Raw genomic sequence first — 72,089 nt, forward strand, 5'->3', positions numbered from 1 at the left:
GAAAAATTGATGCATTTGTTGTATGTATACACACACATCTATATACACACACATTTATACATGAATACATACATACCTAGGTTCCAAGTGACAAGCAAAGGTATAAAATAGCAGCTATAAATGACCACACTCACAAAACAGCTTCTTTGGAGTAGAATTTGGCACAGGTTGAAATAAAATGGCTCTGAACACACAACCTGAAACTTTGAAACACAGCTGCAGCTCTCTTTACTCCGTTCCATATAAATTGAAAGGAAACCTTTCATGTGGGAATGTTAACGGACCCTGTATTCCAGAAATACAAAATACTGGAGGAGGAAGATGGCTTTAATCCACCAGTGTTGTATCTTGTTCACAGAGCCCAATATCCTTTAGCCTCAGATTTACCCCTGTATCAGGACAGGTACTTGGGGTGGAATAATATTTTCTTTCAATGGACTGTTCTCTTAATCTATTTTTTCTTTTAGCATCTTCACATATTCTTAATAGGCATCAGTGGGGATCATTCCCTCCATCTTCTCTAGACAACAAAAGCCCAGACAATTACATTTGCCACCATGAAGTAGAGGACTAATAAAAGCAAGGTTTTGTTCTCAAAAAGACAAGCACAGGTTCCTACAACAGAGAGACAGAAACAGAATACCTCAGAAGTTTCAAGGAGACCTCATCTCATAGCACAGAACCACTTAAAGACACATAGCAAACATTTTATTTGTACTTATGTATAGACAACAACCATATTATATAATACATAGTGAGTTCCAAGCGTGAGTAAGAATAACAAAAACAGCTTACAAAAACATGATGGGAACAAGGTCTGCATGCGATCCAGATATGAGGGTGAAAAACATCATAAAAAATATTTCTGGGAAATGTGGCCCACGCTGACAATGGTACTACTAGGGAGGAGTCAGCAGGTGCCGCATGAGCTCAAGAAAGTCCAGAACCGGTGCCATATTCTAAGTTTTATTCTTTTAGGAGAACAAAAATGGAACTTTTAATCAAGCACTCAGGAGGCAGACGCATGGGGATATCTGTGAATTCAAGGCCAACCTGGACTACAAAGCAACTTCCACACTGCGAGGACTGTTACACAGAGAAACACTATTCCAATAAATAAATAAATATGGAAAAAATTTCCACACTAAACAGAATGGTAGGCTGATGAAATCATAGCACTGAAGAGCCACCAGACAGAGTATAAAGACCCTAAATCCTACAAAGCACAATAAGAAAATGTCACATGTTTTAGATACAAAGCATTTTGAAGCCTGACCTAGGTAATTTGAAAAGACGCAGACTCAAAAGTAAAACGTAAAAAACAAAAGACAGACCTTAACTATGAGAAGTATGCAAGAAATTGATAGTGTATACAAGCAAACAAAAACATCAAGGGTAGAAAAATTGTAAATGTATACAAGAAAAAAAAATCAAGAGGACATCTATAAAAAGATGCACCTTACAAAAACTGGCAAAGAGGTTCAATCAGAAACTTATGAATTCAAAGAACCAGCTTCAGGAAGCTGTCCTTGGGAATCTACATGCCTCCAGTAAATAGAGAGCCTTGCATTCCAAGAGATTCAGACATATAAAGGAAACACTGAACCTATTCTCTCACACATGTACACAAAGTACACTCAGACAGAAACAGAGAGAGAGAGACAGAGAGAGAGAGAGAGAGAGAGAGAGAGAGAGAGAGAGAGAGAGTAGGAGGAGAAGGGAGGGAAGGAAGGAGGATGCGATGCGTTAAGGGATGGAGGGGAGAGACTGATTCAACCCAAACTGAAACAAGCAATTCAACATTAATGAGTAGGGTGTCTCAAGATAATACTACAGACAAAGGCTAGGTGACATCTTTCCACTGAAATACATTAATAATAGCACTGTCCAGAACATAGATGAAAATAATCCTTTACATATTATTAAAAGTGGAAACAGATAGACTATTAACACCTAATCTTTTCAGGATCATCAATTGCAACAGATATATTCTCTCTGCTACACTACATCTACTCCAAAAGTATACCCTTAAAAATACATAGATCTACATCCCATCAATGGTGCCTTCAAAGCTACAAGTCCCACTCTGCTCCCAAAGTCTCCTATTCACTGCAACCTCAGAAAAACACAGGCTGCCAATACACAGAGATGCCCAAGAGGTGAATGCCAACCCACCCTGCAGGGCACCCCATTCTCTTGGTCCTCCATACAAGGGCAAAACCCCGGGAACCTCCACCACCTGCCTCAGCTTTTCTGGCCACCCAGCAGGCACACTTTCTGCAGCTAGGCTATTCCAACACCCCAAAACCATCAACTGGACCCTATAAGTTATTAGTCCCACACTGCCCCCAAACCCTCCTATGTCCCACAACCTCAGAGGAACTCTGAAACACAGGTTGCAAATACACAGAGAGGATCATGAGGTGAGTTACCAACCCCACTTCTAGGCTCTCCATAACAGGCCAAAACCCCCAGCCCATTCTCCCACCTTCCTCAGCTTCCACAGCCAGTCAATAGGGATTCTTCCTGCAGGTATGCTTCTCTAACACAACTTTCCAACCAACTGCACTCCTTAAGCTACAATTTCCACTCTGCCTCCAAGCCCTCCTATCCCCCAGTACATCAGAGAATCTGTAAATCCAGGCTGTAACTACACAGAGAGAACGCAAAGAGGTGAGTAATCGAAACCCAGTGGGGAATCCAACCTCGTGGCCCGGCATACCAGGGTAAAACCCTGGGTCCCATTCCAACTGTGCGAGAATCAGATATCCAAAAAATTCACTGACAAAAACTCCCCTAAAAACAAACCTTAATGTCCTGACAGCATTGAGAGTTGACGAGAATACAGACCAACAGAATCTTTTACATGTTCTATCCTGGGAGAAATTGAACCTCAGTGTTTTAACCCTATGCTATACAAGAGACAGACACTCGTAAACACTGCTCCCAGAAGCAGTCACATACAATATGCATGGTAAAGTGCATATTCTCAAAGCAGCAGCAGACAAAATAACAAAACTCTATGAATTATCACAAATACTCACAAAAGGGTTTTCATAATCTGAATAGACATGTCTTTTCACAATGGTATCTTTTCAAGTCAGCTTTTCAACGAGAATAAATTACAGACAGGAGACCAAATGAGGATATTTCTGTACAGACAGGCTAACATCAACTAAACGTGTAAGAATGCAAATATCAGAGACACCATTCTTTCATTTCTTCTAAATACCATTACTGAAAGGAGGAATGGCTATGACCTGGTGCAGGTGACTCAGGCCTGTCCTCCAGACAGCTGTCTGAGAGTCTGAGGAGAACACATGACAACTGATTACTTCCAAACCCACCTAGTGACAGAACAGTCACAGAGCTGACTTAGGCCACTGCTGAGAATATATTTCAAACTTAAAAGTCAAAAGATGGGTAAGAATTGGGATTGTGCTCATAGAAACATCCTGAATACCCTGGACTAGGTAGAAGGCTGTAAAGAGCTAGGCCATCCTGGGGCTTTCCCTGATGCCAAAATGTGTGGAGAAATAACTTAGTTTCTTGTCAAAACCAAGGCACATACAATATAGGTAAAAGGTATTTTAGGTGATTTCATAACTGTAATATATACACATGTTTTTAAATAAATATACAGATATATATTTTTAATTTTAATGATTCAATATCCTCGTCTTCTGAGTCATCATGAAGAAACACTAATTCAACATCTTAAGTTGTTTCCTTTTCTTCAGTCTCTTCTCTTCTTTTTGTTTAGAAATTTTACTTTTCAACACTTTAGCTCTGACTGACCACATTTATAAGTGTATCACATTACAGTCAAATCATATGCATACTATAGGTCTAAGCAATTCTGTGTCTATATAGACAGCTCAAACCCATCAATATGAAACACATTTGACACTGTTAGAAAGAAATTTGTCTTGAAACCCTCAACCATATGTTCTCATGTCTTTAAATTTATGGAAATATTTTCAGGTAACCAAAGGCAGACTTAGTGATTGAAACTAAAGACTCTTTCTAAGTGCTTTAGCAATACACCCCAAGAACTAGAATACAAAAGCAACAGAAGCACCTGAGGGAAAGAAAGAGCTCTTTAGAATGCTGCTGTCCTATGTAATTGTACTCCCAACCCTTCTAGCTCTTCCTTCAGGCAGTCCCTCAGCCTGGCTTCTCTTATGAGTTTTCTCTATGCTATGGCCATACTTACTCCTCCTGTACTTGCATATATTCCTCCTCCTGTAGTCTGGGGTCCATATTGAGGAATCGGTTGTCCTACGATGGCAGGTTGTATTCGACTGACAGGTTCCTGAGAGAGACAGGACCAGGGGACGAGAAGTTAGAGGGGATAGTAAAGGGCAAAGGAGAACAGGCAGATGATATAGGGAAGGAATGAGGGAACAGGAAGGACTTAGAAGAAGAGGCAGAAGGGGAAGAAACGCAGGTGAAAAGACAGTTGCCAGGGAAGCAATGGGCAACAAGAAAGGATGGGAAGGGTACAGAAGAAGAAAGGAAGGGAAAAGAATGTGGACAAGCAAAGGTTAAGGAAGAAAAGGAGAAACACAGGATATAAATAATCAGGAGAAAACTTCCACCACTGCTGTTGAATGCAATCCAGCTCATGGGAGGCAGGCATCAGTACGGAAAAGTGAAATTCGTATCTTCTGGACAGAAAGAACCAATGAACACATAAACCACAGAACAAAGAAACGAGTGAAGAACATACAAGGGGTGTCAGGGGAAAAGGGGAGCAGAAGCATATAAAGCAGTGATAATGACTTAAACTGATGATACACACATTAGGCCACTGTCTAAGAATTAGATATACAAAAAAAAAAATCACTGACAAAAAGGTCTCCTAAAGGCAAATCTTAATATACTGACAGCATTAAACGATGAGGACAATACAAACCAAAAGAATCTTTTACATGTCCTATTCTTGGAAAAATTGAATCTCATATTAGAATAATTAACCCTATGCTATACAAGAGACAGTCAATCACAAGAGAGGTTGTAATCACAGCTCTCAGAAACAGTCAAATACAATTTTGGCGGCCAGGTGCCTATTCCCAAAGCAGGAATAGGTAAATTACAAAATGCTATGAGTTATCACAAATACTTACAAAAGGGTTTTCATAATCTCAGTAGACATGCATTCTTGGAATGGTATCTTTTTAAGCCTGTTTTTCAACGTGAATAAATTACAGACAGAAGTCCGAATAAGGATAATTCTGTACAGACAGGTTAACATCTTCTAAACATGTAAGAATGCAAATATCAGAGACACCATTCTTTTTTTTTTTTTTTTTTTTTTTTTGGTTTTTTCGAGACAGGGTTTCTCTGTGGTTTTGGAGCCTGTCCTGGAACTAGCTCTTGTAGACCAGGCTGGTCTCGAACTCACAGAGATCCGCCTGCCTCTGCCTCCCAAGTACTGGGATTAAAGGCGTGCGCCACCACCGCCCGGCTGACACCATTCTTTCATTTCTTCCAAGACACCACGACTGAAAGGAGGAATGGCTATGACCTGGTGCCGGTGACTCAGGCCTGTGCTCCAGCCAGCTGTCTGAGAGTCTGAGGAGAGCACATGACAACTGACTACTTCCAAACCCACCTAGTAACAGAACGGTCACAGAGCTGACCTAGGCTACTGCTGAGAAGATATTTCAAACAGAAAACTCAAGAGATGGGTAAGAACTGGGATTTCGCTCATAGAAACATCCTGAATACCCTGGACTAGGTTAGAGGCTATTAAAAGCTAGGCCTGACTGGAGCTTTCCCTGAGGCCCTGAAGTATGAAGAAATAACTTAGTTTCTTGTCCAAATTCAGGTACATACTATACAGGTAAGAGTCCTTTTAGGTGATTACATAATGGATATATATATATAAATATATATATATTTATATATGTTTATAAGTTATACATATGTATTTTTAATTTTAAAATACTTCTGGCCTATGTGATTGTACTCCCAACCTTTCTGCCTCTTCCTTCAGGCACTCCCTCAGCCTGGCTTCTCTTAGTTTTCTCTATGCTATGGCCATACTTACTCCTCCTGTACTTGCATATACTCCTCCTCTGCCTCCTGTAGTCTGGGGTCCATATTGAGGAATCAGTTGTCCTACAATGGAAGGTTGAATTCTGCTGACAGGTTCCTGAGAGAGAGATGACCAGGGGATGAGAAGTTAGAGAAGATAGTAAAGTATGGGATAGAGCGTGCTTACACAAGCTGACTGCTGGTACAAGCAGGTTTATTAGGAAATTCTACATCATATATACAGTTTTCCTGAAAGGAAAAATGGGACAGTGTCAGCAAAAATTCTCCTACAAGGGCACGAAGTCAGCAGGAAATCAATCAAGTAATGATGGTCAAACATAAGAAAGAGTATTGCAAGTGAGACTCAAACTGAGTGCACAGAGGCCATAGGAATGAAAAGCATGGCCTCTCAAGATGGGAACACCTGGGATATGAGGAGCAAAGACACTGCCCCCATTAGGTCCCGCCTCCAGGACACAGCAACCTTGTCAGGCCTTGTCAAGCCTATGCCTAGTTTTAGTCCATGAATTAAATTCCTTGTCTGCACATCTGTGTATCAGAGAAAGCTGCAGACAAGTCAAGTGCAACAACAGGGTCTGAAGAAGGAAAGAAGAAAGAAATACAAAAGTGATGTGGGAGTGATTTCTTTCTAATCTGTTGCTTTCATTGGTTAATTAATAAAGAAACTGCCTTGGCCCATTTGATAGGCCAACCCTTAGGTGGGCGGAGTAGACAGAACAGAATGCTGAGAGAAAGAAGCTGAGTCAGTCAGTTGCCATGATTCTCTCACTCCAGACAGACACAGGTTAAGATCTTTCCTGGTAAGCCAGCTCGTGGTGCTACACAGAATATTAGAAATGGGTTAATCAAAGATGTGAGAATTAGCCAATAAGAGGCTAGAACTAATGGGCCAGGCAGTGTTTAAAAGAATACAATTTCCGTGTAATTATTTTGGGTATAAAGCTAGCCGTGTGGGAGCCAGGTGCCAGGAACTTAGCCCGCCGCTCCTATTACAACACAAAAGAAAAACATTATAAAGGTACAGCCTGGAACTCAAGAGGCAAAGGAAGAAGAAGCCAGGGTCAGAAGGAAAAGAGGGTTGGCTACCTCAAGCACCAAAAAAATGGTGCATGTATTGTATGTATATATACACACAGTTATATGTACATACATATATAGGTTTGAAGTGACAAGAAAAGGCATAAAATGGCAACTCTGGCAAAACAGCCCCTTTGGTGTAGAATTTGACATAGTTCTGAAAAAAAATGTTGCTGAACACGCAACCTGAGACTTTAAAACACAACTGCAGCTCTCTTTACTCCATTCCATACAAACTGAAGGGAAATTTTACATGCTGGAATGTCAAAGGACCCTTTATCCCAGAAATATGGAATGCTGGAGGAGGAAGATGACTTCCCAGCAATGGAAGGCCTAACATAGCAAAACTAAAGAGGCCTACAGCAAGGCGACAAAAACAGAACACCTCAGAAGTGTCAAGGAGACCTCATTTCATAGCCCAGAACTACTCACAGACACATAGCAAACATCTTATTTGTAATGATGTATACAAAACAACAATATATAATACATGGTGAGTTCCAATCGTGGTTAAGAACAGCACAAAACAGCTGTTCAAAAAATGACAGTAACAAGACCTGCATGAGTACCAGAGATCAAGGTGAAAAATAGCATGAAAAAATACTTCTGGACCATGCTGCCCACACCTACAATGGAACTACTATGGAGGAGGAGCAGGTGGACCATGAGGTCAGGACAGTCCAGCACAGGTGCCAGTTTCAAAGTTACATTCTCTTAGGAAAACAAAAATGGTCCTTTTAATTCAGCACTAGGAAGACAGAGGCTGGAAATATCTGAGGGTTTGAGTCCAGCCTGGACTACAAAGCAGCTTCCAATCAGACAAAGTTATTACACAGAGAATCCCTGTTCCAAAATACATAAATAAAAATTAAAAATAGAAAATAAAGTTCCACAGTGTACAGAGTGGTAGGCTCCTGACATCACAACACTATAGAGGCACCATCAGAGTATAAAGGCTCTCAGTCCTGTCAGGGATACAATAAGAGAATGTCACACGTTTTAGCTACAGAGATTTTGAAGTCTGACCTAGGTAGTTTTGAAAAGACACAGATTCAAAATTAAAATGTAAAAAAAACTAAAACAAAACAAAATAGGCCATTAACTAATAGAATCATTCAAGAAATCATAAATGTATACAAGGAAAATTCCTCAAAGATAGAAAAATTGTCAAGCTATACAAGAAAAAAAAAACTCAAGGGGCCATCTGCAAAATGATGCATGGTACAAAAACTGGCAAAGAAGTTCAATCAGAAACTTATATTTTGGATTCAAAAAATCAGCTCCAGGAAGATGTCCATGGAAATCCATATGCCTCCAATGAGTAAAAAAGGCTTGCATTTCAAGAGCTGCAGACAAATAAAGACAAATAAATTCTCTCACACATGCACACACAAAAACACACACATTCTCTCTCTCTCTCTCTCACACACACACACACAGACACACACACACAGACACGGGGGGGGAGAGAGAGAGAGAGAGAGAGAGAGAGAGAGAGAGAGAGAAGAGAGAAGGGAGGAGGGAGGAGGGAAGGGAGGGTTGGAAGATGTAACAGGTGGAGGAGACATACAGATTCAACCCAAAACTGAAACAAGAATTTCAAACGTTAATGAGGATGGTCTCTTAAGATAATACCACAGTCAAAGGATATGTGACATCTATACACTGAAATACATTAGAAGTATGCAGTGCTGGACATAAGAAGAGAGATGAAAATAATCCTTTACATATTATTTGTCTTGAAACCCTCAACCATATGTTTTCATGTCTTTAAATTCATTCAGACACTTTCAGGTAACCAAAGGCAGACTTGTTGGTTGAAAGTAAAGACTCTTTCTAACTGCTTTAGCAATACATCCCAAGATCTAGAATACAAAAGCAACAAAATCAACTGAGGGAAGAGACAGAGCTCTTTAGAAACCTACTGTCCTATGTAATTGTACTCCCAACCCTTCTGCCTCTCCCTTCAGGAAGTCCCTCAGCCTGGCTTCTCTTAGTTTTCTCTATGTTATAGCCATACTTACTCCTCCTGTAGTCTGGGGTCCATATTGAGGAATCGGTTGTCCTACAATGGCAGGTTGTATTCTGCTGAGAGGTTCCTGGGAGAGAGAGATGACCAGGGGATGAGAAGTTAGAGAAGATAGTAAAGTTTGGCATCGGGAATGCTTATACAAGTTAACTCCTGGGACATGCAAGAATACTAGGAATTTCTAGATACTATACACAGTTTTCCTGAAAGGAAAAATGAGACAGTGTCAGCAAAAATTCTCATATAAGGGACAAACTCAGAAGAAAAAAGATTAAGTAATGATGCACAAAGGTAACAGAGAGTATTGCAAGTGAGACCCAAGCTGAGTGCACACAGGCCATAGGAATGATGATCATGGGCTTTCAGGATGGGAAGACCTGGGTTCTAAGGACCCAAAGATATCAGCCCTGTTAGGACCTAACTCTAGTCCTCTGCTTGTCTTGTCAAGAGTGTGCCTGCTTTTAGACCAGGAATTAAGTATATTCCCTGCACACATTTGTCTCAGAGAAAGCTGCAGACAAGCCATGTGCAACAACAGGGTCTGAAGAATGATAAAAATACATTGGGCCTGAAATCCTGGAGCTCAAGGGTCAAAGGAAGAAAGGCATGGTCAAAAGGAGAAGAGTTTGTCTATTTCTCAAGCACTGAAAAATCATCATACATACATACATACATACATCATACATACATAGACACATACATGCATACAAGAGCAGACTGCTGGTACAAGCAGGTTTATTAGAAAATTCTACATCATATATACAATTCTATGAAAGGAAAAATGAGACAGTGTCAGCAAAATTTCTCATATAAGGGACAAACTCAGAAGAAAAATACATACACACAAATAGGTTTGAAGTGACAAGAGAAGGCATAAAATGGCAGCCATAAGTAACCACACTCATAAAACAGCTTCTTTGGAGTTGAATTTGACACAGGTCTGAAACAAAATGGCACTGAATACACGACCTGAGACTTTGAAACACAATTGAAGCTCTCTTTACTCCATTCCATATAAACTGAAGGGAAACCTTACATGTGGGAATGTCAAAACACCCTGTATCCCAGAAATATGGAACTGGATGCAGAAGACAGCTTTAGTCCAGAAATGTGAGGCCTAACTAAAGAGACCTGTTCTCAAGGACGAATGAAGGGAAGTAGTTTTCAAGTCACACAGGTAGCTAGGAAGGGACCAATACTCTAGACGTTCAATCAGCTTAACTATTTATTCCCCTGATCTCCTAACCATTCCCACAGAGTCTGCAAAATCCTCTGTATTTGCATGGTCCCCTCTAACCCTTAGCTCTGGCTTTCTTGGAAATATGAGTTCTTTCACTATAATAACGAGGATATGGGACTGTATTTTCAAGAGGGAAACTCCTGAATCTATGGTGTATTATTTACAAACATTGCCAACCACAAGACATGAGGAACACCGTCACAAATTCCAAGAGCAAAGCAAAAACCCTGACAAACACCATTTACCTGTCAAGAACTCACAGGCTGATTCACAGAAGACAGAAAATCAGAAGCAGCAATGCAGGTGGTTATTGAGGAAAAAGTAAATATATTTGCAGAACAAGGCATCAGAATAAAGAGGTGGTTGAGCAGTATCCCAACCATAATTCTTTACAGCATCACTTGCATGGCAAAAGAGGGTTAGTAAATGAGAAAGGCCTAATACCAATGAGCCAACTCCCATGTCAAATTCACAAAACACAGGAGAGATGCCAAGAGAGTAGAACTCCTAAGACAGAGTGTGACTGTCAAAGCAATGAAAACACGGGGTAGACATGATTATTGTGGACAACTGATGGCAGGAAAATAAGGGTAAATGAGCCTGAGCAGATGAGCTCTCCACATACTAGATGTGTATGGACCACATGATGGATCTGCTAACCTGTACAATTCAGAACTTTCAATAACCAACAAGACTGATTCACACATCTGTCCAGGTTATCACAGAGGAAGTGCAAAGGCCATGGAATAACTATTACAGTCCCTCACTCTGTGTATCTTCTACACAGAGTCCGATATCCTGGTTGTACATCTTCACGCAGTGTTTCCCCTCTACAACAGGACTGGTACTTTTCATGGAGTAATATTTTCTTTCAAAGGACTGTCTTCTTAATCTAATTTATCTTTTAGCATCTACACATATTCTTAATATGCATCAGTGGGGATCATTCCCTCCACCTTGTACAGACAGCAGAAGCCCGGAAAATGACACCATGATGTGGAGGACTAATAAAAGCAAGCTTTTGTTCCCAAAAAGACAAGCACAGGTCTAGGTTCCTACAACAGAGAAATAAACACAAAATACCTCAGAAGTGTCAAGGAGACTTCATTTCATAGCTAGAAATACTCACACACACATACCAAACATAATATTTCTAATGAAATATAGAAAAAACCCAACAATACACAATACTGAGTGAGTTCAACCACAAACAGCTTAACAGAACATGATGGGAACTAAGCTTGCACGCGTACCAGACATGGTACCAGACAACAAGGCATGCATGAGTATGGGAGATGATGGTAAAAAACAGCATGGAAAAAATATTTTGTGTGATGTGTCCCACACCTACAATGGAACTACTATGGAAGAGGCAGCAGGTGAAACATGAGCTCAGGACAGTCCAGCACAGGAGCCAGTTTCTAAGTTACATTCTCTTAGGAAAACAAAAATGGCCTTTTCAATCCAATACTCAGGAAGCAGAGGCATGGGGATATATGTGAGTTCGAGGCCAACCTGAACTATGAACTTCCACATTGCAAGGACTCTAACACAGAGAAAATCTAATAAAAATCTAATAAAAAATAAAAATAGAAAAATCTTTTTCACCATGGCCAGAGTGGTAGACTCCTGAAATCAAAGTACTGCAGAAGCACTGTACAGAGTGTAAAGGCTCCCAGTCCTGCCAAAGGCACAATAAAAAAAAAGTTACATGTTTTAGATACAGAGCATTTTGAAGCCTGACCTAGGTAATATTAAAAGAGGCAGACTCAAAATTAAAATGTAAAAGAACCAGGACCTTAACTACGATAAGCATGCAAGAAAATCTAGACACCATAGAAAAATTGTTAATGAATATATTTAAAAAAAATTAAAGGAGCCTGCTGCAAAATGGTGCTTGGTAGAAAAACTGTACTTGGCAACCTATATGCCTGCAATAAGTAGAAAGGCTTGCATTCAAAGAGACACAAACATATAAAGTAACACTAAGCTTATCCTCTCACACATGCATACAAAACACACACCCACACAAATATACAGAAAGACAGAGACAGAGAGGGGAGAAGGAGGGAGGAAGGGAGAGAGATAAAAAAGGAGAGAAGTAGGCAGGAAGGGAGAGATGGAGGAAATAAGGAATAGAGGGAAGAGACAGATTCAACACAAAACTGAAACAAGAGATTCAACATTAATGACGACGGAGAAAAGATATATGACATCTATACACCGAAATATGTTAATAGCAGCACTATGCAGTGCTGGACATAATAACAGAGATGAAAATAATCCTTTACATATTTAATTAAAAATGGAAACAGATACACGATTAACACCTGATCCTACCAGAATCATCAACTGCATATGCTCTGCTACACTACTTCTACCCGAAAAGTATACCCTTAAATACAGAGATCTAGATCTCAACAATAGGATTGTATAAGCTACAAATTCCCCTCTGCCCCAAACACTCCTGTTCCCCGCCATCTCAGAGAAACTATGAATTAAAAAAAAAAGACTGCAACTATACAGAGATGTACAAGAGGTGAGTGCCAACCCACCCAGCAGGACACCCAACTCTCTAGGCCCTCCACACCAGGGCAAAACCCCGTGCATGTCCACCACCTGCCTCAGCTTTTCTACCCAGCCAGCATGCAAGCTTCTTGCAGGTAGGCTGCCCCAACACCCTGTAAGCTACATTTACCACTCTGCCCTCAAATACTCCAATCCTCCATAACCTCAGTGGAACTCTGAAACACAGGCTGCAACTACACAAAGATGTACAAGAGGTAGGCTCCTCCAAAATCCCCACCCCATCAACCGGACCCAGTAAGCTGCAAGTCCCACTCTGCCCCCAAGCACTCCAATCTACCCTGACCTTGGATGAACCTTGAAGCGCAGAATGCAACTACACAGAGGACAACAAGAGAGAAACTCGGAAGCACAGGCTGTGACTTCACAGAGGGGACCAAGAGAGCACACCAAGAGAGTAGACCAAGGCAGTAGACACGAGCAGTGTGGACAGCTGATGGCACTAAAATAAGCACAACTGAGCCTGATCTCATGATCTGACTAGATGTGGATGGACCACATGATGGATCTGCTAACCTGCACAATTCTTATCTTTGAAAAACCAACAAAACTGAGTCACACATGTGTCCAATTTATCACAGAGGAAGTGTAAGGGCCACGGAATACCTATTACATCCACAGTGCTGTATCTTGTTCACAGTGACCAAAACCCTGTCTATACACCTTTACCCAGTATTTCCCCCTGCAGTAGGACTGGTACTTGGGATGGAATAATATTATCTTTCATTTGACTATCTTTATCTTTTTTAACCTAATATTTCTTTCAGCATTTGCACATATTCTTAATATGCATCCATGAGGATCATTCCCTCCATCTTCTACAGACAACAGAAGCCCAGACGATGGCATTCGCCACCATGATGTGGAGGAATAATAAAAGCAAGTTTTTGTTCCTAAAATGACAAGCACAGGTCTACATTCCTACAGCAGAAAGACAAAAACAGAACACCTCAGAAATGTCAAGGACACCTTATCTCATAGTCCAGAACTACTCACAGACACATAGCAAACATCTTATTTGTAATGACATACAGAAAATAGCAACAATATATAAAACATATAAGCTCCAAATGTGAGTAAGAAAAATACAAACAGGTTAACAAAACACGATGGGAACAAGGCCTGCATGTGTACCAGACAGGAAGGTGAAAAACAGCACCAAAAAATATTTCTGGGCCATGCAGCCCACACCTACAATGGAACTACTATGGAGGAGGAGCAGGTGGACCATGAGCTCAGGACAGTCCAGCACAGATGCCAGTTTCTAAGTTACATCCGCTTAGGAAAACAAAAATAGCCCTTTAATCCAGCACTAGGGAGACAGAAGCATGGGGAAATATGTGAGTTCTAGGGGACAGAGCTATATAAAGGAAACTTTTAAACTCATTCTCTCACACATGCATACAACACACACACATATGCATACAAAACACATACACTTACACAGAAAGACAGAGAGGGGGGAGAAAGGGAGGAAGTGAGATATAAGGGAGGAGGGAAGAAGGGAGGAAAGGAAGGATGGAGAAGTAAAAGATAAAGAAGACAGATTCAACACAAAACTGGAATAAAGAGTTTCAATGTTAATGAGGAGAGTCTCTCAAGATAATACCACAGTCAAAGGCTATGTGACATCTATACACTGAAATACATTAATAGTAGCACAATCCAGTGCTAGACATAAGAACAGAGATGAAAATAATCCTTTACATATTATTAAAAGTAGAAACACATAGACTATTAAAATATGAACCTCCCAGGATGATCAATTGTAACAGGTATATATGCTCTGCCACATTACTTCTACCCAAAAGTATACCCTTAAATACAGAGATCTAGATCTCTTCAATGGGATCTTATATGCTACAAGTCCCATTCTGCCCCCAAAACTCCTAGCCCTCGACCTCAGAGGGAATCTGAAAAACAGGCTGCAAGGACACACAGATGTCCAAGAAGTGAGTGCCAACCCACCCGGCAAGGTACCCCATGCTCTAGGCCCTCAAAACCAGGGACAAAACCTGGGCACCTACCCCACGTGCATCAGCTTTTCGAGCCAGGCAGCAGGCAAGGTTCCTGCAGGTAGGCTGCTCCAGTACCCCCATCCCATCGATTACACCCTGTAAGCTACAAGTCCCACTCTGCCCCCAACCCTCCTGCCCCCCCCCCCCGCAACCTCAGAAGAACTCTGAAACACAGGCTGCAAATATACTGAGAGGACCATGAAGTGAGTTACCACCTACCCAGCAGGGTACCCCACTCTCTAGGCCCTCTATACCAAGGGAAAACCCTGGGCCTCTTCTCTCTCATGCCTCAGCTGCTCTAGCAAGCCAGCAGGATCTTCCTGCAGATAGGCTGATCAAACACAACCATCCCATCAACTGGACCATGTAAGCTAAAGGCCCATTCTGATCCTAGCCCTCCTAGTCCCTGAGACCTCAGAGAACTCTGAAACACAGGCTGTAACTACACAGAGAGAGGACCAAGAGGTGAGTGATGACCCACCCAGAGTGGCACCCCACTCTCTAGACCCTCTATACCAGGGTAAAACCCCAGAAGTCATCCCATGAATTGGACTTGTTAAGCTACAAATTCCACTCTGCCCCCAAACTCCTATCCCTCGCAACTTCAGAGGAACTCTGAAACACAGGCTGCAAATACCTCCACAGACATGCCCAAGAGGTAGGCTCCTCTGAAATCCCCCACCCCATCAATCAGACCCAGTAAGCTGCAAGTTCCACTCTGCTTCCTGCGACCTCAGAGGAACCCTTTAAACACAGGCTGTAACTGCACAGACGGGACCAAGAGAGAAACTCTGAAGTACAGGCTGTGACTTCACAGAGAGGACCAAAGGAGCAAACCAAGAGAGTGGACCAAGAGACCAGGCCAAGGGAGTCCTCAGTGACTCCCTGAGACACACACACTGATAATACAGAGTAGACCAAGAACAGTTCTGTAAGACACAGACAGCTACTGCAAGGATGGGACCAAGAAACAATGCCAAGAAAGGCACCAAATGGAATAAATCAATAAATCTATTAAAGAAATCTGCCGTAGGAAGCATTACAGCTTGTATTTACCCGCTTAATGGGGCGTGGTCTCTTATACTATTTACGGGGAAGCTCAACATACATGTGCCCCTTCTCTCTTGTTCCCCTTTGGATCGCGTGATGTGATTCAACCTGTCAAGCGAAAGACTCTGATTTGTGAGTTTACCCCTTAATAAATGACTATCTATTTCTAGATTCTGAGCTAGTGTGGGATTTCTTTTAAGCGTCCAACTGCCATAACAGACACCCAAGGGGAAAACGTCAAACATGTGAAGCAAACACTTCAAACAGTTCAAGACTTGAAAACTGAAAGAGGGGCAATAAAGTAAACACAAAACAAGGGAATTCTGGAGATGGAAACTCTGGGTAAACAAGGGGGAACTACAAAGGCAAGCACAACAAACAGTATATGAGATGGAAGAGGGGATCTCAGGTGTTTTTGATACTATGGAGGAAATAGATTCATCAGTCAAAGAAAAACATTAAATACAACAAATTCTTAGTGCAAAACATACAGGAAATCTGGCACACCATGAAAAGGACTGAACCTAAGAATAATAGGGATGAAAGAAACAGAAGAACTCCAGCTCAAAGGCACAGAAAATATATCCAACAAATGATAAAAAAAAAAAAAAACTTTCCCAACCTAAAGAAGGAAATCCAAAGGTATAAGAAGCTTACAGAACACCAAATAGACTGGACCAAAATAAAAATTTCTGCTCAACATATACTAATCAAAATAGAAACATACAGAAGAAAGAGTATTAAAAGCTGCAAATGAAAAAGTTCAAGTAACATATAAAACAGATAAATCAGAATTCCACCTGACTTTTCAATGGAAACCATGAAAGTCAGATGGTCCTGTACAGATTACTGCAGACACAAAAAGACCACGAATGCAAGTCCAGAAAACTATACCCAGACAAAAGCTTCAATCACCATCGATGGAGAAAACGAGAAATTCCATGAGAAAACCAGATTTTAAAAAACACCTATCTACAAATCCAGCCCCACACAAAGTACCTGAATGAAAACTACAACCCAAGGAAGCTAACTGTACCCACAAAAACACAGACAACAGATAACCCCATACCAACAAACCCCAAAGAAGGGAAACACAAAAACACTGCCACCAAAAAAGTAACAGGAATTTACAGTCATTGGTCATTAATATCTCTTAATATCCATTGACTCAATTCACCTATAAAATGACACAGGCTAAGAGAATGGATATGAAAGGAGGATCCACCCTTCTGCTGTAGAAACACTCCTCAACCTCAAAGACAGACATCACTTCAGAGTAAAAGGTTGGGAATAGATTTTCCAATCAGATTAACCTAAGAAACAAGCGTATGTTGCTATCCTAACATTCAAGAAAATGTACTTCAAACTAAAATCAATTAGAAATGATGGAGAAGGACACTTTATATCAAAATACATATCACACTACAGAAACAATCAATCTAGATGAAATCTCAATTCTGAATATCTAAGTCCCAAATACAAGAGCACCAACACAAGTAAAAGAAATATTGTTAATGTTTAAAATACAAATCAGACCCCACACACGAAGAGTAGGAAATTTCATCACCCCACTCTCCACAATGGACAGGTCACCCAGACAGAACATTAACAGCGAAAGAAGGGAACAAAGAGCAGGGATACAAGGAACATACCCAAACATAATAAAGGCAATATACAGCAAGCCAACAGCCAACATCAAACTAAATGGAGAGAAACACTTAGCTATCCCACTGAAATCAGGAACAAGACAAGGTTGTCCACTCTCTCCATATCTATTAATATAGTTCTTGTAATTCTAGCTAGAGCAATAGGACAACAAAAGGAGATCAAGAGGATTCAAATCAGAAAGAAGTCAAACTCAGCTATTTGCTGATGATATGATAATTTACCTAAGCTACCCCAAAAATTCTACCAAGGAACTTCTACAAATAATAAACACTTTCAGTAATGTAGCAGGATAAAACATCAACTCAGAATAAAAATTAGTAGCCCTCCTGTACACAGATGATAAATAGGCTGAGAAAGAAATCAGAGAAACATTACCCTTTACAATAGCTACAAATAGCATAAAATAATATCTTGGATTAACTCTAACCAAACAAGTGGAAGACTTGTATTCAAGAACTTTAAATCTTTGAAGAAAGAAATTAAAGAAGACACCAGAAAGTGCAAAGATCTCCAATGCTCTTGGGTAGGTAGAATTAACATAGTAAAATGGCAATCTCATCAAAAGAAACCTACAGATTCAATGTGATGTCCAGCAAAATTCCTCACAGACCTCAAAATAAAGATATTCAACTTTATATGGAAAAGCAAAAAACCCAGGATAGCCAAAACAATACTGTAGACAATATAAGAACTTCTGAATGCATCACAATCCCTGATTTCAAACTCTACTCTAGAACTACAGTACTAAAAACAGCCTGATGTTGGTGTAAAAACATACAGGAAGAACAACTGAACTGAATCAAAGACCTGGATATTGATCCAAGCACCAACAAACACCTGATTTTTGAAAAAGAAGCAATAAGTATAAAATGGAAAGAAGAAAGTATATTTAATAAATGGTGTCAGCATAATTATATATGAACATGTAGAAGAATGAAAATAGATTCATACCTATCATCATACACAAAACTCAAGTCAAAATGGATCAAAGACCTCAACATAAAGCCAGCTACACTGAACCTTATAGAAGAGAAAGTGTGAAGGACACTTGAACACATTGGCACAGGAGACCACTTCCTAAATACAACCCCAGTAGCAAAGACACTGAGAGAAACAATTAATAAATGAGAACTCTTGAAACTGAAAAGCTTCTGTAAAGCGAAGAACACGGTCAACAAGACAAAATGGCAGCCTACAGAATGGGAAAAGATCTTCACCAGCCCCACATCAGACAGAGGTCAGACCTCCAAAATAAACAAAGAACTCAAGAAATTGGTCATGTCATCATAACAACAAATAATCCAATAAAAAATGGAGTACAGATCTAAACAGAGAACTCTCAACTAAAGAATCTAAAATGGCAGAAAGACACTTGGAAATGCTCAATACCCTTAGTCATCAGAGAAATGAGAAAAAAAAAACAACTCTGAGACTCCATCTGACACCTGTAAGAATGGCCAAGATCAAAACCACTGACGACAATGTGGGGTAAGGGGAACACTCCTGCATTGCTGGTGGGAATGCATGATTTAAAAAAAAAAAAAAAAAAAAAAAAAACAACCTTCCTCAAGACCCAGCAATACCACTTTTGGGTATATATCCAAAGAATGCTCAATATCAAGTCACAAGGACATGTGCTCAACTATGTTCACAGCAGCATTGTTTGCCATAACCAGAACCTGGAAACAACCTAAATGCCCTCAACTGAAAAATGGATAAGGAAAATGTGGTACATTTACATGATGGAGTGATACATAGCAGGAAAAACAAAACAAAACAAAACAAAACAAAAACGGTATCTTGAAATTTGCAGGCAAATGGATGGAGCTATAAAACATTATACTGAGTGAGGTAACCCAGGCCCAGAAAGAATTATCATATATACTCACTCATAAGTTGTTTTTAAACATAAATCAAATAAAACAAGCCTACAAATCACAGTCCCAGAGAACTTGGACAACAATGAGGACCCTAAGACACATATACTTGGATCTAATCTACATGGGAAGTAGAAAAAGACAAACTCTGCTGAGGAAATTGGGAGCATGGGGACCATGGCAGAGGGTTGAAGGGGAGGGAGGTCAGAGGCAGAGAATGGAGCAAAGCAAAATGTAGAGCTCAATAAAAGCAATTTAAAAAGAGAAAGAATGAAGTGAAGGAATGTGGAAAGTATGGTGGAGGTGTAAGAGGTGAAGGGAAAGGGGTCAGACAGAGAAGAGGCACAAAAGGAAGAAAGACAGTAGGGAAGGAGAAAGAGGCGGAAGAGAGAGAAAAAGGGTGGGAAATACAGAAAGAATAGTGAAAGGAGAAATGGGAGTGACGTTAAAATGGAAATCTATCATCACCCGGCTGTGCCGAGGTTTTTTTTTTTTTGATTTTCGAGACAGGGTTTCTCCGTAGCTGTTGGTTCCTGTCCTGGAACTAGCTCTTGTACACCAGGCTGGCCTCGAACTCACAGAGATCCAGACTGGAGAGATGGCTCAGCAGTTAAGGGCATTGCCTGCTCTTCCAAAGGTCCTGAGTTCCATTCCTAGCAACCACATGGTGGCTCACAACCATCTGTAATAAGGTCTGGTGCCCTCTTCTGGCCTGCAGACATACACACAGACAGAACATTGTATACATAATAAATAAATAAATATTTAAAAAAAATGGAAATCTAGCCAGGCTGCCACAGAAGACTTGAATCTGAGGCTTCCTGAATCAGAAATAGATGGAACTTGTTAGTTTGAGAGCACCCTAGTCCACACAAGGACATCTACATGGACAGGCCTAATGGTAAAAGCAAATGAAAATGATAAAAAGATGATGCTAATGATGCTGACTATATTAATAATAATAACAAAAACAAAATATAATACAAAACTAACTTTGGGTGGAAAGGCAAGAAAAAAAGAATGAAAAGAAGGAAGAAAGAAAGAGAGAGAGAGAGAGAGAAAGAAAGAAAGAAAGAAAGAAAGAAAGAAAGAAAGAAAGAAAGAAAGAAAGAAAGAAAGAAAGAGAGAGAGGGGGGGAGGAAAAACATAGAAGTGGGAAAAATGGAAGAAAGGCTCTCCTGCCTTGAAACGGGGAAAACGGTTTATAAATTTTTAATGGAAGGAGGAAGATACACTGGAAAATGAAGGAGGAAAAGGAGAAAGGCACAAAGGGAATGTTGGTGAAAATAGAGAGAGGTAGTAGTAAATGGGGAAAGCGGCGCTTCCTTGCAACAGGATGGAATGATTAAAAGGCAGTGGAAGAACAGGCAGATGATATGGGGAAGGAGTGACAGAAAGGAGGACTTAGAAGAAGAAGCAAACAAAAGGGGAGGAGACACAGGTCAAAAAAGATGCAGGAGAAGGAAATATGCAAGAAGAAAGATGAGAAGGCGTGCAGAAGAAGAAAGGAAGAGAATGTGGACAAGAAAAGGTTAAGGAAGAAAAGGAGAAAGACACAGAAGATAAAATATCAGGAAAAAAATTCAACCACTGCTGGGCAGTGCCATCCGGCTCATGGGAGGCAGGCATCAGTAGAGAAAAGGGAAATTCCTGAGTACTGGACAGACAGGAGCAATGAACAAATGAACCACTGGGACAAGGGGGATCAGAAAGCGTATAAAGCAATGAAAATGACTTAAACTGATGATACACACATTAGGACACTGTCCAAGAATCAGATATGGAAAAGTCACTGACAAAAAGCTCTCCTAAAGGCAACTCTTAATATCCTGACAGCATTAAGAGTTGACGAGAATACAGACCAACAGAATCTTTTACATGTTCTATCCTGGGAGAAATTGAACCTTACTTTAGAATAAGTTTTAACCCTGTGCTATGTAAGATACAGTCACTCGTAAACATAGATCTCAGAAACAGCCACATATGATTTCTACAGCCAGGTACCTATGCCAAAGAAGCAGAAGAAAAAATGTCAAAATTCTGCAAGTTATCACAAATAGTCACAAAAAGGTTTTCATAATCTCAGGAGACATGCATTGTCGGGATGATATCTTTTTATTTCTGTTTTTAAATGTGAATAAATTAGAGACAGTAGACCTAACAATTATAATTCTGTACAGACAGGCTAACATCAACTAAACACGTAAGAATGCTAACATCTGAAACAACATTCTTTCATATCTTCAAAGACACCACGACTGAAAGGAGGAATGGCTATGACCTGGTGCCGGTGATTTAGGCCTGTGTTTCAGCCAGCTGTCTGAGAGTCTGAGGAGAGCACACGACAACTGACTACTTCTAAACCCACCTAGTGACAGAACAGTCACAGAGCTGACCTAGGCCACTGCTGAGAATATATTTCAAATTTATTAGTCAAAAAGATTGGGGAATGATTGGGATTTTGCTCGTGGAAACATCCTAATACCTTGAACTAGGTTGGAGGTTTTTAAGAGCTAGGCTGGTCTGGAGCTTTCCCAGAAGCTCTGGTGATTGGAGAAATAACTTACTTTTTTTGTCCAGTTTCAGACAAATACAATACAGTTAAGAGACATTTTACATGATTTCATAACTGTAATATATGTACATATATGTATAAGTATATATAGACAAATATATTTTTTAAATTTAATGATTACTGTTCTTGTCCTGTGAGGCATCATGAAGAAAAGATAATTTGAGATCTTAAGCTGCTTCCTATTCTTTAATCCCATATTTCCCTCTTGTTTAGAATTTTAATTTTTGCCTGTGTATTCTTGTTTTTTTTGGATTAGACAGACCACATTTATGAGGGTATCAGATTACAGGTAAATTATATGAATACTATAGGTCTATGCAATCTTGTGTCTACATAGACAGCTCAAAACAATCAAGATGAAACACAATAGACCCTGTTTGGTAATATTCTGTCTTGACACTCTCAACCATATATTCTCTGTCTTTAAATTTATTGGAACATTTTCAAGTAACCAAAAGCAGACTTGTTGATTGAAAGTAGGGATCTTTTGCTTTACACCAAAAGAACTAGTATACAAAAGCAACAGAAGCACCTTCCTTCAGGCAGTCCCTCAGCCTGGCTTATCTTAGTTTTCTCTATGCTATGGTCATACTTACTCCTCCTGTACTTGCATATGCTCCTCCTTCTCTTCCTGTAGTCTGGGGTCCATATTGAGGAATTGCTTGTCCTACAATGGAAGGTTGAATTCTGCTGACAGCTTCCTGAGAGAGAGAGGACCAGAGGATGAGAAGTTAGAGAAGACAGTGAAGTTTGGGATGAGGTGTGCTTACACAAGTTGACTGCTGGTACAAGCAGGTTTATTAGGAAATTCTACATCCTATGCAAACTTTGCCTGAAAGGAAAAATGGGACAGTATCAGCAAAAAATCTATTACAAGAGGGCAAAGTTAGCAGTAAGTCGATCCACTAAATGTGCACAAAGGTAACACAGAGTATTGCAACTGAGACCCAAGCTGAGTGCACAGAGGCCATAGGAATGATAAGCATGGCCTCTCACGATGGGAAGACTTGGGTTCTCAGGACCTAAGACACCGCCCCCTTTAAGAACTGAATCCAGGCTACTTTTGGCCTTGTCAAGAGTGTAACTGGCTGTAGACCAGGAATTAAATTCATTCTTCGTATATCTGTGTCAAAGAGAAAACCGCAGGCAAATAAAGTTCAACACCAGGGTCTTAAAAGGATAAAAGAAATACATTAGAAATATTCTAAAGATGTTTTGGGTCTGAAATGCTGAATTTCAAGGGGAAAAGTTAGAAGAGACAAGGTTCAGAAGGAAAAGAACGTTGGCTAACACTCAACAACAAAAACAACGATGCACGTGATGTACGTATACATACACACATACATACGTATACTCGTAGATGCATACACACACATACATATGTACATATATATAGGTTTGAAGTGAAAAGAAAAGACATAAAATAGCAGCTATAATTAACCACATTCACAAAACACCTTCTTTCCTGTGGAGTTTGATACAGGCCTAAACACACAACCTGAGACTTTGAAACACAGCTGTCGCTCTCTTTACTCCATTTATATAAATTGAAAGGAAACCTTACATTGGAAATGTCAAAAAGATCCTGTATCAGAGAAACCTGAAATACTGGAGGAGGAAGACAGCTTATAGTCAAGAAACGTGAGGCCTAAACTGGGAAAACTACAGAGACATGCTCTCAAGGACAAATGAAGGGACATAGTTTTCAAGTCACACAGGTAGCTCTAGGTATACACTATACAGGTAAGAGTCATTTTACGTGCTCTCATAATTGCAATATATATACACACACATATATGTGTATATATATATATATGTTTATAAGCATATATATATATGCACATATATATTAATTTTAATGATTTAGTGTTCTTGTCCTCTAAAACATCACAAAGATAAACTAATTTGAGATATTAAGCTGCTTCCTTTTCTTCAGTCCCTTCTCTCCTTCTTGTGTAGAATTTAAATTTTTCCCCTGTTTGTTTTGCGTTACACTAAAGATATTTATGAGGGTATCAGATTAGAGGCAAATCATATGCATACAATGGGTCTAAGCAATGTTGTGTCCACACACACAGCTCAAACCCATCATAATGAAGCACATTTGAACCTGTTAGGAAATATTTTGACTTAAAACTCTCAACTATATGTTCTCATGTCTTTAAATTTATTGAAACATTTTCAGGTAACCAAAGGCAGACTTATTGATTGGAAGTAAAGACTCTTTCTAAGTGCTTTAGTAATACACCCCAAGATCTAGAATACAAAAGCAACAAAAGCACCTGAGGGAAGAGAGGGAGCTCTTTAGAATCCTGCTCTCCTATGTAATTGTACTCCCAACCCTTCTGCCTCTTCCTTCAGGCACTCCCTCAGCCTGGCTTCTCTTACTTTTCTCTAGGTTATGGCCATACTTACTCCTCCTGCACTTGCATGTGCTCCTCCTCCTCCTCCTTCTGTAGTCTGGGGTCCATACTGAGGAATCACTTGTCCTACAATGGCAGGTTCTGTTGGACTGACAGGTTCCTGAGAGAGAAAGATGACCAGAGGATGAGAAGTTAGAGAAGACAGCAAAGTTTGGGATCAGACAGCAAAGTTTGGGATTAGGCATGCATATACAAGCTGACTGCTGGTACATCTAGGTTTATTAGGAAGTTCTGCATCCTATATACAATTCTCCCAAAAGGAAAAATAGGACAGTGTCAGCAAAAATTCTCATATAAGGGACAAACTCAGAAGAAAGATGATTAAATTATGATGCACAAAGGTAACACAGAGTATTGCAAGTGAAACCCAAGCTGAGTGCACACAGGCCATAGGAATGATAAGCGCAGTCTCTCAGGATAGGAAGACCTAGGTTCTCAGAATCCAAAGATACCATTCCCATTAAGGCTTGATTCCAGGCCACTGTTGGCTTTGTTATTGTGTGCCTGGTTTTAGACCAGAAATCAAGTTCCTTTTCCACACATCTGTGTCTCAGAGAAAGCCACAGATGGGTCAAGTGCAACAAGAGTATGTGAAGCATGAACAAAGAAACAAATACAATAGAAATATTGACTGAACAGCACAACTGAAAGCTCTAGAACAAAAAAGAAGAAGACTCACCCAGCAGGAGCGGAAGACAGGAAATGATCAAATTGAGGGCCCAAATCAACAACAACAAAATAAAAAACAAAGAAATGAATAAAAAAAAAATCAATGAAACAATGAGTTGGTTCTTTGAAAAAATCAACAAGATACATGAACACTTATCCAAACTAATCAAAAGGCAGAGAGAGAACATGAAGTTAACAAAATAAGAAATGAAAAGGGAGACAACAACAGACACTGAGGAAATTCAGAGTATCATTAGGGCTGGTTTACCATACGAAAAACTATCAATGTAATCCATCATATAGAAAAACTAGAAATAAACATATGATCATTTCATTAGATGCTAAAAAAGCCTTTGACAAAATCCAACACCCCTTCATACAAAGGTCTTGGAGAGATTATAGAAACAAGGAACATATCTAATATAATAAAAGCAATATACAGCAAGCTAACAGTCATTATCAAATTAAATGGAAAGAATTCAAAGTGATTCCACTAAAATTAGGAACAAGACAAGGCTGTCCACTCTCTCCATATCTCTTCAACATAGTTCTTGAAGTTTTAGCAATAGTAATAAGACAACAAAAGGAGATCAAGAGAATTCAAATTGGAAAAAAAGAAGTCGAACTTTCATTATTTGCAGATGATATGACAGTATATATAAGTGAACCCAAAATTATACCAAAGAATTCCTACAGCTGATAAATACCTTCAGTGATGTGGCAGGATACAAGATCAACTCAAAAAAAAAAATGAGAAGCCCTCCTAAACACAAATGATAAAAAGCTGAGAGGAAAATCAGAGAAACATCACCATTCACAATAGTCACAAATAACATAAAATATCTCGGGGTAACACTAACCTGATGTGGGAGTTTTTTATTTTATGTTGATTTTATTGGTTAAATAAAGAAACTGCCTTGGCCCTTTGATAAGACAGAAAATTAGGTAGGCGGAGAAAACAGAACAAAATGTTGGGAGAAAGAAGCCGAGTCAGGCAGTCACCATGATTCTCCCATTCTAAACAGATCTTTCCTGATAAGCCAGCTCATGATACTACACAAAATATTAGAAATGGGTTAGATCAATATATAAAAATTAGCCAATAAGAAGCTAGAACTAATGAGCCAAGCAATGTTTAAATGAATACAGTTTCCATGTAATTATTTTGGGTAAAGCTAGCCAGGTGGTGGGCCACAGCCTGCCGCCTCTCTTAATAGAACACTAACCAAAGAAGTAAAAGACCTATATGACAAGAACTTTAAGTCTTTGAAGAAAGAAACTGAAGAAGATACCAGAAAATGGAAAGACCTCTCATTATCTTGAATAAGAAGGATCAACATAATAAAAATGGCAATCCTACCAAAACCAATCTGTAGATTCAAAGCAATCCCCATCAAAATCTCAACACAGTTCTTCACAGACCTCAAAAGAATGGAATTCAGCTTCATATGGAAGCCAAAACAATCCTGTACACTAAAGGAACTTCCGGAGGTATCACCATCCCTGACATCAAGCTCTATTACAGAGCTACAGTAATGAAAACAGCTTGGTATTAAAATAAAAACATACAGGTTGACCAATGGAATTGAATATAAGACTCAGATATTAATCCACACACCTATGAACACCCGATTTTTGACACAGAAGCTAAAATTACAAAATGGAAAAATGAAAGCATCTTCAACCAATGGTGCTGGAATAACCGGATGTCAACATGTAGAAGAATGAAAATCCTTATCCATCATCATGTACAAAACTCAAGTCCAAGTAGATTAAAGACCTCAATATAAATCTGACCACACTGAACCTCATAGAAGAGAAAATGGGCAGTATTCTTCAATGCATGGGCACAGGAGACCGCTTCCTAAATATAACCCCAGGAGGACAGACTCTGAGAGCAACCACAAATAAATGGGACCTCCTGAAACTGAGAAGCTTCTTTAAAGCAAAGGGCATAGTCAATAAGACAAAGAGGCAGCCGACTAAATGGGAAAAGATCTTCACGAAACCCCACATCAAACAGAGGATTTACCTACAAAATGTACAAAGAACTTATTAAATTAAACATCAAAATTCAAATAATCCAATTAAAACTACAGTACAGATCTAAACAAAGAACTCTTATCAGAAGAATTTCAAATGGTGGAAAGACACTTAAAAAAGATATTCTATGCCCAATCCTGCCTCTTCCTTTAGGCAGTCCCTCTGGCCTGGCTTCTCTTAGTTTTCGCCGTTATGGCCATACTTACTCCTCCTGTATGTGCACCTCCTCCTCCTCCTGTAGTCTGGGATCGATATATAAAAGTCGGTTGTCGTATTATACTGGAAGGTTGTTGTCTACTGACAGGTTCCTGAGAGAGAGAGATGACCAGGGGATGAGAAGTTAGAGAAGACAGTAAAGTTTGGATCAGGCGTGCTTACACATGCTTACACAAGGGATTTCTACATGCTATACACAGTTTTCCTGAATGGAAAAATGGAACACTGTCAGTGGAAATTCTCCTACAAGGGGAAGAAGTTAGCAGTGAGTCGATCAAGTAATGATGCACAAAGGTAACACAGGGCATTGCAAATGAGACCCAAGCTGAGTGCACACAGGCCATAGGAATGATAAGCACGGCCTTTCAGGATGGGAAGACCTGGGTTCTCAGGACCCAAAGATTAGGGCCTGACTCCATGCCACTGCTGGTCTTTGCAAGCGTGTTCCTGGTTTAATATCAGGAATTAAGTTCCTTCCCTGCACATCTGTGTCTCAGAGAAAGACACTGACAAGTAAAGTACAAGAACAGGGTCTGAAGAATGAAAAAAGAAAGAAATACAAAAGAACATTGTATACGAACATTGGGTCTGAAATCCTGGATCTCAGGTAGCAAAAAAAGAAGAGGCCAGGATCAGAAGGAGAAGAGGGCTGGCTATCTCTCAAGCACTGAAAATATCGATGCATGTGGTATATGTATACATACACATCAATATATACATACACACACACATATATATACACATACATATATGTATAGGTTTCATGTCAAAGGAAAAGGCATAAAATAGCAGTCGCAAATAATCACACTCTCAAAATGCTTCTTTGGAATAAAATTAGACACAGGTCTGAAATAAAATGGCACTGAAACACAACCTGAGACTTTGAAACGCAACTGGAGCTCTCTTTATTCATTCCATAGATATTGAAAGCAAACCTTTCATGGGCGTATGTCAAAGGACCCTGTTTCCATGAACTATGGAATACTGTAGGAGGAAGATGGCTTTAGTCCACCAGTGCTCTATCTTGTTCACAGAGCCTGATATCCTGAGTGTATACCTTCAACCACAGTTTTCCCCCTGCATCGGGACTGGTACTTGGGGTGACATAATATTTTCTTTAAATGAACTGTCTTCTTAATCTATTTTGTCCTTTCAGCAGCTCCGCCTATAAATACGCAACAGTGGGAATCATTCCTTCCATCTTCTACAGACAACAAAAGAACAGACAATGACATTCACCACCATGAAGTCAAAGACGAATAAAAGCAAGGGTTTTTTTTTCCCCAAAAAAGAGAAATATGGGTTGAGGTTACTATAGGCAAAACACAAAATCAGAATACCTCACAACTGTCAATAAAACCTCATCTCATATCCCAGAACTACTTACAGACACATAACAAACACCTTATTTGTAATGATGTATAGAAAACGACAACAATATATAATACATAGTGAGTTCCAAGCTTGAGTAAGGGAACAAAGTCTGCATGCATACCAATATGAGGGTGAAAAATATCATGAAAAAATATTTCTAGGCCATTAAGCTCACACCTACAATGGAACTACTATGGAGGAGGAAGCAGGTAGACCATGAGATCAGGACAGTCCAGCACAGGTGCCAGTTTTTAAGATTTATTCTTTTAGGAAAACAAAAATGAAACTTTTAATCCAGCACCAGGGAGGCAGAGGCAAGGTTATATCTGTGAGTTCAATGCCAGCCTGGACTATGAAGCAACTTCCATACTGCAAGGACTGTTACAAAAGCTTAAAAAATAAAAAATATATAAAAAGTTCCGCACTGACATAGTGGTAGGCTCCTGAAATCACATCACTGTAGAGGCACCAGTCAGAGTATAAACAACCTAAGTTCTCCAAGGACACAATAAGAAAATGTCACATGTTTAAGATACAGAACATTTTGAAGTCTGACCTTGGTAATTTAGAAAAGATGCAGATTCAAAATTAAAATGTAAAAAAAAAAAATCCTGGACCTTAACTTAGAGAAGTGTGTAAGAAATTATAAATCTAAACAAGAAAACAAAAACCTCAAGGGTAGAAAAATTGCAAATGTATTCAAGAAAACAAACCTCAAGGGGATGAAAAAACAAAATCCCATACTAGCTCTGAATTGAGAAATACACAGATATTTATTTAGGGGTAGACTCACAAATCAGAAACCTCATCTTGAACGGAGATCAGAAACCGAATCCCACAGCCAGAAGAGACTGGATACATGTTCTACACCAGCATAAATAGTATAAGAGGCCACGCCCCAGTGGGTGGGTATCTATTGGCTGTAAGACTTCCAACAGCACCTCCCCCTTTTGTTTAAGTAAGACAGTTCTAAGCCTAATACAAAATTATATACAATAAAAACAAATATATTCAATAATTATCTTATCCTAACTAGTTTAAGTATTGTATAATAAATAACTTGGCCAAGTCATGAGGGGATAGTAACCACAACTATCTAGTCTTCAACCCCATTAAAGATCCAAGAAGGGAAATAATATTACTTGAGTAAGCAGGAAGGGTAATAAAGCAACTTCCAAAATATGCATCAAATGACAAGGACAACTGGCTACCTGGGCAATCACCCAAAGTCTCATTTGCAATGTCGAAGCAACCAACTTTAGTTAAGGCCTAGAATAACTGACATAGCATTTTCAGAGGCAGGAAATTTTTCAAAATCATCTTGCCCTATCTTGGGAAGATTTGACAGTCCTGCTTATCCATTTCCAGATACCATGAATCTTGACAGTGGTTGAGGCATGGGCAGTTCCTTGCTCAAAGGCCAGTTTTGTCAAGAAGAAAACAAGCTCAAAGTGGAATATCTTTGTTGCTCAACATTCTCTTGAGAATAGATCGGTGCTGCCAGGAGCAACTATGTCTCACTTCAACAGAACTGTAAGTTATTTAAATGCCATATTCTACAGCCCTTTAAGTGGTTGAAGATTATATATCTATGCAGAATATAATCTCTATGTAGCTAAAGAACCTGATTAGTCTAACTATATTTTTGTCATATATTAATATGATAATCATAGATGACTATTGATCTATAATTCTTAATACCTATATAACTTAAAGACTAAGACTTCATATTAGAATATTATGCAATAAACAAATTGCATACAAATGAGGACAATGACCTCAAATTGTAAACAATGTATAAGTATCTTGATCAGAGGTAGAAATGTACATTGCAATATGATAAATATCTATCAATATATAAAAAATGTTTTAAGCAGAGGTAGAAGCATGCATGCATACAATATTCCATATAATTTAACTTTGTATCAATATATAAGAATCTATACAAATGTAATTGCCTACAAATATTAACTCACAAGTATTAACCCTATTACTCACTAGGGGACATTTACAAAAAGATGCATGTTACAAAAACTGGCAAAGAGATTCAAACAGAAACTTATAGATTCAAAGAACCACCTCCAGGAAGCTGTCCTTGAGAATCTATATGCCTTCAGTCAATAGAGAGGCTCGTATTCCAAGAGAGCCAGACATATAAAGAAAATACTAAACCTATTCTCTTACACATGCAGACAAATGTTTGTTTTGGATTAGACTGACCACATTTCTAAGGGTATCAGATAACAGAAAAATCATGTACATACTATGGGTATAAGATATCTTGCGTCTACATAGACAGTTCAAACCTATCAATATGAAGCACATTTGAAGCTGTTAGGAAATATTTTGTCTTGAAACTCTAAACCATATGTTTTTATGTCTTTAAATTTATAGAAACATTTTCAGGTAAACAAAGGCAGACTTCTTGACTGAAAGTAGAGACTTTTTCTAAGTGCTTTAGCAATACACATCAAGAACTAGAATACAATAGCATCCCACTCTCTAAACATCCATACAAGGGCAAAACCTAGAGCACCTCCCAACCTGCCTTAGCTTGTCTAGCCAGGCAGCAGGCAATCTTCCTCCAGGTGGGCTGACCTAACACCCCATCCCATCAACTGTACTCTCCAAGCTACAAGGCACATTCTGACTCCCAAATTTCCTATCTCCCGGGACCTCAGAGGAACTCTGAAACACAGGCTGCAAATACACAAAGATCATGAGGTGAGTTACCACCTACCTAGCAGGGTACCCCACACTCTAGGCCCTTTATTCCAGGGCATAAGCCTGGGCCCCTTCCCCCATCTGACTCAGCTTCTCTAGCAAGCCAGCAGGGAATCTTCCTGCAGGTAGGCTGCACTGATACCCCCATCTCATCAATTGAATGCTGTGAGCTACAAGTTCCACTCTGTCCCCAAAACCTCCTATCCCCCAGGACATCACAGGAACTCTGAAACACAGGCTGAAAATACACAGAGATGCCGAAAGGTAGGCTCCTCCAATGTCTCCCACACTATCAATCTCAACCAGTAAGTTACAAGTCGCATTCCCCCTCCAAAGACACCAATCTACCATGACCTCAAAGGAACTCTGAATCACAGGCTGCGACCACACCAAGAAACCAAGAGAAGAACTCTGAAGCACATGCTGTGACTGCACAGAGTTGACCAAGAAAGCAAACCAAGAGAATAGACCAAGAGAGTGAACCAATGTAATTCAGCATATAAACAAACTGGAAGAAAAAACATGATAATCTCATTAGATGTTGAAAAAGCATTTAACAAAATCCAACACCTCTTCATGATAAAGGTCTTGGAGAGATCAGGGATACAAGCAACATAACTAAATATAATAAAAGCAATATACAGCTGCTGACAGCCAACATGAAATTAAATGAAAAGAAACTCAAAGTGATTCCGCTAAAATCAGGAACAAGACAAGGCTATTAAGTCTCTCCATATCTATTCAACATGGTTCTTTTTTTTTTTTTTGCTATTTTTTATATTTTTATTTTTTGTTTTTAAAGTTGAACTTCAAAGTTTCACACAAGAGTAATTGCCTAGGCTGGAGAGATGGCACAGAGACTGCTTTTTCAGAGGTCCTGAGTTCAATTCCCAGCAACCCAACGGTGGCTCACAACTGAGGTTCCAGCAATAGCAATGACACACACACACACAAAGAGATTAATGGGATTCAAATTGGAAAGGAAAAGTCAAACTTTTGCTATTTTCAGATGATATGATAGTATAAATAAGTGACCCAAAAAAAAAAAAAAACGCTACAAGGGAATTCCTAATGCTAATAAATACCTTCATGAATGTGGCAGGATACAAGATCAACTAAAAAAAATCAGTAGTAAAGATCAACTCAAGCAATCTGTACTACGTCTAAATACAAATGAAAAAGAACCTGAGAAACAAATCAGAGACACATCATCTTTCACAATAGTCAAAAATAAAACAAAATATCTTGGGGTAACACTAACTAACCAAAAAGTGAAAAACCTGTTTGATAAGAACTTAAGGCTAAGAGTTTTAAAAAGATGCCAGAAAAGGGGAAGATCTCCCATGTTCTTGGATAGGTAGGATCAATATTTTAAAAAAACATGGCAATCTTATCAAAAGCAATCTATAGACTCAATGCAATCCCCATCAAAGTCCCAACACAATTCTTCACAGACCTTAAAAGGACAATACTCAACTTCATATGGAAAAACAAAACAAAAAAATACATGGAGAGCCTAAATAATCCTGTACAATAAAGGAACTTTTGGAGGCATCACCATCCCTGACATCAAGCTTTCTTATAGAGCTACAGTAATGAAAACAGCTTGGTATTGACATGAAGACATACAGGTTGACCAATAAAATTGAATAGAAGACCCAAGTATTAATCCAAACACCTGATTTTTGACAAAGAAGGTAATATTGTACAATGGAAAAAGAAAGCATCTTCATCAAATGGTGCTGGCATAACTGCTTCTCAACATGTAGAACAAAGCAAATTAACCCATATCTATCCCCACATAAAACTCAAGAACAAATGGATAAAAGACCTCAATGTAATTAACTCCGGCCACACTGAACCTGATAGAAGAGAAAGCGGGAAGTAGCCTTCAAGCATGGGCACAGGAGACCCCTTCCTACATATAACAACACCAGTAGAACAATGAGTGCAACAATAAACAAATGGAACCTCCTGAAACTGAGAAACTTGTGTAAAGCAAAGGACACAGTCAATAGGACAAAAAGATAGACTACTGAATGGGAGAAGATCTTCACCAACACCACATCAGACGGAGGATTTATCTACTTTGGAAATCAGTGTGGCATTTCTCAGAAAATTGGAAGTCAACCTACCTCGGGATACAGTAATACTACTCTTGGGAATATACCCAAAAGATGCCCAATCATACTACAAAAGCATTTGTTCAACTATGTTCATAGCAGCATTATTTGTAATAACCAGAACCTGGAAACAACCTAGATGCCCCTTAACTGAAGAATGGATAAAGAAAGCGTGGAACATATACACATTAGAGTACTAAAAGTGGAAAAAACAAAACAAAACAAAACAATGACATCTTGAATTTTGCATGCAAATGGATGGAAGTAGAAAAAAACTATCCTGAGTGAGATAATCCAGACCCAGCTGGATTGGGACTGAATGAGCATGGGATCAAACTGGACCCTCTGAATGTGACTGACAATTGGGGCAGACTGAGAAGCCAATGATATTGGCACTGGGATTTGTCTCTACTGCATGTACTGGCTTTTTGGGATCCTATTCAATTTGCATGCATACCTTCCTAAGCCTAGATGTAGAGGGGAGGGTCTTGAACTTCCAAGAGGTCAAGGTACCTTGCCCTCTCTCAGGACTGGAGGGGGAGGGAGGAGGAGTATGTACAGAGCTGGAGGGAAGTGGGAGAAGAGGAGGAAGTGGAAATTTTGATTGGTATTATTTATAAAATAATAAAAAGTTAAAAAGAAAAACATAAGAAATTACATACCAAAATCCCAAATGAACCACTTCAAAAATGGAGTACAGATCTAAAGAGAGAACTCTCAACAGAAGTATCTCAAATTGCCGTAAGACACTTAAGGAAATGTTCAAGATCCCTTAGCCATCAGGGAAATGCAAATCAAAATGACTCTGAGATACCATCTTGCACCAGTCAGAATGCCTCAGATCAAAACCACAAATAATAGCTTATGCTGAGGAGGATGTGTAGTAAAGGGAACAGTCCTTCATTGGGGTGGGAATGAGAACATGTACAACCACTCGGGAAATCATTATAGTGTTTTCTAAGAAAAAGGGAATCAACCTACCTCAGAACCCAGCAATAATATCCCTCTTAGGCATATACCCAAAGGATACTCAACCATACTACAAGGACATTTGGTGAACAATGTTCATAGAAGCATTATTTTTCATAGCCAGGACCTGGAAACACCCTAGATACTAAAGAATGGATGAAGAAAATGTGGTACATTTATAGAATGGAGTACTACTCAGTGGTTAAAAAAAAATGATATCCTCAAATATGCATGCAAGTGGATGGAACTAAAAAAGAAAAAAACAGGCCGGGCGGTGGTGGCGCACGCCTTTAATCCCAGCACTTGGGAGGCAGAGGCAGGCGGATCTCTGTGAGTTCGAGACCAGCCTGGTCTACAAGAGCTAGTTCCAGGACAGGTTCCAAAACCACAGAGAAACCCTGTCTCGAAAAACAAAAAACAAACAAACAAAAAAAAAGAAAAAATGAAGAAAAACAATCCTGAGGCAGATAACCCAGACCCAAAAAGTTGAACATGGTATGTACTCACTCATAAGTGGATACTAGCTATGAAGAAAAGAATAACAAGCATATACTCCACAACCCTAAAGAAGTTAAGTAACAATGTGAACCTTAATAAAACTATATAGAGACCCCCTGAAAAGGGGAAAAAGACAAGATCTCCTGACAAAATTGGGAGCAATGGAGTGCGGTGAAAAGGGCGGGTAAAGGAGAGAGGAGGAGAGAATGAAAAGAAAAATAGAGGGAATTGGATAGGGGAGGAAAATTGCAGGAATAGGATAGTCAAGATGGAGGAAGGACAGAGATGGAAAGCAAGGAAAGAGATATTTTTGATTGAGGAAAATATTATGGGCCCAGCAAGAAACCTGGCACTAAAAAATTCCCATGAATCCACAAGGATGACCCCAGCTAAGACCCTAAACAATAGGAGAGAACTGACCCTGCCCTGGAGTCAGATTGATGACTGTCTTAAATGTCACCATAGAAACTTCATCCAGCAACTGATAGAAACAGAGGCAGAGACCCACAGTGGAGCATTGAGCTGAGCTCCCAAAGTGCAGTTGACGAGTGGGAGGAATAAGAATACGAGCAAAGAGGTCAAGACCACGATGGGGATACCCACTGAAACAGCTAATGGGAGCTCATCAATTCCAGCCTGACTGGGAAGGAACCAGCACTAGACCAAAGTAGAACATCTGAATGTGGGTGACAGCTGTATGGCTGGGCTACTGGCAGGGGTAGCATCCGGTAGCATGTTCTGGCTTTTTTGAACCTGTTGTATTTGGATGGATACCTTGCCCAGCCTAGATATATTAGGGAAGACATTGGACCTTCCTAAAACAATGTCCCTTACCTTCTCTGAGAAGTGGACAGAAGTGGGGTGGAAAAGAACATAGAGAAGATGGGAGTAAAGGAGGGAGCAGCAACAGGGATTGTTTTACAAAATGAAAAAATATAGTTTTTTCTTTTTTAAAAAAGAAAAAGAAAAAATATAAAATCATAAAGAATACAGAGACCATCAAAGGATGGAGAAAATGTTTGGAAAAACAGATCAGAAAAAAAGAGGAAAGTGGAAAAGGAGCTACAAAGGGATTGGAAGGGGAGAAAGGAGTTGAAAATGAAGACATGAAAAGAAAGAAAAAACTTGTAGAATGAAGAAGAAGCTTGGGAAAGGAGAGAACTCAGAAATTGGAAGAGGAACCTAGAGAACGGGTTGGGGAGAGAGACAGCAATAGGATCAGGGGAAAGGGTACTAAACAGGATATGGGATAAAGGGTTGGAAAAGACAATGTGCTGGGGAAAGACACATTAACACAAAATATGTTAGGAAAGATAGAAAGGGCTGGGGAGAAAAAGAAAGATTAAAGCATTGGAAAGGAGAAAGAGTTTAGAAAGGGAATGGTATACAAAAGGACTGGAGAACTGGTGCCAAGAAAAAGAAAGGGAAAAGAGAAGAGGTGGGACATGAATAGAAAGAAGCAAGGTAATGGGAACAGGGTAAGTAACATGGAAAGAGAAAACTAGTGATGGTTTTGGAAAGGAAGGCAGGGATAGGGACTTTGGAAGGGGATGAGGGAATTACAATGGAGGTTAAGATGGGAAAGAGAAAGAAAATAACGGAAGGAACAAGGTAAGAGGGTTCCAAAGATGAGCAAGATTTAAGACTTAGAAAGGGCATTAAGAGGAAAACCAGAAAAGCAATGGGTAAGCTGGAAAGGGCTGGAGGTATTGGAAAGATGGGTACACTAATGTGAAGACAGGTAAAGGAGCTGAATAATTCCATAGTCAGAAATAGGACAGGAAGGTGGGAGACGGAAAAAGAGAAGGGAGAGTCTTGGAAAGCCTGAAAAAGGGAAGGGAGAAAAATGGAAAGGTACTGGTAAGGAGAAGGGAGGTTGGAAAGACACAATAGAGGTGGTCAGGGGAGAGCAGGGGAGGAGGGCACACAGGAAGAGGAGATAGTAAGAGAGAGGGGCTTGGGCAGGGAGAAAGCAAACTGGGGGCAGATAAACTGGGAGGGGGAAATTTATAATAATAGTAATAATAATAATAATAATAATAATAATAATAATAATAATAATAATAAACTGGGAGGGAGAGGCAATAATGACAGAACAGGACAGAGGAAGCCCTGGGAAGGAGACACAGTAACTGGAATTAGACATGGTGGAGGGGAGGGGTTAAGGACATGTTAAAGGTATTGGAAAGTGAGGAAGGGGGAAAGGAGATTGGATAGGGAGAACAAGGAAAAAAATCACTCCCAACATATCCCAACAATCAGTTATAACATTTAAACACTACTAAGAATGAAAAGAACGGTTATAAACAACTCAAACATGTACTAAAAACGGACTTGGGAAAGCACACCACCGAGTCCGACCCCTTGGGTTAACGGGAAGGTTCCAGAAAGCCCTCAACAGGAAACGTTAAAGTGAGACTCCTCAGGAGAAAGGGAGTTGTTGGGATGGACGAATCTCAACAAACACTCTACTCACTGCCATGGTGAGCAGAGAGCTCCACTAGGCCAAAATCAGCACTCGGCATCCATGGAGAGGGCCCACAACTCTGAGAGAGTCCACGAGCTGGCCAACAGACCCCAAAGGACATGAGCACATCAGGGCAATAGCCTTCACAATGGCCCAAACTGTCAGTCAAACATACCAGGCCATTCTGGGAACCAGAAGTGAGAAACGTTCTACATCGTCCCCTACTGGCAGCGCAGGAACACAGCGCCTGTTGCCCCAGCCCACAGCCTGTGCTGCAGAAGCTGGTCCCATCCTGTTTACTAAGTAAACCTACCCTACTTCCAGAGGGTTCAGGGAAGAAACCTTTAGCATAGGAAAGGGCTGTGAAATGAGAGGCCTGGGGAAAAAGAGAAGTATTTGCAAGAGGCAAAAAAAAAAAAAAAAAAAAAAAAAATAGACCTAGGTACTTTGCAAATGGGGTGCAGAGAGGAAATGGGTGAGAAAGGGATAAAGGCATGGGAAGGGGAGAAACCACTGAAGTAGGAGGAGCAATCTTAGAAGACAGGAAGTGTGGGAATGTGGGAAGTATGGGGAGGGGTGAGAGGTGAAGGGAAAGGGGTCAGACAGAGAAGAGGCACAAAAGGAAGAAAGACAGTAGGGAAGGAGAAAGAGGCGGAAGAGAGAGAAAAAGGGTGGGAAATACAGAAAGAATAGTGAAAGGAGAAATGGGAGTGACGTTAAAATGGAAATCTAGCCAGGCTGCCAGCAGAGGACTGAAGCAGAAATAGGAGGAACTCTGACAGTTTGAGAGCACCCTGGTCTACACAAGGACTTTCAGGAAATCCAGGACCACATGGACAAGGCTATCTGTAAAAGCAAAAAAAAAAAAAAAAGTAATAAAAGTGATGATATTAATAATAAACATGAAAATTAAAAATACTAAGAAAATTAACAGTAACAAGAGGCAAAAAAGACTATTAAACACAAAAACGATTATAAAAAATTTGGAAAAGTGAATAATGTGAGAAAGTTTCTCCTGCCTTGAAATAAGAAAATCTATTAAGAATTTTTTAAATGGGAGGGAGAAATACAGTGGAAAATGGGGAAAGAGGAAAAGAGGAAGGCACAGATGGAATGGTGCTCATAATAGAGCAAGCAGTAGGAAATGGGGAAAGGGATGTGATGATTAAAGGGCATTGGAAGAACAGGCAGATGACATAGGGAAGGAATGAGGGAACAGGAAGGACTCAGAAGGAGAAGCAGAAAGGGATCAGATGCAGGTCAAAAGAGATGCATAAGAAGGAAATAGGCAACAGGAAAGGATGTAGAAGATACAGCAAAGAAAGAAAGGGAAGAAAATGTCAATAAGCAAAGGTTAAGTAAGAAAAGCAGAAAGACAAACAAAATACAAAATCAGGAAGAAAATTCAGCTACTGCTGGCCAATGCCATCCAGTTCATCATAGGCAGGCATCAGTATTGAAAATGGAAATTTGCAAGTTCTGGACAGACAGGAACAATGAACAAATGGACCATTCAACGAAGAAACCAGTGGATGACATACAAATTGTGTCACTGGGATTAGGGGGATCAAAGCATATAAAGTAGTCAAAATGACTTAAACTGATGATACACACATTAGGACACTGTCCAAGAATCAGATATGCAAAAAATCACTGACAAAAAGCTCGCGTAAAGGCAAACCTTAAGAGTCTGACATCATGAAGAGTTGAGGATAATACAGAACAACAGAATCTTTGACATGTTCCATAGTGGGAAAAATTGAACCTCAAGTTAGAATAAGTTTGAACTCTATACTATACAAGAGACAGTCAGTCGTAAACACCGCTCTCAGAAACAGTCACATATGATTTCTACAGTCAGGTGCTTATTCTATGAACAGCAGCAGACAAAATGACAAAACTCTACGAGTTAAGACAAATAATAACAAAAGGGTTCATAATCTAAGTAGGCATGCATATTCAGGATGGATTTTTTGCCTGTTTTACAATGTGAATAAATTACAGACAGGAGACCTAATAAAGATAATTCTGTACAGACAAGTCAATATCATCTAAACATGTAGTCATTAATTTCTTCCAAGACACCACGACTGAAAGGAGGAATGGCTATGACCTGGTGCAGGTGACTCAGGCCTGTGCTCCAGCCAGCTGTCTGAGGGTCTGAGGAGAGCACATGACAACTGACTACTTCCAAACCCACCTAGTGACAGAACAGTCACAGAGCTGACCTAGGCTACTGCTGAGAACATATTTCAATCTTAAAAGTCAAAAGATGGGTAAGAATTGGAATTTTGATCATGGAAACATCCTGAATATCCTGGACTAGACGGGAGGTTGTTAAGAGCTAGGCCTGTCTGGGGCTTTCCCTGAGGCTCCAATGTATGGAGAAATAACTTACTTTCTAGTCAAAATCCAGGAACATACAATACAGATAAGAAACATTTTTTACGTGATTTCATAACTGTAATATATATATACATATATATGTACACATGTTTGTAAGTATATATACACACATATATTTTTTTTAATTTTAATGATTCAGTGTTCTTGTCCTCTGAGGCATCATGAAGAAAAAATAATTTGATATCTTAAGCTGCTTGCTTTTCTTCAGTCCCTTCTCTCCCTCTTGTTTAGAATTTTAATGTTTTTCTTGTGCACCCCTGTGTGTTTTGGATTAGACTGAACACATTTATGAGGATATCCGATTACAGTCAAATCATATACACACAATGAGTCTAAGCAATCTTGTGCTTAGACCCATCAGTATGAAACACTTTTAACCATGTTCAGAAATATTTTGCCTTAAAACTCACAATTATATGTTCTCATGTCTTTAAATTTATTGAAAAATTTTCAGGTAACCAAAGGCAGACTTGTTGATTGAAACTACGGATCTTTCTAAGAGCTTTAGCAATACACCCCAAGAACTAGAATACAATAGCAACTGAATCACATGAGGGAAGAGACAGAGCTCTTTAGAATCCTGCTGTCCTATGTCATTACTCCCAACCCTTTTGCCTCTTCCTTCAGGCAGTCCCTCAGCCTGGCTTCTCTTAGTTTTCTCTATGTTATGTCCATACTTACTCCTCCTGCACATGTAAATAGTCCTCCTGTAGTCTGGGGTCCACATGTAGGAATCGGTAGTCCTACACCGGCAGGGTGATTCCTACTGGCAGGTTCCTGAGAGAGATGACCAGGGGATGAGAAGTTAGAGAAGATAGTAAAGTTTGGGATTGAGCGTGCTTACACAAGCTGACTGCTAGTACAAGCAGGTTTATTAGGAAATTCTACTTCCTATATTCAGTTTCTCTAAAAGGAATAATGAGATACTATCAGAAATAATTCTCATATAAGGGGAAAAAGTCAGCAGAAAGTTGATCAAGGAATGATGCACAAAGGTAACAAAGAGTATTGCAAGTGAGACCCAAGCTGAGTGCACAGAGGCCATAGGAATGATAAGCACAGCCTCTCATAATGGGAAGGCCTGTGTTCTCAGGATCTAAGAAGCTGCTCCAGTTAGGGCCTGACTCCAGGCCACTTCTGGCCTTGCCAAGAGTGTACCTGGTTTTATACCAGGATTTAGTTCCTTCTCTGCACATCTGTGTCTCAGAAAAAGCCGCAGACAAATCAAGTGCAACAATAGGGTCTGAAGACCAAAAAAAGAAAGAAATACAATAGAAATATTCAAAAAGATGTGTTGTACCTGAAATGATGGAACTCAAGGGGAAAAGGAGGAAGAGACCACATTCAGAAAAAGAAGAGGGTTGGCTATCTCTCAAGCACCAAAAAATCAATGCACATCATGTATGTATACATACACCCATGTACATAAATAGACTCATACATGCATACTCACATACATACATACATACATACATAGGTTTGAAATGAAAAGAAAAGATATAAAATAGAAGCTATAAATAACCACACTCACAAAACAGCTTCTTTGGTGTAGAATTTGACACAGGTCTGAAATAAAATGGTGGTGAACATAGAAACCGAGATTTTGAAACTCAACTGCAGCTCTCTTTACTCCATTCCATACAAATTGAAGGGAAACCTTACATGTGGGAATGTCAAAGGATCCTGTATCCCAGAAATATGTAATACTGGAAAAGGAGGAAGTCTTTAGTCCAGCAATGTAGGCCTAACCTGAGAAAACTAAAGAGACTTGCTCTCAAGGACAAATGAAGGAACATAGTTTTCAATTCACACAGGTAGCTAGGAAGGGAACCACACGCTAGAGGCACTTTTTTTTTTTTTTTTTTTTTTTTTTTTTTGGTTTTTCGAGACAGGGTCTCTCTGTAGCTTTGGTGCCTGTCCCAGAACTAGCTCTTGTAGACCAGGCTGGCCTCGAACTCCCAGAGATCCGCCTGTCTCTGCCTCCCAAGTGCTGGGATTAAAGGCGTGTGCCACCACCGCCTGGCTTTAGAGGCACTTCTTATACAACATTCAATCAGCTGAATTACTTATTCCCTTGATATCCTGACCATTTCCACAGAATTCTGCAAAATCCTCCATGTTTGCATGGTCTCCTCTAATCCTTAAGGTCTGGGTTTCATGGAAATATGAGTTCTTTCACTATAATGAGGATATAGGCCTGTATTTTCTTGAGGGAAACTCCTGATTCCATGGTGTATTCATTTAGAAAGACAGCCTATCATAAGGCATGGAGACAAGACAGTCCCAAGTTTCAAAACCAAAGAATACGAAAACCCTTCACCTGCCAAGAACTCATACAACATCACTTGCACGGGCAAAGAGGCATAGGAAATGAGAAAGGCTTAAAAGAACTGAGCCAGCTCCACATAAATTCAAAAGATCCAAACAGAACAAATGCCGAGAGAGTAGAAGAACAACTCAGAGAGAGTATGACTGTCAAAGAAATGAAAGCACGGGATAGAACGACCAGTGTGGACAAGCGTTGGCAGAAAAATGAGGATAAAAGAGCCTGATCAGATGAGCTCTCCACATACTATGTGTGGATGGACCACATGATTGGTTTGCTAATGTGTACAATTCTTATCTTTGAATAACCAAAACGACTGATTCACACATCCATCCAGTTTATCACAGAGGAAGTGTGTCCCAGCACTGTATTTTATTCATAAAGCCCAAAATCCTGAGTAGACACCTTCTGCCAGTGTTCCCCACTGCAGCAGGACAAGTACTTGGGGTAAATAATATTTTCTTTCAACAGACTATCTACTTAATCTAATTTTTCTTTCAGCATATTCACATATTCTTAATATACCTCAGTGGGGATCATTCCCTTCATCTTCTATGGAAAACAAAAGCCCAGAAAATGACATTCATCACCATGCTATGGAAGACTAATAAAAGCAAGGTTTTGCTCAAATAAAGACAAGCACAGGTCAAGTTTCTTACAGTCAAGAGACAAAAACAGAATACTTCAGGAGTGTCAAGGAGACCTCATTTCATAGCCCAGAACTACTCACAGAAACATAGCAAACATCTTATATGTAATGACAGATAGAAAACAACAGCAATATACAAAACATAGTGACTTCCAAACATGACTGAGAAAAATACAAAGAGCTTTAAAAATTGTGATGGGAACAAGGCCTGCATGTGTACCAGACATGAAGGTGACAAACAGCACCAAAAATACTTCTGGGCCATGCAGCCCACACCTACAATGGAACTACTATAGAGGAGGCAGCAGGTTGACAATGAGCTCAGGACAGTCCAGCACAGGAGCCAGTTTCTAAGTTACATTCTCTTAGGAAAACAAAAATGGCCTTTTTAATCCAACACTCAGGAAGCAGAGGCATGGGGATATATGTGAATTTGAGGCCAACCTGAACTAGGAAGAAACTTCCCCACTGTGAGGACTGTTATACCCATAAATCCTATTCCAAAAGAATAAACAAAAAGTAAAAAAAGAAAAAAACAATGTTCCACATTAGCCAGAGTAGTAGACTCCTGAAATCAAAGTACTGTAAAGGCACTGGACAGAGTGTAAAGGCTCTCAGTCTTGCCAAATGCACAATAAGAAAATACCACATGTTTTGATACAGAGCATTTTTAAGCCTGACCTAGGTAATTTCAAAAGACTCAAAATTAAAATGTAAAAGAATTAGGACCTTAACTAACTTCCGGAGGCATTACCATCCCTAACATCAAACTCTATTACAGAGCTACAGTAATGAAGACAGCTTGGTATTGGCATAAAAACAGATACATTGACCAATGGAATCGAACTGAAGACCCGGATATTAACTCACAAACCTATGAACACCTGATTTTTGACAAAGGAGCTAAAAGTATACAATGGAAGAAAGAAAGCATCTTCAACAAATGGTGCTGGGATAACTGGATGTCAACCTGTAGAAGAATGAAAATAGATCCATATCTATCACCATGCACAAAACTCATGTCCAAATGGATTAAAGACCTCAATATAAATCTGACCACACTGAACCTGATAGAAGAGAAAGTGGGAAGTACTCTACAACACATGGGCACAGGAGACCACTTCCTACGTATAACCCCATCAGCACAGACAATAAGGACAACAATGAATAAATGGGACCTGAAACTAAGAAGCTTTTGTAATGCAAAGGACACTGTCATTAAGACAAAAAGGCAACCTACTTAATGGGAGAAGATCTTCACCAACCCCGCATCAGACAAAGATCTGTTCTCCAAAATATATAAAGAACTCAAGAAATTAGACATTAAAACTCTAATTAACCCAATTTAAAAAAAAAATGGGGTACTGAACTGAACAGAGAATTCTCAACAGAAGAAGGTCAAATGGCCAAAAGACACTTAAGGTCATGCTCAATCTCCTTAGCGATCAGGGAAATGCAAATTAAAACAACTTTGAGATACCATCCTACACCTGTCAGAATGGCTAAAATCAAAAACACCAATGATAGCCTATGCTGGAGAGGTTGTGGAGTAAGGGGAACACTCATCCATTGTTGGTGGGAATGCAAACTTGTGTGACCACTCTGGAAATCAGTGTGGCGGTTTCTCAGGAAACTGGGAGTCAACCTACCTCAGGACCCAGCAATTCCACTCTTGGGAATATACCCAAGAGATGCCCAATCATACTACAAAAGCATTTGTTCAACTATGTTCATAGCAACATTATTTGTAATAGCCAGAACCTGGAAACAACCTAGGTGCCCCTCAATAGAAGAATGGATAAAGGAGGTATGGCACATATACACATTAGAGTTATACTCAGCGGTAAAAAAACAATGACATATTGAATTTTGCCTGCAAATGGACAGAAATAGAAAACACTTTACAGAGTGAGATAACCCAGACCCAAAAAGATGAATATGGTATGTACTCACTCTTTAGTGGATTCTAGCCATAAACAAAGGACACTGAGTCTATAATTCATGATCCTAGAGAAGCTAAGTAAGAAGGTGAACCCAAAGAAAAACATATATTTATCCTCCTGGATATTGGAAGTAGACAAGATCGCCGGGCAAAAGTTGGGAGCACAGGAGTGGGGGTAGGGTAGGAGGAAGGGGAGATGGGGAGAGAGAAGGGAGAAGGGGAGGACTGGAGAGAGTTTGGGGGAATGGGATGGTTGAGATGGAGGAAGGGTGGATATGGGAGCAGGGAAGTAGATAGATTAACTGAGGGAACCATTTTAGGGTTGGCAAGAGACTTGGCTCTAGAGGGGTTCCCAGGTGTCCAAGGGAATTTCCCCAGCTAGGTCCTTGGGCAGCAGACGAGAGGGTACCTGAACTGGCCTTATCCCATAGCCACACTGATGAATATCTTGCATATCACCATAGAACCTTCATTTGGCGATGGATGGAGACAGAAACAGAGACCCACATTGGAGCACTGAACTTAGCTCCCAAGGCCCAGATGAAGAGCAGAAGGAGGGAGAACATGAGCAAGGAAGTCAGGACCGCAAGGGGTGCGTCCACCCCTGGAGACAGTGGAACTGATCTAATGGGAGCTCACCAAGGCCAGCTGGACTGGGACTGAACGAGCATGTGATCAAACCGGACTCTCTGAATGTGGCTGACAATGAGGGCTGACTGAGAAGACAATGATAATGACACCGGGTTTTGATTCTACTGCATATACTGGCTTTTTAGGAACCTAGTCTGGATGTACACCTTCCTAGACCTGGATGGAGAGGGGAGGACCTTGGACTTCCCACAGGTCAGAAAACCCTGACTTCTCTTAGGACTGGAGAGGGAGGGGGAAGGGGAATGAAAGGGTGGGAGGAGGTGGAAATTTTTAATAAATAAATAAAAAAGGAAAAAAAAAAGAGCAGAAGAAGGGAGTGGATGAGCAAGGAAGTCAGGGCCGCTAGGGGTTGGTCCACCCGCTGAGATAATGTGCCTGATCTAATGGGAGCTCACCAAATCCAGCTGGACTAGGACTGAACAAGCATGTGATCAAACTGGACTCTCTGAATGTGGCTGACAATGGGGGCTGACTGAGAACTCATTGATAACGGCACTGGGACTTGTTCCTACTATGTGTACTAGCTTTTTGGGATCCTAGTCTGTTTGGATACACACTTTCCTAGGCCTGGATGGAGGGGGGAGGGTCTTAGACTTCCCATAGGGCAGGGTATCCTGCTGTCTCTTAAGACTGGAGGGGGAGGGAGGAGGATGAGTGGGGGAGCAGGAAGGGGATGGGAGGAGGTGGGGAAGAGGAAATTTTTGAATGGAAAAATCATTAAAAAAATAACCACAGTAAAAGAAAATATCACTTGTTTTAGATACAGACCATTTTGAAGCCTTTCCTAAGTAATTTTAAAGAAGGAGACTGAAATTAAAATGTAAAAGAATTAGAATCTTCCAATATCCAGGAGGATCACCAAGGCCAGTTGGACTGGAACTGATGGAGCATGTGATCAAACCGGACTCTCTGAATGTGGCTGATGGTGGAGGCTGATGGAGAAGCCAAGGACAATGGCACTGGGTTTTGATTCTACTGCATGTACTGGCTTTGTGGGAGCCTAGTCTGTTTGGATGCTCACCTTCCTGGACCTGGGAGGAGCAGGGAGGACCTTGGACTTCCCACAGGGTAGGGAACCCTGACTGCTCCTTGAACTGGAGAGGGAGGGGGAGGGAGGGAGGGAAGTGGGAGGAGGTGGAAATTTTCAATAAAAAAAGTAATAAATAATAATAAAAGAATTAGGATCTTAAGATAAGGAGAGAAGAATATCTAGACACCAGAAAAAATTATTAATGTATCTAAAAAAAACCCAAGGAGACTGCTAAAAAAAATGATACGTGGTACAAAAACTGGCAAAGAGGTTTAATCAGGAATTTATATTGTGGATTCAAAAAAACAGCTTTAAGAACCTGTATTTGTGAACTTATATGACTAAAGTAAGGAGAAAGCATTGCATTCCAAGGGACAGAGGCATAAAAAAAAAACACTAAACTCATTCTTACACACATGCATACAACACACATACACACGCACACGCGCACGCACACACACACACACAGAGAAAGACAGAGAGACAGAGAGGGGGAGGGGAAGAGAAAGGAAGGGAGAGAAGGAAGGAGGGAAGAAGGAAGGAAAGATGAGATAGGAGGTAACGGATAGAGAGGTGAGACAGATTCAACACAAAACTGAAATAAGAGATTCAATGTTACTGAGTAGGGTCTCTCTCAAGATAATACCACAGTCAAAGGTTAAGTGACATCTTTCCACTGAAATACATTAATAAAAGCTCTATCCAGTGCTAGACATAAGAACAGAGATGAAAATAATCCTTTACATATTATTAAAAGTAGAAACACATAGACTATTAAAATATGAACCTCCTAGGATGATCAATTGTAACAGGTATATATGCTCTGCCACATTACTTCTACCCAAAAGTATACCCTTAAATACAGAGATCTAGATCTCTTCAATGGGATCTTATATGCTACAAGTCCCATTCTGCCCCCAAAACTCCTAGCCCTCGACCTCAGAGGGAATCTGAAAAACAGGCTGCAAGGACACACAGATGTCCAAGAAGTGAGTGCCAACCCACCCGGCAAGGTACCCCATGCTCTAGGCCCTCAAAACCAGGGACAAAACCTGGGCACCTACCCCACGTGCATCAGCTTTTCGAGCCAGGCAGCAGGCAAGGTTCCTGCAGGTAGGCTGCTCCAGTACCCCCATCCCATCGATTACACCCTGTAAGCTACAAGTCCCACTCTGCCCCCAACCCTCCTGCCCCACCCCCCCCCGCAACCTCAGAAGAACTCTGAAACACAGGCTGCAAATATACTGAGAGGACCATGAAGTGAGTTACCACCTACCCAGCAGGGTACCCCACTCTCTAGGCCCTCTATACCAAGGGAAAACCCTGGGCCTCTTCTCTCTCATGCCTCAGCTGCTCTAGCAAGCCAGCAGGATCTTCCTGCAGATAGGCTGATCAAACACAACCATCCCATCAATTGGACCATGTAAGCTAAAGGCCCATTCTGATCCTAGCCCTCCTAGTCCCTGAGACCTCAGAGAACTCTGAAATGCAGGCTGTAACTACATCCACATGCCCAAGAGGTAGGCTCCGCCAAAATCCTCACCCCATCAATCAGACCCATTAAGCTAAAGTCCCACTCTGCCTCCAAGGACTCCAAAAAGAACAGTCAAACTGGTGAAGCAAAAAGTTCAAGTCTTGAAGACTGAAAGACAGGAAATAAAGAAAACACGAAACGAGGGAATTCTGGAGATGGAAAATCTGGGTAAACAAAAGGGAAATACAGAGGCAAGCATAACCAACAGGATACAAGAGATGGAAAAGGGGATCTCAGATGTTGAAGATACTATAGAGGAAATAGTTTCATTGGTCAAAGGAAACATTAAATCCAAGAAATTCTTAGCGTAAAACATACAGGAAATCTGACACACCATGAAAAGACCAAACCTAAGAAAAATAGGGTTAGAAGTAGCAGAGGAAATCCAGATCAAAGACACAAAAAAATATATTCAACAAAATTATAGAAGATAACTTTCACAACCTAAAGAAGGAAATCCCTATGAAGATACAAGAAGTTTACAGAACACCAAATAGACTAGACCAAATTTTAAAAAAATCCCCTCGCCATATACTAATCAAAACACAAAACGAAAGAAGGGTCCATCCTTCTGCTATATACAAGAAACACACCTCAACCTCAGAGACAGACATTACCTTAGAGTAATAATGTCTTGGGAATAGATTTTTCAATCAGATGAATTTAAGAAACAAGCAGATGTAACTATCCTAACACTAAAAAATTGACTTCAAACAAAAATCAATCAGAAGTGATGGAGAAGGACACTTTATATCACAATATATATCACATCACAGAAACAATCCATCAAGATGAAATCTCAATCCTGAACATCTAAGCCACAAACACAAGAGCACTACATATGTAAAAGAAATGTTGCCAAAGATTAAATCGCAAATCACACCCCATACACTAAGAGTAGGAGACTTCAATGCCCTACTCTCCACAAAAGAAAGGTCACTTAGACAGAAAATGAACAGAGAAATAAGAGAACTGAGAGCAGGGATACAAGGAACATACTTAACATAATAAAGGCAATATACAGCAAGCCAACCGCCAACATCAAACTAAATGGAGAGAAACTCCCAGTGATCCCACTGAAATCAGGAACAAAATAAGGTTGTCCACTCCCTCCGTATTTATTCAATATACTTCTAGAGGTACTAGTTAGAATATTAAGACAACAAAAGAGATCAAGGGGATACAAATGGAAAAGAAGTCAAACTCTCACTATTTGCTATGATATGATAGTTTACATAAGCAACCACAAAAATTCTACCAAGGAACTTCTACAACTCATAAACACTTTCAGTAATGTAGCAGGATACAAGATTAACTCAAAAAAGTCAGTAGCCCTCATGTACACAGATGATAAATGGGCTATAAAAGAAATCAGAGAAACATCACCCTACCCAACAGCCACAAATAGCATAAAATATCTCAGAGTAACTCCAACCAAACAAATGGAAGACTTTTATGACAGGAACTTTAAACCTTTAAAGAAAGAAATTGAAGAAGACATCAGAAAGTGGAAAGATCTCCCATGCTCTTGGGTAGGTGGGATTAACATAGTAAAATTGGCAACCTTACCAAAAGCAATCTACAGATTCAATGCAATGCCCAGCCAAATCCCACCAAAATTCTTCACAGACCTCAAAAGAATGGTACTCAACTTTATATAGAAAAGCAAAAAGCCCCAAGATTGCCAAAACAATCATGTACAATAAAAGAAATTCTGCAGGCATCACAATTCCTGAATTCAAATTCTACTACAGAGCTACAGTACTGAAAATATTCTGGAATTAACATGAAAACAGACAGGAGGATGAATGGAACAGAATCGAAAACCTGGATATTAATCCACACAACTTTGAACACCTTGTTTTTGACAAAGAAGTAAAATATACCAAATGGGAAAAAAAGCATATTTAATAAATGGTACTGGCATAACTGGATATCAACATGTAGAAGAATGAAAATAGACCCATATCTATCACCATGAACAAAACTCAAGTCCAAATGGATCAAAGACCTCAACATAAGGTCAACCACACTGAACCTTATGGAAGAGAATGTGAGAAGTATAGTTGAATGCCCTGGCACAGGAGACAACTTCCTAAATATAACCCCAGCAGCAAAGACACTGAGAGAAACAATTGATAAATAGGACCTCCTGAAACTGAAAAGCTTCTGTAAAGGACATGGTCAACAAGAAAAAAAAAGACAGTCTAGAGAATCGGAAAAAATCTTCACCAACCCCACATCAGACAGAGGACTGATCTCCAAAATATATAAAAAACTCAAAAAAAATCTCATCAAAAGAACAAATATTCCAATAAAAAACTGAATACAGACCTAAAATGAGAAATCTTAACAGAGGAATCTAAAATGGCTGAAAGACACTTAAGGAAATGTTCAACATCCTTAGTCATCAGAAAAATGAAAATCAAAACAACTCTGAGATTTCATCTTATACCTGTAAAAATGGCCAAGATCAAAAACATTGATGAAAACTTATGATGGGGGAATTCTGGGGTAAAGAGAACACTCCCGCGCTGCTGTTGTGAACGCAAGCTGGTACAACCCATTTGGAGGTCAGTGAGGCAATTTCTCATGAATTAGGAAACAACCTTACTCAAGACCCAGTAATGCCACTTTTGGGTATATGTCCAAAGGATACTCAATTGTGCCACAAGGACAGGTTCTCAACTATGTTCATAGCAGCATTGTTTGTCATAGCCACAACCAGGAAACAACCTAAATGCCCTTCGACCAAATAATGGATAAGGAATATGTGATACATTTACACAATGGAGTACTACACAGAAGAAAAAAATAATATCATCTTAAAATTTGCAGGCAAATGGATGGAGCTAAAAAACATCATTTTGAGTGAGGTAACCCAGACAGAGAAAGTCAATTATCACATGTATTCACTCATAAGTGGCCTTTAGACATACAGCAAAGAAAACCAGCCCACAAATCACAATCCCAGAGAACCTAGACAACAGTGAGGACCTAAGAGAGACAAACATGGATCTAATCTACATGGGAAGTAGAAAAAGACAGGATCTCCTGAGTAAATTGGGAGCATGGAGATCATGGCAGAGGGTTGAAGGGGAGGGCAGAGACAAGGATGGGAGCAGAGAAAAATGTAGAGCTCAATAAAAATAAATAAAAAAGAAAGAAAAAAGAAAACAAAAGGAAAGAGGAAAAGGAGCTGCAAAGGGACTGGAAGGGGAGAAGGGAGTTGGAAATGGAGACATGAAACAGAAAGAGGAAAGCTGTAGGATGGGGAAGAAGCTTGGGAAAGCAGAGAACTCAGACATTGGAAGAGGAACTAGAGAACAGGGGTTGGGGAGAGAGACAGCAATAGGATCAGGGGAAAGGGTACTAAACAGGATATGGGATAAAGGGTTGGAAAAGACAATGTGCTGGGGAAAGACACATTAACACAAAATATGTTAGGAAAGATAGAAAGGGCTGGGGAGAAAAAGAAAGATTAAAGCATTGGAAAGGAGAAAGAGTTTAGAAAGGGAATGGTATACAAAAGGACTGGAGAACTGGTGCCAAGAAAAAGAAAGGGAAAAGAGAAGAGGTGGGACATGAATAGAAAGAAGCAAGGTAATGGGAACAGGGAAAGAAACCTGGAAAGTTAAAATTATTTATGGATTTGGAAGAAGGGCTGAGATAGCGAAATTGGGAAGGGTAAAGGTATGACAATAGAGTTTAGGGTGGGAAAATGAAGGGAAAGGACAGAAGGAAGAGGGGAGGGAATGGAGGTTAAGGTGGGAAAGAAAAAGGAAAGAACAGAAGGAACAAGATACAGGGCTTCAAAGATGAGCAAGATGAAAGACTTAGAAACAGGTATTGTTAAGTGGAAAATCAGAAAAGCAATGGGTAAGCTGGAAAGGGCTGGAGGTATTGGAAAGATGGGTACACTAATGTGAAGACAGGTAAAGGAGCTGAATAATTCCATAGTCAGAAATAGGACAGGAAGGTGGGAGACGGAAAAAGAGAAGGGAGAGTCTTGGAAAGCCTGAAAAAGGGAAGGGAGAAAAATGGAAAGGTACTGGTAAGGAGAAGGGAGGTTGGAAAGACACAATAGAGGTGGTCAGGGGAGAGCAGGGGAGGAGGGCACACAGGAAGAGGAGATAGTAAGAGAGAGGGGCTTGGGCAGGGAGAAAGCAAACTGGGGGCAGATAAACTGGGAGGGGGAAATTTATAATAATAGTAATAATAATAATAATAATAATAATAATAATAATAATAATAATAAACTGGGAGGGGGAGGCAATAATGACAGAACAGGACAGAGGAAGCCCTGGGAAGGAGACACAGTAACTGGAATTAGGGATAGTGCAGGGAGGGGGGAGGGGTTAAGGACATGTTAAAGGTATTGGAAAGTGAGGAAAGAGAAAAGGAGGATGGATAGGGAGAACAAGGAAAAGAAACCGCCCCTGAGACATCCCAACGATCAGCTATAACATTTAAACACTACTAAGAACAGAAAGAACGGCTATAAACAACTCAAACATGTACTAAAAATGGACTTGGGAAAGCACACCACTGAGTCCGATCCCTTGTGTTAATGGGAAGGTTCCAGAAAGCCCTCAACAGGAAACGTTAAAGTAAGACTCTGTAGCGGAAGACCAGCCAATCACCTTGCTTGAAGGGCGGGATCCCCTAAGTTTATTTTTTACTAATAAATATTGCGGGTGTGCTTCCCGCCTTCCCTTCTGCTTTCCTGTTCTCCGCGGGAACCTCGGTTCTGTAAGTCCTTATTAAAGCTGAAATTCTATAATAATTTCTGTCTGCCGTTCATTTACACTTAACATTTTGGCGCTCTACCATGGGGCTCTTTGCCTCTGCCCCTGCACGGCCTGGGGCCCAGGCTTAAATTACATGCCTGAAGGAGCCCAACCCCACTGCCTGAGTTTTCCCGGCTTCAAAAGAAAAAAGGGGGGGGGGGGAGATTAACTGGTTTGATGGGATGATTGGTATTTGTGAATTACTGTGTTCAGAAAATTGTATTGGTACTGTTTCTTGTATATTGATATATTGAATATTGAATGTGAGTGATCCTACCTCTATTTTTGTATAAGAGGATGCTTATAACTTTGTCTATATTGTATTGACACATTTACCATATTACAATGTACATTTGTACCTCTGATAGTATTTATATAATAACATTGTTTACATTTGATATGTAATGACATTGTTTATAGTTGGAGATCATATATTGCACAGTTGTTTATTCTCTTAGTCTTCAAGTTAGATAGGTATTGAGAATTATATGTTTGTCATATTTATTTTTAGGATAATCAGGTTTTTTAGATACATGGAGATTATATTTAGTATAGATAGTATAATCTTCAACCTCTTCAAAGAGCTGTAAAAAATGGCCTTTAATCTAACCTAGAATTCCATGCCAACGAGACACAAACACTCCTGGCATCACCGCTCTACTCCCGAGAGAACGTTGAGCACCAAAGACACTCCATTGGGAGCTTGTCTTCTTGGCTGAACTGGCCTTTGGGTTAAGAAAAGCCCATACCTCAACTACTAACAAAGATACAAAATATCCATAAATGGATAAAACAGTATTGTCTTATCTTGCCAAGACAGGGTAGGATAGTTCCAAAAGGTTTCTTGCTAACATCTGAAACAACATTCTTTCATTTCTTCAAAGACACCATGACTGAAAGGAGGAATGGCTATGACCTGGTGCAGGTGACTCAGGCCTGTGCTCCAGCCAGCTGTCTGAGGGTCTGAGGAGAGCACATGACAACTGACTACTTCCAAAGCCACCTAGTGATAGAACAGTCACAGAGCTGACCTAGGCCACTGCCGAGAACATATTTTGAACTTAAAGTCAAAAGATGGGTAAGAATTGGAATTTACTCATGGAGATGTTCTGAATACCCTGGACAAGGTTGGAGGTTGTAAAGAGCTAGGCTTGTCTGGGTCTTTCCCTGAGGCCCCATGTATGAAAAAATAACTTAGTTTCTTGTCTAATCCAGGTATAGACTATACAGGTAAGAGTCATTTTACGTGCTCCCATAATTACTATATATATGTGTGTGTGTGTGTGTGTGTGTGTGTGTGTGTGTGCGTGTGAGTTTTTAAGCATATATACATGCACATATATATTAATTTTAATGATTTAGTGTTCTTGTCCTCTGAAACATCACAAAGATAAACTAATTTGAGATATTAAGCTGGTTCCTTTTCTTCAGTCCCTTCTTTCCCTGTTGTGTAGAATTTGAATTTTTCTCCTGTTTGTTTTGCATTACACTAAAGATATTTATGAGGGTATAAGATTAAAGGCAAATCATATGGATACAATGGGTCTAAGCAATGTTGTGTCTACATAGACAGCTCAAACCCATCAATATGAAGCACATTTGAAACTGTTAGGAAATATTTTGTCTTAAAACTCCCAACTATATGTTCTCATATCTTTAAATTTATTGAAACATTTTCAAGTAAACAAAGGCTGACTACTTGATTGAAAGTAGGGCTCTTTCTAAGTGCTTTAGGAATACACCCCAAGATCTAGAATACAAAAGCAACAGAAGCACCAGAGAGAAGAGAAAGAGCTCCTTAAAATAGTGCTGCCCTAGGTAATTATACTACCAACACTTCTACCTCTTCCTTCAGACAGTCCCTCAGCCTGGCTTCTCTTAGTTTTCTCTATACTATGGCCATACTTACTCCTCCTGTAATTGCACGTGCTCGTCCTTCTCCTCCTGTAGTCTGAGGTCTATACTGAAGAAGCATTCGTCCTATAATGACAGGTTGTATTCGATAGAAAGCTTCCTGAGAGAGAGATGACCAGAGGATGAAAAGTTAGAGAAGACAGTGAAGTTTTGGATACAGTGTGCTTACAAAAGTTGACTGTTGGTACAAGAGATAGCGCCCCTGTTGAGGACTGAATCCATTAACACAGAGTTCTGCAAAATCCCTCATGGTTGCATGGTCTCCTTTAATCCTTAAACTCTGGCTTTCATGGGAATATAATTTCTTTCACTATAATAATTAGGATATGGGCCTGTATTTTCAGAGGAAAACTCCTAGTTCCATGGTATATTCATTACAAACCCAGCTAATCGTAAGACCTGGGGAAGAGAGACTTAAAAGTTTCAAGAGAAAAGCATACAAAAACCCTGACAAACACCACTCACCTACCAAGAATTCAAAGGCTGATGCACAGAAGACAGAAAAACAGAAGCAGCAACTGGGGTGGTTACTGAGGAAAAAGTAAAGATGTTTGCATAACAAGGCATCAGAATAGAGGTGGGTGAGCAGGTATCACAATCTTAATTCTTTACAGCATCACTTGCATGGCCAAACGGGCTTAGGAAATGAGAAAAGACTAAAACAAATGAGCCAACTGCCGTATCAAATTCACAAAACACAGACAGAACAAATGCAGAAAGAGTAGAACAACAACTCAGAGAAAGTGTGACTGTCAAAGCAATGAAAACACGGGAAGACATGGTTATTGTGGACAACTGATGGCAGGAAAATAGGGGTAAATGAGCCTGAGCAGATGAGCTCTCCACGTAGTAGATGTGTACGGACCACATGACGGATCTGCTAACCTGTACAATTCAGAACTTTCAATAACCAACAGGACTGAGTCACACATCTGTACATTATATCACAAAGGCTATCTATAACACACCCAGTGCTGTATCTTGTTCACAGAACCTGATATCCTGACTGCACATCTTCACCCAGTGCTTCCCCCTCTGCAGCAGGACTAGTAAGGATAAAAGGAACATATCTAAATATAATAAAGCCAATATACAGCAAGCCAACAGCCAACATGAAACTAAATGGAGAGAAAATCAAAGCATTAAGAAAACAGAAGGAGATCAAGGGAATACAGATCAGAAGGAAGTCAAACTCTCACAATTTGTTGATGATAGGATAGTGTACATAACCGAACACAAAATTCTACCAAGGAACTTCTACAAATCATAAACACTTTTAGTAATGTAGCAGGATAAAAGATTAACTCAAAAAATTCAATAGCCCCCTATATATAGGTAATAAATGGGCTGAAAAAGGAATCAGAAAAACATCACCCTTCACAATAGCCACAAAAAGCATAAAATATATAGGATTAAATATAACCAACAAAGTGGAAGACTTGTATGACAAGAACTTTAAATCTTTGAAAAGAGTAATTAAAGAAGACACCAGAAAATGCAAAGATCTCCAATGCTCTTGTATAGGTAGAATTAACATAGTAAAAATGGCAATCTTACCAAAAGAAAGCTACAGATTCAATGCAATGCCCAGCAAAATCCCAGCAAAAGTCTACACAGATCTCAAAAGAATAATACTTAACTTCATATAGAAAAGCAAAAAACCAAGGATAGCCAAAACAATCCTGTGCAATAAAAGAACTTCTGGAGACTTCACAATCGCTGATTTTAAACTCTGCCACAGAGGTACTGTACTAAAACTGCCTGGTGTTGGCCTAAAAACAGATAGGAGGACCAATGGAAAAAAATCGAAGACAAAGATATTAGGCATAAATAAAGAACACTTGATTTTTGACAAAGAAAAAAAATTTAACAAATGGTGCTGACATAACTGGATATCAACATGTAGAAGAATGAAAATAGATCCATAACGATCACCATGCATAAAACTAAAGTCCAAAGGGATCAAAGTCCTCAATATAAACCCAAAAACACTGAAATTTATGAAAAACAAAGTGGAAAGTACACTTGAATGCATTGGCACAAGAAACCACTTCCTAAATATAACCCCAGTAGCATAGAAACTGAGAGAAACATTAATAAATGAGACCTCTCAAAATTAAAAAGCTTCTATAAAGCAAAGGACATGGTCAACAAGACAAAACGGCAGCCTTCAGGATGGGAAGAGATCTTTACCAACCCCATATCAGACAGAGGTCTGATCTCCAAAATATACAAAGAAATAAAGAAATTGAGCATCAAAACAGAAATACTGGGTGTACAAACCTAAACATAGAACTCTCAACAGAGGAATCTAAAATGCCAGAAATGAACTCTGAAATGCTCAACATCCTTAGTCATCAGAGAAAGGGAACTCAAAACAACTCTGAGATTCCATCTGACACCTGTAAAATTGGTCAAGGTCAAAAACACTGATGAAAACTTATGCTGGAGAGGATGTGGGGTAAAGGGAACACTCCTGCATTGCTAGTGGGAATGCAAGCTGGTACAGCCCCTTTTGATATCAGTATGGCAATGTCTCAGAAAATTAAAAAACAAGCTTCCTCAAGACCCAGCAATACCACTCATGGGTATATAACCAAAGGATGCTCAATCGTGACACAAGGACATGTGCTCAGCTATGTTCACAGCAGCTTTGTTTGTCATAGCCAGAACCTGGAAACAACCTAAATGCCCCTTGACTAAAGAATGGATAAGGAAAATGTGGTACATTTACACAATGGAGTACTACACAGCAGAAACAAAACAATGGTATCTTGAAATCTGCAGGCAAATGGATGGAGCTAGAAAACATCATACGGAGAGAAGTAACCCTGACCCAGAAAGACAATTATCATACATACTCACTCATAAGTGGATTTTAAACATAAATCAAGGAAAATCAGCCTACAAATCACAGTCCCAGAAAACCTAGACAACAATGAAGACCCTAAGAGAGACAGATATACATGGATCCAAGCTAAATGAGAAATAGAAAAAGACCAACTCGCCTGAGTAAATTGGGAGCATGGTGACCATAGCAGAGGGTTGAAGCAAAAGGGAGAGGCGGGGGGGAGGGGGGCAAAGAAAAATGTAGAGCTCAATTAAATCAATAAAAAAAAACAGAAAGAAGTAAGTGAGGGAATGTGTGAAATATGATAGAGGGGGGAAAAGTGAAGGGAAAGGGGTCAGAAGAGAAGAGGCACAAATGGAAGAAAAGCAGTAGAAAAGGAGAAATAGGTGGAAGAGTAAGATAAAGGGGGAGAAATAAAGAATTGTGAAGGAAGAAATGGGAGTGGCTTTTTAAAAAGGAAATCTAGCCAGGATAACCAGCAGTGAGCTTGAAACTGAGGCCTCCTGAAGCAGAAATAGGAGGAACTCTGTTAGTTTGGGAGCATCCTAGTCTGCATAAGAAGGTCCACAAAATCCAGGAGCACATGGACAGGCCTATCTGTAAAAGCAAATAAAAGTAATAAAATGATGATGATGATGATGACGATGATAACATTAGTAATAATCACAAAAAATTATAATAGAAAACTAACTTTGGCTGGAAAGGCAAGAAAGGAAAAAGGAATGAAAAGAAGGAAGGAAGACAAATTCAAAGAAAGAATGAAAGAAACAAAGAAGGAAAGAAAGAAAGGAAGGAAGGAAGAAAAAGAAACGAAAAATTAGAGTGGAAAAAATGTGAGGAAGGTTTTCCTGCCTTGAAATGGAAAAACAGTTTAGAATTTTTTTAATTGGAGGAGAGAGATAGAGGGAAAATGTGGAAGGATGAAAAAGAAGAAGACACAAATTGAAATGTGCTCAAAATAGAGCAAAGCAGGGGGACATGGGGAAAGAGATATAATGATTTAAGGACAAAGAAGAATGGGCAGATGCTACAGGGAAGGAATCACGGAAGGAGAAGGACTTAGAAGAAGAGGCAAAAGGGGAGGAGACACAGGTCAAATCAGATGCAGGAGAAGGAAATAAGCAACATCTAATAAAGGATGGGAAGAGGTGCGGAAGAAGAAGGGAAGGGAAGACAATGTGGACAAGCAAATGTTGAGGAAGAAAATGAGAAACACAGGATATAAATAATCAGGAGAAAACTTCAACCACTGCTGGCCAGTGCATCCAGCTCAATGGAAGCAGACATCAGGAGGAAAAAAGGAAATTCGTGAGTTCTGGACAGACAGGACCAATGAACAAATGAAGCACTGAGCAAAGAAATGAATAAAGGACACACTATGGATATCACTGGGATGGGGGGATCAGAAAGCATATAAAGTAGTGAAAATGACTTAAACTGATGATATACACATTTGGACACTGTCAAACAATCAGATATGCAAAAAATGACAGGCAAAAAGCTCTCCTAAAGGCAAACCTTAATATCCTGACAGCATTAAGAGTTGACAACACTACAAACCAAAAGAATCTTTTACATGTCCTATTCTTGAAAGAAAAAAAAAAACGGAACCTCACATTAAGTTCAATAAGTTTTAACCCTATGCAATACAAGAGGCAGTCACATGTAAACACAGCTCTCAGAAACAGTAACATACATAGTCTATGCTCAGGGGCCAATCCCAAAGCAGCAGTAGGTAAATAACAAAACACTATGAGTTATCACAAATATTCACAAAAGGGGTTTTATAATCTAAGTAGATATAGATTCTCAGAATGATATCTTTTTAAACCTGTTTTTCAACGTGCATGAATTACAGATAGGAGACCAAATAAAGATGATACTATACAGCCCGGTTACCATCATCTAAACGTGTGAGAATACTAATATCTGAAAGAGCATTCTTTCCTTTCTTCAAAGACACTGTTGTTGAAAGGAGAAATGGCTATGACCTTGTGCAGGCCTGTGCTCCAACCAGTGATTTGAGGATTTAAGGAGAACGCATGACAACTGACTACTTCCAAACTCACCCACCTAGTGACAGAACAGCCACAGAGCTGACCTAGGCCACTGCTGAGAACATATTTCAACTTAAAACCCAAAATATGGGAAAGAATTGGTATTTGGCTCGTGGAAACATCCTGAATACCCTGGACTAGGTTGGAGGCTGTTAAGAGCTAGGCCTGTCTGGGGCTTTCTGTGAGGCCCAAATGTATGGAAAAATAACTTAGTTTCTTATCCAAATTCAGGTACGTAGTATACAGATAAGAGTCCTTTAGGTGATTTCATAATGGCATATATATATATATATATATATATATATATATACACACACACACACACACACATATATACATATATGTGTGTTTGTGTGTGTGGGTTTTAAAGTATACATACACACATATAATTTTTAATTTTAATGATTCAGTGTTCTTATCCTCTGAGGCATCACAAAGAAAAAAAGATTCAAGATCTTAAGCTGCTTCCTTTTCTTAAGTTCCTTCTCTCCCTCATGTTTAGAACTTTTATTTTTTACCATCATAACCCTGTTTGTTTTGGATTAGACTGACACATTTATGAGGGTATCAGATTAGAGTCAAATCATATGGATACTAGGGGTCTAAGCAATCTTATGTGTACATCAACAGCTCAAACCCATCAATATGAAACACATTTGACCATATTAGAATATATTTTGTCTTGAAATTCTCAACTATAGATTTTTATAAAGTAAAGACTCTTTTTTTTTTTGGTTTTTTGAGACAGGGTTTCTCTGTGGTTTTGGAGCCTGTCCTGGAACTAGCTCTCGTAGACCAGGTCGGCCTTGAACTCACAGAGATCCACCTGCCTCTGCCTCCTGGGATTAAAGGCGTGCACCACCACCGCCCTGCAAAAGTAAAGACTCTTTCTCAGTCCTTTAGCAATATACCCCAGGAACTAGAATACAAAAGCAACAGAAGCACCTGAGGGAAGAGAAAGAGCTCTTTAGAATCCTGCTGTCCTCACTGATGAATATCTTGCATATCACCATAGATCCTTCATCTCCCAAGAGAGACAGAGACCCACATTGGAGCAGTGGACTGAGTCCAAAAGCCCAGATGAAGAGCAGAAGGAGGGAGAACATGAGCAAAGAAGTCAAGACAGCAAGGAGTGCGTCCACCAACTGAGAAGGTGGGACTGATCTAATGGGAGCTCACCAAGGACGGCTGGACTGGGTCTGAACAAGCATGTGACCAAACCGGACTCTCTGAATGTGGCTGAAAATGAGGGTGGACTGAGAAGCAAATGATAATGACATTGGATTTTGATTCTACTGCATCTACTGGATCTTTGGGAGCCTAGTCTGTTTGGATGAACACCTTCCTAGACCTGGATGGAGGGTGGTCTTTAACTTCCCACAGGGCAGTGCACCCTGACTTCTCTTAGGACTGGAGAGTGAGGGGGAAGGCGAGTGAGTGGAGTGCAAGTGATAAGGGAGGATGGAGGAGGTGGAAATGTTAAATAAATGAATTAAAACAAATCCTGCTGTCTTATGTCATTACTCCCAACCCTTCTGCCTCTTCCTTCAGGCAGTCCCTCAGCCTGGCTTCTCTTAGTTTTCTCTCTTTTTTTTTTTTTCTGATTGAATTACTGCTTGGCCTATTAGCTCTAACTTCTTATTTGGTTAGCTCTTACATCTTTTTTTACTGATGTTATTGAGCTATACATTTTTCTCTGCTCCCCTCCCTATCTCTCCTCTCCCCTTCAACCCTCTCCCATGGTCCCCATGTACCCAATTTACTCAGGTAGCTTTTACATCTTAAATTTACCCATTTCTATTAGTCTGTGTTTTGCCATGTGGCTGTGGCTTATTGGCAAGGCCCCAGCACATCTTTCTCTAGTGGTGGCTTTTCACTGACTGTGCCTACTCTCTCCCAGCATTCAGTTTAGTTGTCCTATCTAGATCTATTCTGCCCTATCACAGGCCAAAGCAGCTTCTTTATTCATTAAGCAATAAAAACAACACATATATAGAAGGATTTCCCACACCACGTCTGAATAGTGAATCAGACTCCTTGAAGAGTCCACATGGGCACCATTGGGTCCAGTCCTTTGAGTTCATCCTTGTAACCTAGAGGTCAGAACCAAGAGATCTCTGTAGACAAAAGTTTCTGTCCCCTTCGTCCTACAACTTTTCAGTCCCAAAGAAACATACAGAGGCTTGTATTAATTATAAACTGTTTGACCTGTTAGGTCAGGATCACCATTAACTAGTTCTTCCAACTTAAATTGTATGTTATGGCCATACTTACTCCTCCTGAACTTGCAAATACTCCTATTCCTCCTGAACTTGCATATATTCCTCCTCCTCCTGTAGTCTGGGGTCCATATTGAAGAATCAGTTGTCCTATAATGGCAGGTTGAAATATGATGACAGGTTCCTGAGAGAGACAGGACCAGGGGATGAGAAGTTAGAGAAGATAGTAAAGTTGGGGAGAGAGTGTGCTTACACAAGTTGACTGCTCGTACAAGCAGGTTTATGAGCAAATTCTACATCCTATACAGTTTTCCTGAAAGGAAAAATGTGAGTTTCAGCAAAAATTTCTATTACAAGAGGATGAAGTTAGCAGTAAGTCAATCAACTAAAAATGCACAAAGGTAACACAGAGCATTGCAAATGAGACCCAAGCTAAGTGCAGAGGCCATAGGAATGATAAGCATGGCCTCTCACAATAGGAAGACCTGGGTTCTCAGGACCAAGAGATAGCACCCCTGTTAGGGCCTGACCTCAGGCCACTCCCGGCCTTCTCAAGAGTGTACCTAGTTTTAAACCTAGAATAAGTTTCTTCTCTGCACAGCTGTGTCTCAGAGAAAGCTGCTGACAAGTCAAGTGGAAGAACAGGGTCAGAAGAGTGAAAAAAAAAAGAAACACAAAGGAAATATTTATAAAGGTCCATTGGCCTGAAAACCTGGACCTCAGGAAGCACAGGAAGAAGAGGCCAACGTCAGAAGGAAAAGAGGGTTGGCTATCTCTCAAGCACTGAAAAATCGATGCATGTGGTGTATGAATATATGCAAACATCTATAGACACAATTTATACATAAATACATAAATATGTAGGTTTTCAGTGCCAAGAAAATACATAAAATGGCAGCTATAAATGGCCACACTCAAAAAACAGGTCCTTTTGAGTAGAATTTGGCACAGATCTGAAATAAAATGGTGCTGGATACACAAACTGAGACTTTGAAACACAAAGGCATCTCTCTTTTGAGTTGGGGTGGAATTTGACACAGTCCATGTCAGCCTGGTGTCCTGCATATATACCTCAGCAGGTATGTTCAATCAAAGGACCAAGCACGGTAATACGGCCATGGGACCCACTGACAAAATACAGGCTGTAGGCGCCTGATGTCCATGTCCCACACAGGGTAGGCATGTCCCTGATAGAGCACAGTGTTGGTGAAGCTCCCCAGGTCCCAGTACCTGGTGGACATATCTCCAGAACAAGACAGCAGCCCCGAGTTGTCTGCGAGGAGCCATGTGCTGTATAGTGGGTCACAGTGTCCCCGCAGTATCTTCATCTCTGAGCCTGTATTATCTTCCTCATTCTCCTCATCCTCCAAAGTGTCACAGGGGAAACACATATGAGATGTGACCACAAGGTGAAGATCTGATTTCAGTTTTTTGAATCGTAAGCTCCAGAGCTATATGCAGGAATTGTCAAATCCAGTAGCCAGAAGTTTGCTATCAGAAGAGATCTCAACTGCAGCTCTCAACTCCATTCCATATAAATTAAAGGAAGCCTTTCATGTGGGAATGTCAAAGGACCCTGTATCCAAGAAATACAGAATACTGGAGGAGGAAGATGGCTTCAGTCCAGCAGTGCTGTATCTTTTCACAGAGCCCAATATCCTGACTGTACACTTTCAACCACATTTTTCACCCTGCAGCACGACAGGTACTTGGGGTGTAATAATATTTTCTTTCAATGGACTGTCTTCTTAATTTAATATTTCTTTCAGCATTTGCAGGTATTCTTAATATGCATCAGTGGGGAGGATCATTCCCTCCATCTTCTACAGACAACAGAAGCCCAGAAGATGGCATTCACCACCATGATGGGGAGGACTACTAAAACAAAGGTTTTGTTCCCCCAAAAAAGAAGCAAACATCTATGTTCCTACAGCTGAGAAACAAAATCAGAAGACCTCAGAAGTATTGAGGAGACCTCATCTCATAGCCCAGAACGACTCATACACACATAGCAAACATCTATTTGTAAGGACATACAGAAAACAACAACAATATATAATACAGAGTGAGTTCCAAGCATGACTAAGAACAGCAAAAACAGCCTAACAAAACCTGATTGGGAAAAAGGTTTGCATGCATACCAGAGATGAGGGCAAAAACAGCATGAAAAAATATTTCTGGGCCATGCAGCCCACACCTACAATGGAACTTCTATGGAGGAGGCAGCAGGTGGACCATGAGCTCAGGACAGTCCAGCACAGGAGCCAGTTTCTAAGTTACATTCTCTTAGGAAAACAAAAATGGCCTTTTTAATCAAGTACTAGGGAGGCAGAGGCAAGGGGATACCTGTGAGTTCAAGGCCAGCCTGGACTACAAAGAAACTTCCACACTGAAAGGACTATTACACAGAGAAACCCTTTTCCATAAAAACAAATAAAAAAATAAAAAATAAACTTTTACACTACACAGTGTGGTAGACTCATGAAATCACAGCAATGTAGAATCACTGGTAAGAGTATAAACAACCTAAGTCCTCCAAGGACACAATAAGAAAATGTCACATGTTTTAGATACAGAGCATTTTGAAGCCTGGCCTAGGTAATTTTAAAAGACACAGATTCAAATTAAAAATGTAAAAAAAAAAAAAACAAAAACCCCAGAACCTTAACTAACAGAAGCATGCAAGAAATTGTAACTGTATACAAGAAAATAAAAACCTCCAGAGTAGAAAAATCATAAATGCATACAAAAGAAAAACCTCAAGGGGACATCTTCAAAAACATGGATGATACAAAACCTGCCAAAGAGGTTCAATCAGAAACTTATATTATGGATTCAAAGAATCTGCTTCAGGAAGCTGTCCTTAGGAATCTTTATGCCTCCTGTAAGTGGAAAGGCTTGCATTCCAACAGATGCAGACATATGAAGGAAGCACTAAACCTATTATCTCACGCATGCACACAAACCACACACACTCAGATGCATACAGAGAGAGAGAGAGAGAGAGAGAGAGAGAGAGAGAGAGAGAGAGTAAGAGGAGGGAGAAAAGGAGGGAGGATGGCACGAAGTAAGCTAAGGAGGGGAGAGACAGATTCAACCCAAAACTGAAACAAGAGATTCAACATGAATGAGGACGGTCTCTCAAGATAATACCACAGTCAAAGGCTATGTGACATGTTTACGCTGAAATACATTAATAGTAACACTGTTCAGTGCTGGACATAAAAACAGAGATGAAAATAATCCTTTACATATTATTAAAAGTGGAAACAGATCAACTATTACCACCTGATCCTACCAGGATCATGAGTTTGAACAGGTATATATCCTCAGCTATACTACGACTACATCAAGAGTATACCCTTAAAAATACAGAGATCTAGATGTCACCAATGGGACCTTGTAAGCTACAAGTCACCCTCTGCGCCAAGTCCTCCTGTCCCACGCGACCTCAGAGGAACTCTAAAAGATAGACTGCAACCACACAGAGATATCCCAGAGGTGAGTGCCAACCTACCCGGCAGGGTACCCCATTCTCTAAACCTACATACAAGGGTAAAACCCCAGGCACTTCCACTGCCTGTCACAGCTTCTCAAGCCAGCCAGCAGGCAAGCTACCTGCAGTTGGGCTGCTCCAACACCCCATCCCATCAATTAGACCCTGTAAGCTACAAGTCCCACTCTGCCCCCAAACCCTCCTGTCCCCAATTACCTCAGAGGAACTCTGAGACACAGGCTGCAAATACACAGAGAGGATCATTAGATGAGTTACCACCTATACAGTGGGATACCCCACTCTCTAGGCTCTCCAATACAGGGCAAAACCTCTGGCCCCTTCACCCACCTTCCTCAGGTCCCTAAGCCAGCCAGTACGGAATCTTCCTGCAGTTATGCTCTCTAAGAGAACCATCCCATCAACTAGACCCTGTAAGCTACAAGTTCCACTCTAACCCCAAGTCCTCCTATCTCCCAAGACCTCAGAGGAACTCTGAAACACGGGCTGTAATGTAACTACACAGATAGAAGTCAAAGAGCTGAGTGACCAGGCATCTAGTGGGGGAACCCAAAGTCTAGGCCCTCCAGACCAAGGTAAAACCCTGGGCTCCATCCCAACAACTGGACACTATAAGCTAACAAGTCCCAAACTGACTCCAAACATTCCACTCTGCCGCAACCTCAGAGGAACTGTGAAGCACAGGCTGCAAATACACAGAGGGGACAAAGCGAGGAACTCTGAAACACAGCGTGACTGTACAGAGTGGACAAAGAGAACAGAACAAGAGGCCTCAGTGGGGGATCAAAAAGCGTATAAAGCAGTGTTAATGACCTCAGCTGATGACATACACATTAGGACACTGTCAAGGATTCAGATATGTTAAAAAAAAAAAATCACTGACAAAAACCTCTCCTAAATGCAAACTTTAATAGCCTGACAGCATCAAGAGTTGACAAGAATACAGATCAACAAAATCTTTTACATATTCGATCCTGGCAGAAACTGAACCTCGCTTTAGATTAAGTTTTAACCCTATGCTATACAAGAAACAGTCACTCGTAAACACAGCTCTCAGAAACAGTCACATATGATTTCTATGGTCAGGTCCCTATATATAAAGCAGCAGCAGACAAAATGACAAAACTCTACGAGTTATCACAAATACTCACAAAAGGGTTTTTAAAATCTCAGTAGACATGCATTCTCGGGATGGATCTTTGTATGCCTGCTTTTGAAAATAAATAAATTATAGACAGGAGACCAAATAAAGACCATTCTGTACAGAGTTTAACATTACTTGAATGTGTTTAAAATCTAATTTTGAAATAGCATTCTTTTATTTTGTCAAAGACACCACTGCTAAAAAAGAAATGGATATAATATGGTGCAGGTGACTCAGGCCTGTGCTCCAGCCAGCTGTCTGAGAGTCTGAGGAGAGCACATGACAACTGACTACTTCCAAACCCACCTAGTGACAGAACAGTCATAGAGCTGACCCAGGTGACTGCCGAGAACATATTTCAAAGTTAAAACCCAAAATATAGGTAAAAATTAAAATTTACTGATGGAGTTGTTCTGAAGAACCTGAACTAGGTTTGAGGTTGTAAAGAGCTAGGCTTGTCTGGGGCTTTTCCTGAGGCCCCATGTATGAAGAAATAACTTAGTTTCTTGTCTAATTCCAGGTATACACTATACAGGTAAGAGTCATTTTACGTGCTCTCATAATTGCAATATATATACACACACATATATGTGTATATATATATATATATATGTTTATAAGCATATATATATATGCACATATATATTAATTTTAATGATTTAGTGTTCTTGTCCTCTAAAACATCACAAAGATAAACTAATTTGAGATATTAAGCTGCTTCCTTTTCTTCAGTCCCTTCTCTCCTTCTTGTGTAGAATTTAAATTTTTCCCCTGTTTGTTTTGCGTTACACTAAAGATATTTATGAGGGTATCAGATTAGAGGCAAATCATATGCATACAATGGGTCTAAGCAATGTTGTGTCCACACACACAGCTCAAACCCATCATAATGAAGCACATTTGAACCTGTTAGGAAATATTTTGACTTAAAACTCTCAACTATATGTTCTCATGTCTTTAAATTTATTGAAACATTTTCAGGTAACCAAAGGCAGACTTCTTGACTGAAAGTAAAGACTCTTTCTTAGTGCTTTAGCAATACACCCCAAGAATTAGAATACAAAAGCAACAGAAGCACCTGAGGGAAGAGAGGGAGCTCTTTAGAATCCTGCTCTCCTATGTAATTGTACTCCCAACCCTTCTGCCTCTTCCTTCAGGCACTCCCTCAGCCTGGCTTCTCTTACTTTTCTCTAGGTTATGGCCATACTTACTCCTCCTGCACTTGCATGTGCTCCTCCTCCTCCTCCTTCTGTAGTCTGGGGTCCATACTGAGGAATCACTTGTCCTACAATGGCAGGTTCTGTTGGACTGACAGGTTCCTGAGAGAGAAAGATGACCAGAGGATGAGAAGTTAGAGAAGACAGCAAAGTTTGGGATCAGACAGCAAAGTTTGGGATTAGGCATGCATATACAAGCTGACTGCTGGTACATCTAGGTTTATTAGGAAGTTCTGCATCCTATATACAATTCTCCCAAAAGGAAAAATAGGACAGTGTCAGCAAAAATTCTCATATAAGGGACAAACTCAGAAGAAAGATGATTAAATTATGATGCACAAAGGTAACACAGAGTATTGCAAGTGAAACCCAAGCTGAGTGCACACAGGCCATAGGAATGATAAGCGCAGTCTCTCAGGATAGGAAGACCTAGGTTCTCAGAATCCAAAGATACCATTCCCATTAAGGCTTGATTCCAGGCCACTGTTGGCTTTGTTATTGTGTGCCTGGTTTTAGACCAGAAATCAAGTTCCTTTTCCACACATCTGTGTCTCAGAGAAAGCCACAGATGGGTCAAGTGCAACAAGAGTATGTGAAACATGAACAAAGAAACAAATACAATAGAAATATTGACTGAACAGCACAACTGAAAGCTCTAGAACAAAAAAGAAGAAGACTCACCCAGCAGGAGCGGAAGACAGGAAATGATCAAATTGAGGGCCCAAATCAACAACAACAAAATAAAAAACAAAGAAATGAATAAAAAAAAAAATCAATGAAACAATGAGTTGGTTCTTTGAAAAAATCAACAAGATACATGAACACTTATCCAAACTAATCAAAAGGCAGAGAGAGAACATGAAGTTAACAAAATAAGAAATGAAAAGGGAGACAACAACAGACACTGAGGAAATTCAGAGTATCATTAGGGCTGGTTTACCATACGAAAAACTATCAATGTAATCCATCATATAGAAAAACTAGAAATAAACATATGATCATTTCATTAGATGCTAAAAAAGCCTTTGACAAAATCCAACACCCCTTCATACAAAGGTCTTGGAGAGATTATAGAAACAAGGAACATATCTAATATAATAAAAGCAATATACAGCAAGCTAACAGTCATTATCAAATTAAATGGAAAGAATTCAAAGTGATTCCACTAAAATTAGGAACAAGACAAGGCTGTCCACTCTCTCCATATCTCTTCAACATAGTTCTTGAAGTTTTAGCAATAGTAATAAGACAACAAAAGGAGATCAAGAGAATTCAAATTGGAAAAAAAGAAGTCGAACTTTCATTATTTGCAGATGATATGACAGTATATATAAGTGAACCCAAAATTATACCAAAGAATTCCTACAGCTGATAAATACCTTCAGTGATGTGGCAGGATACAAGATCAACTCAAAAAAAAAAAATGAGAAGCCCTCCTAAACACAAATGATAAAAAGCTGAGAGGAAAATCAGAGAAACATCACCATTCACAATAGTCACAAATAACATAAAATATCTCGGGGTAACACTAACCTGATGTGGGAGTTTTTTATTTTATGTTGATTTTATTGGTTAAATAAAGAAACTGCCTTGGCCCTTTGATAAGACAGAAAATTAGGTAGGCGGAGAAAACAGAACAAAATGTTGGGAGAAAGAGGCCAAGTCAGGCAGTCACCATGATTCTCCCATTCTAAACAGATCTTTCCTGATAAGCCAGCTCATGATACTACACAAAATATTAGAAATGGGTTAGATCAATATATAAAAATTAGCCAATAAGAAGCTAGAACTAATGAGCCAAGCAATGTTTAAATGAATACAGTTTCCATGTAATTATTTTGGGTAAAGCTAGCCAGGTGGTGGGCCACAGCCTGCCGCCTCTCTTAATAGAACACTAACCAAAGAAGTAAAAGACCTATATGACAAGAACTTTAAGTCTTTGAAGAAAGAAACTGAAGAAGATACCAGAAAATGGAAAGACCTCTCATTATCTTGAATAAGAAGGATCAACATAATAAAAATGGCAATCCTACCAAAACCAATCTGTAGATTCAAAGCAATCCCCATCAAAATCTCAACACAGTTCTTCACAGACCTCAAAAGAATGGAATTCAGCTTCATATGGAAGCCAAAACAATCCTGTACACTAAAGGAACTTCCGGAGGTATCACCATCCCTGACATCAAGCTCTATTACAGAGCTACAGTAATGAAAACAGCTTGGTATTAAAATAAAAACATACAGGTTGACCAATGGAATTGAATATAAGACTCAGATATTAATCCACACACCTATGAACACCCGATTTTTGACACAGAAGCTAAAATTACAAAATGGAAAAATGAAAGCATCTTCAACCAATGGTGCTGGAATAACCGGATGTCAACATGTAGAAGAATGAAAATCCTTATCCATCATCATGTACAAAACTCAAGTCCAAGTAGATTAAAGACCTCAATATAAATCTGACCACACTGAACCTCATAGAAGAGAAAATGGGCAGTATTCTTCAATGCATGGGCACAGGAGACCGCTTCCTAAATATAACCCCAGGAGGACAGACTCTGAGAGCAACCACAAATAAATGGGACCTCCTGAAACTGAGAAGCTTCTTTAAAGCAAAGGGCATAGTCAATAAGACAAAGAGGCAGCCGACTAAATGGGAAAAGATCTTCACGAAACCCCACATCAAACAGAGGATTTACCTACAAAATGTACAAAGAACTTATTAAATTAGACATCAAAATTCAAATAATCCAATTAAAACTACAGTACAGATCTAAACAAAGAACTCTTATCAGAAGAATTTCAAATGGTGGAAAGACACTTAAAAAAGATATTCTATGCCCAATCCTGCCTCTTCCTTTAGGCAGTCCCTCTGGCCTGGCTTCTCTTAGTTTTCGCCGTTATGGCCATACTTACTCCTCCTGTATGTGCACCTCCTCCTCCTCCTGTAGTCTGGGATCGATATATAAAAGTCGGTTGTCGTATTATACTGGAAGGTTGTTGTCTACTGACAGGTTCCTGAGAGAGAGAGATGACCAGGGGATGAGAAGTTAGAGAAGACAGTAAAGTTTGGATCAGGCGTGCTTACACATGCTTACACAAGGGATTTCTACATGCTATACACAGTTTTCCTGAATGGAAAAATGGAACACTGTCAGTGGAAATTCTCCTACAAGGGGAAGAAGTTAGCAGTGAGTCGATCAAGTAATGATGCACAAAGGTAACACAGGGCATTGCAAATGAGACCCAAGCTGAGTGCACACAGGCCATAGGAATGATAAGCACGGCCTTTCAGGATGGGAAGACCTGGGTTCTCAGGACCCAAAGATTAGGGCCTGACTCCATGCCACTGCTGGTCTTTGCAAGCGTGTTCCTGGTTTAATATCAGGAATTAAGTTCCTTCCCTGCACATCTGTGTCTCAGAGAAAGACACTGACAAGTAAAGTACAAGAACAGGGTCTGAAGAATGAAAAAAGAAAGAAATACAAAAGAACATTGTATACGAACATTGGGTCTGAAATCCTGGATCTCAGGTAGCAAAAAAAGAAGAGGCCAGGATCAGAAGGAGAAGAGGGCTGGCTATCTCTCAAGCACTGAAAATATCGATGCATGTGGTATATGTATACATACACATCAATATATACATACACACACACATATATATACACATACATATATGTATAGGTTTCATGTCAAAGGAAAAGGCATAAAATAGCAGTCGCAAATAATCACACTCTCAAAATGCTTCTTTGGAATAAAATTAGACACAGGTCTGAAATAAAATGGCACTGAAACACAACCTGAGACTTTGAAACGCAACTGGAGCTCTCTTTATTCATTCCATAGATATTGAAAGCAAACCTTTCATGGGCGTATGTCAAAGGACCCTGTTTCCATGAACTATGGAATACTGTAGGAGGAAGATGGCTTTAGTCCACCAGTGCTCTATCTTGTTCACAGAGCCTGATATCCTGAGTGTATACCTTCAACCACAGTTTTCCCCCTGCATCGGGACTGGTACTTGGGGTGACATAATATTTTCTTTAAATGAACTGTCTTCTTAATCTATTTTGTCCTTTCAGCAGCTCTGCCTATAAATACGCAACAGTGGGAATCATTCCTTCCATCTTCTACAGACAACAAAAGAACA

The sequence above is a fragment of the Chionomys nivalis genome, chromosome X (assembly GCF_950005125.1).
Source record: "Chionomys nivalis chromosome X, mChiNiv1.1, whole genome shotgun sequence".
NCBI classification, from domain to species: Eukaryota; Metazoa; Chordata; class Mammalia; order Rodentia; family Cricetidae; genus Chionomys; species Chionomys nivalis.